This window comes from Oxyura jamaicensis, chromosome 1, assembly GCF_011077185.1.
Source record: "Oxyura jamaicensis isolate SHBP4307 breed ruddy duck chromosome 1, BPBGC_Ojam_1.0, whole genome shotgun sequence".
In the NCBI taxonomy this organism is placed as follows: Eukaryota; Metazoa; Chordata; class Aves; order Anseriformes; family Anatidae; genus Oxyura; species Oxyura jamaicensis.
This window is the reverse complement of record NC_048893.1, coordinates 75,287,470-75,357,688: the sequence shown is the minus strand read 5'-3', so window position 1 is coordinate 75,357,688 and position 70,219 is coordinate 75,287,470. Positions and strand designations below refer to the sequence as shown.

At 37.9% G+C, this 70,219-nt stretch overlaps 1 protein-coding gene across 1 annotated transcript; it reads right to left on the bottom strand.

The window, feature by feature from the left end:
- Positions 1–21,709: 21,709 nt before the first annotated feature.
- On the bottom strand, positions 21,710–48,472 carry ETNK1 (ethanolamine kinase 1). The gene is made up of 8 exons (XM_035311499.1): positions 48,167–48,472; positions 37,804–38,063; positions 36,849–36,989; positions 35,171–35,313; positions 29,061–29,144; positions 26,724–26,884; positions 25,329–25,402; positions 21,710–23,812 (listed from the first exon to the last, which is right to left on the bottom strand). Exons 1-8 carry the CDS (start codon positions 48,320–48,322, stop codon positions 23,740–23,742), a joined length of 1,092 nt encoding a protein of 363 aa, XP_035167390.1. The 5' UTR covers positions 48,323–48,472; the 3' UTR covers positions 21,710–23,739.
- Positions 48,473–70,219: the final 21,747 nt, after the last annotated feature.

The window sequence follows — 70,219 nt, the reverse complement described above, 5'->3', positions numbered from 1 at the left end:
TTTCTTTTCTTTTCTTTTCTTTTCTTTTCTTTTCTTTTCTTTTCTTTTCTTTTCTTTTCTTTTCTTTCTCTCTCTGTCTCTTTCTCTCTCTGTCTCTCTCTCTCTCTCTCTTTCTTTCTTTCTTTTCTTTTCTTCCTTCTTTCTTTCTTTTCTTCCTTCCTTTCATTTTCCTTCCTTCCTTTCTTCCTTCTCTCCTTCCCTCCTTCCTTCCCTCCTTTCTTTCTTCCTTTCTTTCTGTCTCTTTTCCTCTCTTTCTTTCCTTCTCTCTTCCTCTCTTTTAGTAATTTTTGTATTAATAGAACTAAAAACATCTTTGCTGCCAAAAGCTGACCTCTACTCTAGCAGTGTAAGCAAGATTATTAGTTACCTGATTTTTTTGGCTAATAATAGGACCCAAGGGTGCCTTAATACTGAGAGAATTAAAATATTGGATGGGTAAATGAAAAATGCAAATGAAAAAAATTGACTGAAGTAAGAAGCAATAATAAGCCTGTGAGGTCACTGATCATGTCCAGACCGCGTTGGGATACAGGAAACTTGCACTCATTTGCACAGCAGCTATCACCCCCCATGGAGAAAGGATGGTGGAGTCCAGCTCCCATCACTGAGGTCATCTCCTCTCTAATCCTACACTTTTCATACTTCTGGAGCATGACTGCTGCGGTTTCAGCAGGAAGTGAGCTCAGCCCTGCCAGCCAAGGGGTGCGGTTTGTCAGGAATTTCCAGCCTGCTCTGTGGCCCAGCCCGCCCCCCAGCTGAGCTTGTTTCTAAGTCCCTGGACCCTCTCTGCTTCAACAGAAAGAAATCTGTAACCATTGAGATCCACCTACTTTGTGCGCATTTTGTGCTGATGATGCATCATAGGGCTGAAATTGGCAGGCCCAGGGGCCCGGCCTATGAACACCAGTGCGCATGTACTGGTGGCACCCGCTTGGCATGGGCTAGGTGTCTCTGCGTGCCCAATCCACGGGTTGAGTAAATTGGTCCCACTTCTAAGACCCAGGGTGTACTGACTTGAAATGGAGAAATATTTGCAGCATGTGGAGGTGCCCCGTTCACTGCCCTACAACAAGACAAAGCAGCAGGTATTGTGCTTATGGCATATCATGCATCGCATTCAGTCTGACATGGACAGAAGAGTTCACAGGGAGCTATTTTTGCTGCCTGCTCTGCATATGCAGCTGGAGGAGCATGTCCCCACCCATCATTGAGGGAAAAAAGTTTTTCACTGTAAGGAATACCCATCTTCTTCCCACCCAGGTTTTGTTTTCCCCTTCCAGCAGTGTTCCATGCTCCAGAGCTCATCAGTTTTTTTTTGAAAAGCACAACCTGGATCTCCTCAAAACTGCTCTTGTGCTTTTCATAGCCCCCCACCTATTATGCCACTGCAGCTATGAGTGAGAGAGCATGGGCACACAACCAGGACTGTCTGCTGCGGGTTTCCTTTGGTTATTTTATTTTTTTTTTCCTTAACAAATCTAATTCAGGTTTTGGAATTCTTGATGTAGGCTTTTCTTCCTGAAAGAATGAAATAGAAAAGTCACTGATGATTTGTTCATTCACTATATTACAGTGCAAAAGCATCATTTAGCACGACTGCAGCCATCAATACCCACTCAGCCACTATCGTGCAGCTTTTCCTTGTCATTCACTATGTCATTTAGAAAGTGATAAAAATCCCAGCTTAGAGCAGTATATCCTCTCTTTTGTGGTCCCCTACTTCCAGCAACCTTTCAAAGCACCGAAAAAAATTAGCAACAAATTACTTTATGAATACTGAGCCCTTTTGTAACAGTATTCTGAGAGTTTGTAATACTGTCAGATTTCAATTAAATTTAAGAAAAATTAAGCTGCTCTGTGTGGCTGCTTGCTTAGACAGTGAGGTAATTATATATAATGAGATCTCTTTAACAATTGCTTCTAGTCATGGCAACGTCGCACTGTTATTGTGCTTAACATGAAGAAAGACTGCTATATTGTTTTTAGAATGTGGGAAACCAGTAATAGCTGAGGCACATCATGAGCTTAAAGCACAAAGTAGGATTTTTAACATTACTGGCTGCAGTAAATTAATTGTCATGACTTTCTCATTCTTTCAGGGAGTCTGGTTTTGCACATAGGTTAAAATAAACAGTGTGAGATCCCCGGTAACGTGTATATTGTGCCTGTGGTAGCAATACAGCAAAAGTACAGTGCAGTTAAGTTTTTGTTGATCCCAACACAACTCTATGGGTGCTGCTTTTTCCTCTTTTTAAAAGGAAAGGAGGCCACAGCATGAAATTGCCATTGTCCTTTCCATATGTCTCAATGAGATGTGATGGCAGGTAGTAACAGCAAGTATCCTGGAGGAGACTTCTCCATCACTGGATCCAGGCATAGCAGTGCCCCAGCACCTTCCTTTCAGCAATCATGTCACGGGGGAGATAAATGGAGTATATGTTAATGTGACTTCACAGTACGAGTGATTCTGTATATTTGGGAAGACTAACAGACATGGAGAGCTCAGACATGCTCTTTCCCACATAGACACAATGACTTTTGCTCCCCATGCCCAAACAGTCACCGGATGTATGCACTGCTTGTCTGGAAGTGCAGCCCTGGGCTGAGTAGAGGCATCTGCAAGGGCATTTTGTCCTGGAGGATGGAAAGAAGCATTTTGTCCTGGAGGATGGAAAGAGACATTTTAAGAGTGGTGCAGTATTTCCTGTATTGATAAAGTCTTTCATTGGGGGTTAGAAGAAAAACAACTCTGTTCTGGGATTTGCTCCCCAGTAGCATGGAATTTTAAAGTCATAAAGTAGGAAGAGAAAATGTCAAAGTTCAGTTGTGTTCAGGACTGAGTTTTGTATCTTGGCGAAGATTAACTAGGCAAGAAAGGAATGTAAGTCAGCTTTCTGGTTTGTGCCATGAAAAGGAAAAATCTCAGGCCTAAGAAAATACTACACAGAAACACCTATACTCTTTCAAAGCACCAAAGTACCAAAGCTGGTGAACATGTCTTCTCACCAAGAAGGAGTGCTGGGAGGAGACAGCAGGGAAGCACATGCAAGAATTAACTTTGTACCAACGGTTTTTAAGAAGCATTTAAGAATCAGTGCAGTTTATTTCATAACTCAGAACAGGGTGAAAACAGAGTGGAAACTTCTTGCAGAGCAGCAGTAGCCAAGCTGAGCTCCCAAACTTCTCAAGAGCAGCTCCCACGCTGGGACTGAGACACAAGCCAGCAGCAGAAGTATTTGGCACAGGCAGCTTCTCATAAATCCAAACGTCCATCTGTGGGAGAAAGTTATTGGGTGAGGAGGTGATAAGGTAGCCAGGAAAAGCAAATAAACACCAAGAAAAGCAAAGAACTTCACTTGGGCATGGATTTGCTAATTATCACTCAGGAAAGAGCTTGGCGTCACTGTGGATAATGGCATGGGAACATCAGGTCCATGATCCAGAATGACAGGCAAATGGGACACCAGGAACTAAGAGGTAAGGAAGAGCCAACAGAGCAGAGAGCAGACCACACCATGTGCCTGCATCTGCTTCATGTTCCTGTCATGCCTCTCAAAAATCATACAACAATGTAGAAGGGATAGGGCAACAGGCATGATGAGAATTAGAGAGCAACATCTGTATGGGGGATGGCGAGGCACCCCGGGATTCCAGCCTGGAGAAGACAACAGCTATCTCCTAAATGTTGCTGGCTGCAGAGAAGGGCAGTAGGGAAAGATTTGTGGCTGCTTCTCAGCATCTAAAACCTAAAGACATAAAATTAATTTATCTTGCAACTAAACTGGAATGAGCAGAGGAAGCGCTTTTCCATGTGGCACATAATTAAGCTCAAGTAAAGATAACTCTGGATGCCAAAAGTACAAATTGGTTTAAAGCATAATCTGACAAATTTGGAGAGGAAAAAATCTATCAAGGGCCATTGAGCACAAAGCCACAAGGCTTTCATAAGGAAGGTTGCTAACACCATTGCAGGGAACAGCAAACAAGAAATTACTGTGAGAAAAATTACTTTACAATAAAACAAATTAAAATCCCTATTGAAAACTCTAATTCCAAATCTGAAGTAGCACAAGGGAAAACATGGGAAAAATCAGGTCTATCAAGCCCATGGAAGCAGCTACTTGAATTTCAACAATAAAGGCTACTGGGAACATGTCTGTCAGAGCAAAGGAACTGGGAAAATCGATCAAACAGTGCTGGGTGAGTTGCACTGCTTAGGTAGGACCTGAGTCCAAAGGCATCGGAACAGAGCTGATGGTCATGTAGAATGAATACCTGGGAATATTCCAGTATTTCTATGTCTTCAGAATAAATCATAGTTGGTTTGGTATTTTCCAAATCAATTGTTTCTTGTCAGCAAAGTTCACTTGCAGTGTTTCATTCTGAAACAGAGCAAGGGTATCCAGTACTTGCCTTCTTTGGCACTGTGGCTTTATGAAGAGTCAATCAAGAGCCCAGTGTCCCCTCTGTCCTCAAGGGATTCACCTTCCTGTAACGTACCAGCTGGCTGAGTCACAGGAAAGTAGTCATCATTCTGTGGGAGATGTGGTCCTCCAGGGAGGCTTGCTCATGGAATAGAAGAGAGCCCAAATGTCTCAATGAAACAACATGCTGGAAGAGAAATGTAGATTAGTGTTTTATTGCAGGATGAAAAATTAAATGTTCTTTGTAAGCCTAGTAAAGTGTTTTGTGTTGATTATTTCAATTTGGATCAAATCAGCTAAAACCATATTTTGATTTTTTGCAAGCTCATTTGCAATATTAATTTTTTCCTATTTTTTTTTCTAAGATTGCATTTTCCATCAGAATTTAATTTTCCAGAAAATTCACAACAAATGTTAATTATCAGACTTAAGCAATTATTTTTTAGTTCAATAATCTAAACAAATAGATATTTGCAATAGATATCCAGAGAGCTAAAGAAAAAATGGTTCCCCTCTGAAGCAACTTAGCACAGATAGTTTTGAAGAATAATATCTATTTAAAAACATAATAACTGAGGAGGAGGGACCATGCATTTGAAGTCTTTGTCACCAAAAAAACTACCGTCAATATTCTGACAGTGGACAAAAAGCCACTGAGATGGCAACAGAAAAACTCATAGAGGAAAAAGATTTGTAATTTGAATTGTAAAACGTATGAGACTAAAGCAATTAGTGAGCACCTGTCACAAGCTATTACAGAAGGTCATCAGACCTTTGTATTTCTGGTTGCGTCTTTGTGTAACTTCAACCTCAAGTGCTAGGATTCAGAGAAATAATCAGGATGGGACCTCGCTGTGCAGCTTGCTATACGTGCATGAGCTCAGCTTGACCCAGAGGCTTCCAGTTAAAAGACCTGCGGTTGATGGTAAGAAGTGTGAATAAGCTACATGAGCACATGAATACAGTGAAGTATTAGCCCAGCACAGTCCTCCTGCATGCTGTTCAAGCCACGGCAGGACACAAACCATTATTAGATTATATGTGGAGTAGAATAAAAGATTAGTTTGAAAAGCACGTTCAGAGGCAAATCCTAAATTAGGTATAAAGTAAGATTCCTATCTAAATGTTGCAGAACTTGGGGGGTGGCAGCCAATCCTCCTCAGGTTTTAGTCCTATTTCCTCATGGAACACACTGAGCTGATCATCTCATTGAAAAAGCTTTAGCAGTGAGCAGCTATGAAAAATATAACCCCAGAAAATTCTGCATGGAAAGGGGGAAAAATGCAATGTTCTCCACTCTAAAAGTAAAAGTAATCTCATCTTTCTGGAAACAAAAACAAGCAAACAGATTGAATTATTTGGTTGCAACAATCTTTTAAAAAATAGAATCACTTTCAGACACAGAGATAGCATGGAAATTTTCAGTGTAACTGATGTAAGTTTGAGAAAGTTGGAGATCTGATACAAGCGGGTTACAGATAAAAGCAGCTTTTCACCCTTAGACAAATTTAAGCAGTCCTCTCATGCAAGGCTGTCAAACCCATTTTCTCTGGTGGACATCATCCAACATCTTGCTGTATTCAGCCAGAGTCTAACAAGATGGGTGGATGTACTGCACAGCAAAAGAATATTTCCTTTGCTGAGGTTGCTGCTTACTGATGTCTCTTACACCTGATGAGGAACAGCACGAGGTCAGCCCAATGTTAGTAATTCAGCACCAAAAAAAACCCCACGGTTCCCAAGCTGAAAATTCACAGTTCTTGGGTGTCATCCTCAGTATGTGCAAGTGCACTCCATTCACATCTGATACAGTCACCAGGTCCTGTATACAAATGTAGTCAACATCTCAGGTTAATTAAACTGAAAATGCTTTGTAACTCCTCTCTTCTGTGTCCACCTGCAAATATAGGCTCTGCTCCAGAACTGTCCAGAGATCTTAGAGAGCATCTGGAAGAGTCTCTGCTTAGAAGCTTAGAATTGATTTAATATAGATGGGTTTTGGTTTTTTGTTTGTTTGTTTGTTTTACAGAGTAAGGTACTGGATGGTATTATAGCCACCTGTGAAGGCTTCTCTATAGTAAAGCATCCTTTTTAGATGCTTTTCCTGAGTAATAAATAAAAGGGTATCTATGTGTTCACATTACAGTAAGGGTAAAGCACAAGCTGGGTAATAGACATGCATTTCATACATGTAATGCTTCCAGATGTGGATGTCATCTTGCTGTTTGCAGCTTCTTTCTTATGTATTCCTTTGGTATTGATTGCTATCTGAGGCACTTCCTTTCAGTTTGTTTTGATTTGTTTTGTAATTACCTTTTGTTGTTGTTGCTGTTGTTGTTATTATTGGACTAGATGATCTTCAGAGGTCCCTTCCAAGCTCAGCTTTTCTGTGATTCTGCAATCATTATTATTTAGAACAGGTGTTGCTTTAGAGGACACAAATTAAGCAGAAAGTATTCTAAGGTATCTTCTTACCTATTTCTGTAAAATGTAGCTTGAAAGCAGTACTTGAATCCTCTTCTGCTATAGAAGTTACTTATTAAAAATATATATATAGAGAGAGAGAGAGAGAGGGTTCTGGGTACAAATTTCATTTAATCAGAGGAATGAGAAACTCTCAGTCAACATTTTACAGAAGATGACTACAAGAAGAAAAATACTTACAGATTTTCCAGATGATATAAAATATCTATCTACCAGAAGAATAAAAAATAGAGACAGTTTGTGAAGATTTATAGAGACTAATCTTCTGATCTGCATAATATCCATACTATAATACTATAGTACACATACATAAAAGTATACATACCAGATCTTTTTCCAAATATTTACCTCACATGAGCATTTTGACAAAATGTTTTTGATTTTGTCTTTTTTTCTATAATTTGTACTAAAAATCTATTTATGTTTTTAAAGCAATCAAAGAAAGAAATAGTACACTCGTGTACTGCTACCAACCCTAAAGATATATCCTAAATACAAAGGACCAAGAATTTAGGCAGCTATCTCAACCCAAATCAAAATCTAACCACTTATCCATCCTATCAGTTTTGTTAATGGCCAGAGTGTTGTAAAGCAAAGCAACTTTCCTTATGCATCACTGGCATTAAGCGTTCTTCAAGCAAAATTAGGTTCTCTATTAAAAATGTGCTTTAATGACTTTGCATAGGAGAAATAGAACAAAGTTCAGTAAAAATTATTTTCCTGATGCAAAAGAACATCTAGATCAGTCATTGCTACTATTTCTCTGCAGTGTTAATGAGAGTGAATGCAATAAAAATATTTTTTTTGTCACTCAGAATATGATTCAGTAAGAGCCAGAAGATCTACTGATTAGGAAAGGGCTTTTTGTCCATTTAATTAAGTAGTTACTTAATGAAGTAAGATGGCACTTTAGATCTAAGCCTGCAAAGAATTTGGAACACTTTAAGTACTTGTATTTCCAAAGTAGCCTGCATTAAGATTGTTTTTCCTTGGGAGGTGACATCTCGATTTTACGGATGGAGAAAGGGACTTTGAGTTCTGATGAGATTAGTCATTGCCAGCAACATCCCCACTCTGCAGCAGGGGATGTATATTGCTGGGTATCATAGTACTTCCTGCTGCATGGGGACTACTCTTGCACAGATAAGATGAAATTATTTTTTAATGAAAAATTTTGACTGGGAAGACAATTTTGTTTCAACTTCTTTTCATAACTTTTCTTTTTTTCCAGAATCTCAAAGTAAAGTTTTGGACATGGACAAGCCAAAACACTGCAGCTGAAAATAGCATTTATAATTTTCAGCCAAATATTTCACCAGCTTAGAGACTTACTGGCTATTATAAAAGTTTTAATGTTTATCTGTAATTTGGAAAGAAATTGCTTAAAAAACCAAACCAAACCAAACCAAAACAAAACAAAACAACAACAACAAAAAAAAACACTTTCTGAAGCAAATATTTCTGTTGAGAAAACCAAAACAGTATCAGAATTAAGTCTTTGTGAAGAATATAGAATTGAAAACAGACATTTCCCATAGGAATGCCCATTTCATCAAGTTTTCCACTTTGACCAAGCAGTTGTTTTTCTATGCACGAGGAGGTGGAGAGGAGTTTTATGGCCCTGTTGCTACTAGCTCAGTTATTGTTTCTTGCCCTTTATCTTGCTCTTTACATTGTGCCCACACAGGGCTAAGTTGCCCCTGTCCCGGTGGGTGCAAGTGCTGCTGGGACCACAGCGGCTTTCCTCGGAGCTTATTCATGAGTCGCTGGTTTTAGAGTCATAGAGTCATAGAATGGCTCGGGTTGGAAGGGACCTTAAAGATCACCCAGTTCCAACCCCCCTGCCATGGGCAGGGATGCCGCCCACTAGATCAGGCTGGCCAAGGCCCCATCCAGCCTGGCCTTGAAACAAGCAAGTTTTACAGCAAGCTCTCTTCACTGCAGCACAACGGTGATTGCTTCCTTCACATGCTCATTAATGAGCAGGTAGGTGCCTTTGGGAGGTGGAAAGGAAGAATTGACATCTGAGCCAAAACCTGCAGGAAAAGGCCTGCCCCAGCCTGGTGGTCTATTTTCACATTGGCTGACATTAATCTGCTGTGGTGCTTGGGTAAGGACACTGCAGGGGCAGTCCTGGGACTGGGAGAACAGCAAACTTCCCACCATCCATGCCTCACCCTACCCATATATGAACCACAAGATGATAAATACTATCTAACCTCCAGGTCAAGGAAAGCCTTTAGCTTTCGGTGTTCCTATTGATTTGGAAGTCTTTCATTTGGTCCTTTGGGATATACACACACATTCAGATAGGTGAGGTATGGTGAGATGTTCATTACACTGGTATTCCTGTATCCTGCCCACAGCCATACATCCAGGCTGATGAGCTGAGAGGTGGTGGCAGCATGGTTCCAGCTGCTTACTGTGCAAACAGAGGAGTTGTCCAGAATGCGTGAATATTTTACAAAATAAGCCTCAGTAGTCCCCAGGCATGCTGTCACTTAGAGCATCTTGGCTTTATCACATTCCTGGCCACACAAGCACTTCCCAAAAGCCCCAGAGCTGTACATTTTCTTACATTAAATGTACCTGATGACCAGGTCACCACGGATGCTCTCCCTTGTTTAATAAGTCTCTAATTATTTAGCTACAAACCCCACAGGGTTGCATATTTAGGCAGTCAGAAAGCCCCTGCATTACAGTAGCCACTGCCAAGACTTACAGCCCAATCCAGCAATGGGCTGCTGCCCAAAAACAGAGCCTTGGTCTCCTCTCGGGTGCCAGCCACACACCGTGCCTGATGGTAGAGAGGGGCCAAGATGGTTTCCAAATTGGAGAAAAATCTCATAACTTCAAAAATCACCAGCGGGTTAAAAATTGCCTCCAGGCTGAGTTAGAACAGCCAACATATTTCCAATATTTCATCTGGATAATGTTTATCCATCTCATTTGAGCCTTTATGTTAAATATGATGTGTTAGCTGGTATATTTAATATGAAGCATGTTACAGATACTTATATATAGAAATAAAATGAAATGAAAACATGATAAAGTCAAAACAATTTAATCTTATATCAAAACAAAATGTTTTGATATTATTAAAATAAATCAAGAAAGTAAAAATGAAATGTTTTGACTTTTTCTTGTTAAAAATATTTGTCAGAATTGACACGTTCTTGCAAAACATTTGGATTTTGACAAACAGAACTCTTTTTACAGAAGAATTGTTTTAGTGAGCTCTAATTAAAAACTGGCTAACTCACAGATCTCAAAAAATAGTTGTCAGTGGTGAATTATTACTGTGTGACATATATATGGTAAAAGGGATATGTTCATGGCCCAGTGCTATTTAATATTGCCATCTGTGATCCTGAAATGCTTTTGAGAAATTTCTAGGTAATGAGGAGTTTGGCAGAGGAGCCAGGGCCATCACAGTGCAATCAGGATCACCTCGGGAATCCAGTGACTTGAACGTTGTGGGTTTCAGTGCAAGGAAATCCATGACCTCATGCACAAAGATGCCACCTGACAGAACCTCTGCCTTGGCAGGAACGGACTGGTGATTTTTAGTCAACAAATATTGACAATTGGCTTAGCTGTGAATAAATGTGGGGGAGAAGCAGGCAGTACACAGAGATGTGACCAGCTGTGGAGTACAGCACTCAGGTGTGGGATCAGTGATATAAAATTGTGTGTTCAGAAAAGTGTAAGGAAGAAAGCTGAACTAATTAGTTTCACTTGGTTTTGCCTGTTAGAAAGAAAGACTGAAAGGTGACAGGAGGAAAAAAAAAAAAAAAAAAAAAAAAAAAAAAAAAAAGTAAAACTTTCTTGTTTTGTTTTGCTTTGCTTTTTAAAGCAGAGAAAATTATTACATGGAATTTAAGGCAGACAAATTCAGAGGAAAAGCAAAGCAACACAACTGTTTTTAGTAGTGAGTCTGACTGACCATGGGAACATGGTACCTGCCTGTGGTGGATTTACCTTGCTAGGCAGCTGAACTCCACCATATCTGCTCTCTCACTCCCCCTCCTCAGAAGAGGAGGGGAAGAAGAAAAGGAAAGAAACGACTCACTGGTTGAGATAAGGACAATTTAATCAAAGGAAAAATAATTATTAAGGGGAAATTACTAATAATTAAATAATTTAACTAAAGGGAAAAGGGAAAAAATGGGGGAAAAGAAAAAAAGCAAAGGTTGTGTGAAAGTGCAGAGAAAGAAATTACTCTCTACTTCCCACCAACAAGCAATGCTTGACTTTGTCCTTGAAGCAGGGCCCTAACACACATAGCTGTTGTTCGGGTGGAGGACAGACGTTTTCATAACAAGAGCCTCTCCTCCCCCTTCCCCTCCTTTTGTTGCTGAGTGTGACACCACACGGTATGGAATATCCCTTTGGTTGGTTTAGGTCAGCTGCCCTGCTGATGTTCCTACCTCACCTCTTGCTCACCCCCAGATTGCTGACTCTGGGAAGGTTAGAGGGAGTCCTGATGCTGTGCCAGCACTGCTCAGCAGCAGACACAACACTGGTGTGATACCAGTGCTGTTCAAGCTACACGTGCAGAGGACAGCACTGTATGGGCTGCTGCAGGGAAAGTTAACATCCCAGCCAGACGCAGTACACTGCCAAGGCAGTGAAATCTCCATTTCAGGTTCCCTTCAAGACAAGACTGGCTGCTTTGCTAGAGCCACAAGTTGTTTTTATTCAGCCTAGCACTAGAAGGTAAAAAATTATATGGCCTGAATTACAGAAACGATCAGAGTAAATATTCTATTAATACCAACTACATTTAACATCCATGTGAATCTACCAACTAATTATCTGCACATGGCAGATTGTCTGAGGATAGCCAGGAAATTGTCAGTGGATCTTAAATTATGCTGAAAATCATTAATTTGTTATCAGTGTTGTCAACAATTGTTGAAGGTGGATGTTTGGATTTAAAATAGTGTCCTGGAAATGATTTCACAAAAGCTTCTCAAACTTTCAGAACTGTTGTACCAACACTAAAGAGACTGGCATTTTAAACTTTATTTTTGGGGGAGGGAGGGGAGAGGGTGACAAAGAGAGCAATTCTAGAATAACTGCCCTGATGTTGAGGAGACTCACGCAGACGCAGGCTAGACATTTGCTTTCCTTCCTGATTCCAAAGAGAGGGTTTCATTGTTGCTTTATACATTGCCCCAGATCTCAGGAAATTTTCAGCAGACAGAACACAAGTATAGGGAAAATTCAGTCTCAGTGAGCACTGTTTTTCCTCAGGGAAGAAGAAGAAAAAAAAAAAAAAAAAAAAAAAAAGTATTAGAAAAGCTTGATCAATTTAATATCTGTGTTTAATTCCTGTTCATGCTACAAAACTCATTTTGTGAATGAGTTTCTATTATGTTCTAATATTTCTATTATGTTCTTTTCTACATGTCAAATGGGAAAATGACCTACTTTTACATTTACTTCCATTACAAGGTCCTTGGGTTGAAGATTGTGTGTGTGTGTGTGTGTGTGTTTACAAACAAAATAAAAAGCAAGACAGCTTTTGGCTCATTTGTAGCACAGATAATATTTGTTCTTCTCCTGCTCTATTTAAAATATATAGTCAACATTTAGAAACTGCCACTCAGAGATATTATCTGCCATCCATGACTTGAATACTATATAAGTAAATTAAATATTGAATTATTTGAAGAAATTGAATTATTTTATGCCATGTGTTTTTTGGTAGAACAATATGACAGTAAAATAAAATTTTGCAATTTCAGATCATTTCCCTTGGCAAGGAAATTATATTCACTAGCCAGCTCTTTTTTTTTTTTTCTCTGTTTAATGTACGTATGATAGATACCAATTAGGTCAACCGATGGTTTTGGTAGAATGTTTCTCACAACTAGGTGTAGTAACTGATTCAAAGAGAGAACACCATCTACCAGCTCCTGGAATTTTCAGCTCTCAAAATCTCATCACGCTTTTCAGTTTTAGAAGCCCCTGTTTTGCTTTTAGAGTAGAACCTCTTTAAATTGATTTATTTACATTTATATTGTTTGCATTACTTGTGTGTATTATATGTTATACATAATTATATATACAGAAAGGGAATAGTTTGTTTTAACTGTGATAGTCATAGCCATTTCTCTGACACCAGGGATTCCTGCCATTATTTATCAGTATCTAGGATAAATCCAAAATCTGGGCAATCTAAGTATATAAAATACATCATGAAAAAAGAAATTGAGAACACAGGTAGATGTCCCAAATCAGGTTTACTAACAGGTTACGAGGCAGAGCAAGGTAATAAACTGAACCAGCTGCTCAGACAGTCACATTCCTCCTAGTGAATCCACCTGATGTATATTTGTTCACAGCCCAAGCGAAGATTTGGAGCAGCAGTAATACTCTATTTGGTCCAGCATTGTGAAACATAATATGGCAACAATAATATTACTCAGTGGTGAAGTTTAAAATATCACTTTTTTTTTGGCACTCAAAGTAATTCTCCACTTGCAATATCCTAACACGATTATGTACTTTCTCCAGTGGAGCAGCTATAAATCAGGATACTGAATTACATGACTTTAAAAACTTGGCATGGAAAAGTGATCTCAGCAGCCTGTCTCACCAATTCATTGATGTAATCCATATATCATTTCTTGCAAGATGAATTTCTCAGCTGTCTCTCTCTACCAGTTTTCTCTGGACTCTCTTGCTAACAACCAGGTTATGCAAAGCAAGGAGTAATATTTACAGCACCCTCACTGAGCACACACACACAATAGACAATAACCACTACCTTATTAAAATTTCAGTGTCTCTGATTCACAGCCTGTTAAGTCTAGTGCAGCAGGTTTTGCTAATCTTAGCCATACAAAATAGGCCAGGAGGAATTCTTCAATGCACCTCACCTCAAGACCATTAAGCTAAACCTTTTTATCCCAAATATTCTTTTGCTTCTGACTTCTCGAGGTACCTTAATATTTCCTTGTCAAACTTTCGCGTAATCAGCTGGGCTAGGTAAAGGTTGGTAAAGGTAAAGGTCTCCACTCTTTCAACATCTATTCCCTTCTTCCCCCCCTTTCTTCTCCATGGTGCTCAGAAGTGCACTATTCATTATGATACACTACAAATGAAATTTTCTTCTTTTACATTTTCTTCATACATCACAGCTCCTCCACCTTAACCACTAATGTTTGTATTCACACTGGTTAAGATTAGAGTAATACATTTTCTTGGTCTAAGGCACAGGATACAGACTTTTTTCTTATTGTGGGGAATTTTTAAACAATTTGATTACTGTTTGCTTTAATCTCCTTCTGAAATCTTGGTGCTAAACAGCATCTGTGGTGTGAGATTGTATTATATGAGCTAGAGCTATGATCACTCATACTCCCTCTAGTATATGCAACAGGGAAAAACTTCTGTACCTCATAAAGCTCTAACAGTGACATCGGCATGATGGCTTAATTCACCCACTTCTACAAGCTAGTCAGTTCCACCTGGTTTCAGAGGAAGTATGAAACTGCAAGACTGTTCGGTGCAGATAAAGCATCGCCGCCAACAGGTTAACTGAATTGCTAAATCTGGACAAGTGCTCCGAGCTATCAGGAAAGCAGATGATCCTTCTGCACCCTTTAGGCACTTCCAGTTGCACAATCCAAAGGAATAAACACTGGACAGGGGATTGCTAGTCATCATTTTTCCAAGCCTGAAAAATAGTTTTGCCTTAAAAACTTACAGAAGTTTATAACAAGGGCCAGAGGAGGCCCCGTGAATCCATCCAAGAGGCCAGATCAACACCAGGATTTGGTGCAACTCTTAAGTTTGGAATGTGAGACCCCTACCGGTTCTCACAAGAGCTGTTGAGGTATTATCACCACCCAGATAGAAGCAGGGCAGCAGCAGGTGCTCACAAACTGGAACCACAGGCCAAGAGAGCATCTCAAGTATTTGAAAGTTCAAATAAATGAGTTGTGGTTTTGTTGTGGTGGTGGGTTTTTGTTGTTGTTGTGATTGTTTTTTTTGTCTCCCTCCCTTCATAGTCTTTTCATGTTACTATTTTACTGACATAATCTGGGGAAAATATGCTGCTGTTTTTATAGTGCAACATGATTGGCAAACCCCCACTTTAGAGAAGTGTAGGTTGCAGCACACATGACTAACAATTAATGATGCTCATTAAAAAATGAAGTTCTGATGAAATTCATTAATGCTTGGCTTGAGTCTTGCTAACAGTTACGCAACATTAAGAGCAAGGCAATTACAGATCTTGGCTGCAACTCATTGAAAGATAAAAGAATACCCTTTTTCCTGTTTAACTCAATGTATGACACGCTGTACTACAAAAATAAGCTGTCTCGAAAGGCTTCTTGAACAATGAGACAGACTGCAGCTCCATTGCCACCTGCGGGTAAGTGATGGAGTCTGTCATCCAGTTCCATTTCACAGGGCACAAAGAAATAAAAGTATCAACAGAAAATAACTGCAAAAAAGAGCTGTGCTTCTGACTTGCCCCAGTTAGTCTTGAAGTAATTTGAGGTAGACACCACCTTTGGCCTCTTAAATAAATGTTAGCATTTGAACAATTCTACGCACTGCTCTTTTCACACTCCTAAAACTTTAAAAAACTGACAAGTAGCTTTATTCTAAATAGCACTGCACGAGACGAGGATAAAGATGAACTACAGACTAATTGTAGGGAACATGAGCAGGGGACAGGAAGGGAACAAGTCGTGGTTAGCAGCCTAAGTATAGAACCTCAAGGAAGACTTTCAAAAGTATACAAGAAAAGGGTCACACTTCCCATCTCAAAGCTAGTTCCTGATGAAATAAATGTTTTTGCCCTTACTTGCAAGCAATAAAAGCACTCTATGGGACTTAAAAAAAGAGCTGTCCCTGCCCATTCAGTAACACGTGCAGGTTCTGAATGGAGACTGTCAGTAGCATACACACGTTGACACACATAAAAGATTCCAGTGTGCTTTTGTGCAGCTTGACTCTGCCGTGTTAATGGGAGTTGGGTGTAAGAGCTTCTATTTAATAAATCCATTATAAGCCTAAAATTTAATGGTAAGTGGGCTGCTTTGAATTCACTCAAGGAATACTTTTTTTTTTTCCTATGGGTGCAGATTTTATACACCTAACACTTCAATACATAATGTAAGGAAGTCCACTACATAGACCATTGCTTTCCCCCCATCACAGTGAGTTAGAAGGTGGAGGCCTTGCAAATTAAGAATTACTATACATAACACTTATTTAAAGCAAAGATGTATAGGGCTTGAGTCTCATAAAATGCTGGGACAATGCTTTCCCTCAAGCCTGAAGATTTACTTTCACATCAGCAGAACTTACCTGTTCCATTCATCCCTTCATATACACATGGAGCATATGCACATATGCTCCAGTAACTCAAGTTGTTCAAGCTGAGCCCACAATGAACAAAAACCACAAAATTTTGTGGCTATTTTGTATGCAGCAAAGACCTGTTTTCAGTGATAAGGACAGATCCATCATAGAGGGCTGACTCAGAGAATGCTTTCCTCTATCAATTCACTGTGGGCAATTGCTCAAGGTAACTCAAGCCCAAGTGAAATGCATATTTTGGTGAAATCATTGTCTTCAGTTGTACAAACAAGACAGAAGAAGCAGAGTTTTACTAATACCTGTAACTTCCTAGTTAACACACATGCAGCTATCTAATATTGTGCCCCTAGCACTGGACACAGAGCCTAGAAGGCTGGTTCCATATAGTGAACAGAAGCCCTTATTGTGCGCAAGTATAACTCTGCAGCAGCCCCGACTTTTTTTTTCTCCTCTCCCAATTCCTCAGTACTGGATCCCCACTGAGAGTCATGTTCCATCTACTTCCTGCCTCCCAGATATGAAAACTTAGTAAGTGACCATGACTATTTAATATGCAAAAGTGTCATGAGTCAACTCCATGCAAGTCAAGTACTGGCTGCTCAAAGCACTTCACTTTCAGATTCATTGTTAATCCCAGGAGGAGGTATGCACCTTAGCAGAAGTCAAAAGCATCACAAAATATGGTAACAGTGCAGTTAGAAACAAACTTTATTGTTGCAGTTTGAAATTATTTACACAATATAAATCTCTTTGAAAGGTACATTACTTCATTTAATCAGTGGTAGAAGGCCTTATAATATAGCTTCAATAACATTTAGTTCAAAAGAAATACAGTTCACTCCAATGGATAAATGATGCATCTAAACTCCACAACATACAAGAAGGGTCATGGGGGCTTACAGGGAGGATGACAGTGCTGGATGATGATAAAAGGTTGCTTTTTAAATTGAACTTACTTTATTCACAGCACATAAATGGATTCATGTTTAAAAGAATACTGGAAAATATGCAGTGAAAAAAGACAAAGGAATATATCCCTAATATGCTATGGCCCTGTTTCTGCAAGTATTTAAAGGGTTTTAGATAGCTGGATTAAGAGGCTTGAGACAGAACCAAGGAATCTAGCTTTTAAGTAATATTAAAGATGGGATACATTCTCGGTGCTGCAACTATTCAAAGCACTTGTGTACAACGCAGCTTTACTGACTACCACAGATTGTATTTGAGATACGTTAGGAACATTTGTACCAAAAGAAAAAAGGAAACAAGTCTGTCACACTTGACACCTACCTTTTCTTGATAAAGTTTCACCAAAAGTTAAGAAATCTTTTTACCAATTTACTCTGCATTTTGTTACACTTGAATGTCTCTTCCGTGGCCTTTTACCTTGTGTTTTACACAGATCTATGCTATATAGAAAAAAATACTTAACAGAAAAATGCAGTTTTAATTCAACAACAATAGGCTAGTGTAGTACCTGAATCTATTTCAAAATTTATTTTTAAACTTCATTAGATTTCCAGTAACATGTGCTTTCTAGCCATTTGCACAGGTTTAACTACCGACTAGATTTTCCCTAGGTCCATGAGCATAAAAATCAAATGTTTCTGGGAGTTGTGCAAATTAAAATTCCACACAATAGGGAACCTGAGATGAGTTCAACAATTTTTTCAGATGCTACAGAAACAACCTGTATAAAATTTTGTATCAGAAGTTTGTTAACCTGGTAAAGTCTGGCCACCTGTTCTAGACTTCAGGCCTATTCCAGTCAGTTTTTATCATCTATTTAAAAAGGATAACGATCATTAAAGAATCTCATACAGAAAACCACATATGCTGTTAAATAAATTAAAAAGCCCAACCTAAACACACTTGCATTGTTGTAAATTAATGAGCTGCACGCAGATCTGAACATAGAGGTTATATTTTACAATGTATCTTCCCTCTCCATCCCCTAAATTGCCTGGTTTATAGTCAAGGGAACAAACCATACAGATTGCTTGGAACAGTCACTATAAAAATTAAACAATGCTTTTTGCAATGTCTCACCACATCACTTAAAGCACCTACATGCAAATGGCATACAATTTGCGTGTTTTCCTTTCCAGTCCAGGGATCTAAAGGCCACAAAAAATTGGTTTCTTCTGACATGTTTATCTAGGTTTGCATGGTTTCTCACTGCCAAGAGTTCCTTTAAATTATGTGGCTGGCTAACAAAAGTCCTGCTTTGCACAAGACCAAAGGTCATGGCTTCTCATCTATTATATCTAATGAAAAACAATCAGCATGCAGCTTACAGTAAAAAAAAAAAAAAAGGAGGGGAGTCAGCTGCAACACTGCTCAGCACCAGCTGACATTACCTGTAGATTTGATCAAAAGCTTTCTGTTCTGCTACAATAGTTACAACCTGGCAGGTGTGGAAGAAATAAGAGCCAGTAGCTAATTCCAGTAGTTGAGTAATCATCTAGTACACCTCAAAAGGCATTTAAGAACAAGAACATTGAAACGTGTCAAGAATAGACAGCTACCTAAAATAAACAGGTAGTATGTGGCCAACCTCCTCTATAAACTACAGGGAAGACTATCCCAAGCCAGAGATTATATTCTAGTTAGTTATAGAAAAGTTTTCTTTAATTAGAAAAGCAATCACCTTATTTTAAGACTCCTTTTGGCAGGAATTAAAAAAAAAAAGAATTAAAAAAAAAGAAGTGTACGCTTTTTTAACATTTGCTAGCTAGCAAATATTTTAAAAGAAATCTGAACTGTGAAACAAACTTTCCTGGTTTGTTCTTGTCCTTAAACCATGCAATAAACATACACAATACTTTGCCACATCAAAAGTTGAAGCTCTAACTTCCATGTGAACTTTCTTTTTACTTATACTTACTGAGCCCATCCTGCCTCGACTAATGCTTCTATGACAAGCTCAATTCCAAGGACCCCAGTAACAGTAAGTGTCAACACTGATAAGCATGTGTACCTTACACCTGGTGCAGGTAGAGCTGACAATGTACAAGCCATATCAAAATTGATTTGTCAGATGGACAAAGATTTGCACACCAGCATTTTCCAGCAGAATTATTAAATAGAGCACTGACAAGAATAGATTAAGAGCTTGAAGGACACTAAGTAATTCAAAACTGACAGTGAAAGGCAACAGTAACAAAATACAGTTGGGTATTTGAGGACAACTGTCTATGCGTCACTTCAAGATCAAAGGCCTCTTCAGCAAGGGACTTTACACAAAGTAATTCTGATGGGAAGTCACATACTGATAAAGTAGAACAGTTGTAGTCAAAAAGTAAATATTAATGATTAAGTATGAAAAGGAAGCTTTTATATTCACATTTCCCCCAACAAACTAGGGTTTGGGGGTTGTGGAGGGAGCGCAGTGCACACAGGAAGAATGCTTCCTTGGTAAGTTTCAAATAGTCTAAAGGGACTACCAATAGTTCTAGCATGGAGAAAAATGACTGGCAGAACTATTTGAGTGATCTGGGGGGTTCTTATAAGCATTTACAAGTTAGCAACTAATCCTATAAGTCTATATCCACCAAAAACATTTAAGTTAGGAGACTTCTATCACAACTAACTCAATCGCTGTCACCACAGGAGCGCACACTTAGGAGTACTTCAATTCAACATGCTTATGTTTAGAAGTCACCAGCATTCAATAATGTATAAGAAATTTTTGGAATTTTAAGTCAACATTTTAACAGCCTTCTGTATACCACAGGTACTTACATGTACCTCTGATATTGTTTGCCCTATTAGATTTTCTTTTTATCTTAGCACTGTATCAATTACTTTATTCCCAGAATCATTCCCAAGAGCAAGATGTTAAAAAGCCAACAGGGGAAAAACAAAAGACACTGAGTGCCCAAGGCTATACACAAACAAAAAAGTATTATGCTCTGTTACAGGTCATTTTAACAAAAAGAAGTCAGCACACAGTTAGATTTCTTCTTTACATGAAAATTTCTACAAAATAGGAGAGAATACAATGCAATTCACAAGTCCATAAAAGCGAGGTACAGTACAATTCACACTAATTTACAAATGGTTATTTACACTGTTGTATATACATATACAGTCAGACCTGGTTAATACAAATTTGGTAATTCCTTTTTAAATGCAAATCAAGTGTAAATGAAGGAATTTAAAATTATATGAGAACAGATTAGTTATTCATAAATCTTTCATGACCTAAGAAATTAAGCATTGATTAGCCAGATCTGACTGCAGAAATGAGAAGAAAAAAATTCACACTATTCTGCTTTACAAAAGCAACCAGGCCACTATGGTCTATTGACTTGATGCTATTTATGCAAGAATGCCATTATTAATAATCCTCTTTATATTTACAATACAAGTCTAACTACAATAAGAATTATTGATTTTGGCATTCATGCCCTTAACATAAAGGCAACAGAATATCTTCTTGGCAAGTCACAGTCAAAACTACTACAGGATGTTTCTAGAGCTCAGTCTTTATCTTTTTTTTTTTGTTCTCCTTCAAACATCTTTAAGTTGCAATTAAGAGACTGAGAAAAACTAATTGAAACAAGTACACATTCTCTAGTTTGGTGCTTTAGTACCTAACTTACATTCAGAATGTCTTGTATTCACAGTTTCAAGCTACCTTATAATTTGCAATACTTTTGCAAACTACTGCTTCAGACTTGGCAGTGCTAGGTTAATGGTTGGACTTGATGATCTTTTCCAACATAAATGATTCTGTGAGAGAACCTGTTAGTGAAAAACTTAACATGTCTGTAAATATTCCTTTGCAAGTGAGAATATCTGAGTGAGACTGGCTAAATCTGATGTGGAACAAGAATCAAGGTAACTGGCATTTCATTTTCAGAAATAGTTTAAAGTATTTTCTCAGAACTTTTATCAGGAATTGTTTTAATTGGTACTTGTCTTGAGAGAAAGCTGATGCAAAGCAGTATTTAAGTGTATTAAATGAACTTCAACCTGCAAAATGAAAGCCTCTATCAGTACTGCAAAGCTGACCACTAACCTGTGACAATCCTTGTGCTTCTTCAAAGTGGCTCAGAAAAAGCATGCAGTATTTACTATCTGCTTGAAAGTGCTTTAATGGGATTCAGTGGAACCTGACAGCTCCACAAGAATGAGATTGAGCTGCACTCATGAAGAGCTTTGGTTCTGCAGAAGCATGTTTCCACTCCTACAATTATTGCTACTTGAGCTATATAAACAAAATACTACTGAAAAAAGATACATTAACTCCAAACTTAAATAGAGCTGGTACTTGAAAAGAGAATGTGTATTGCCAGCTGTTGGGAAAGTTAGACAGGATCTGTCAAGTGGTGGATTTCCCAAGACCAATTGAACTTCACAGCCTCTTTCACGTACTTCACAAACACAAAGCAACACCACCAGAAATAAAGCCAGCATCTGAAGAATAGTAATCAAGTCCAAAAATCTTTATCAACCTTACTTCCAAAAACATCTTGCTGAACTTAAAGGGACTACACACCAAGACAGCAGGGTATTTGAAGTATGTCAATCATGCCTAGAGGGAGAAAGTATGGAACACAAGAGTCTTCAGTGCTTTTGAGCTCTAGCAACATCCTCAATATCTGCTATAAATGAAAACACATGAATTTTAGCTATGTTTCTATTTCACTACCAAGAAAGTTTGTCCAGTATAGAAGCGTAGCCTCCAGCTAAAAAAAATGCTAACAGAAAGGTTTACCCAACTTCAAGTTACAAAAAAAAAAAATCCCAGTTATCCCATTTGTATTACAGTTTAAGGTTTTGACTGAAGGAAATAAATTGAAACATTAAGAAATGAATAAACAGGGTATGACGAAAAAAACCAAACCTTGCTTTTGTGAAATAACAGAATGCCATTCAAGATGGTCTTTCAAAGTGAAATTTTTTCATTCACATTAACTTTGTCCTGAATCAAAAATTTTGTAAAGCACTGTGCATGCCTATGTTACTTAAATGTGTATGCACACAATAGTATGTCAAAGCAATTTTGAATAAATAGCTTTGCCAGAGTCTCTACAAAAAAAAAAAAATATTTACTCTTCAGGTAAGTTTGTATTTGCATGTGCATATGCACACACACAGACTTTGTACATGTGGGCACTTAAGCGACCAAAGTGCAAAGTTTTTTCCAGAGTTGAGTATATGCCTGCCCAACTCCAAAACACCTTGTTGGGTTTTATTTTTGTTGTGGGTTTCTTTTTCCCCCCTGCTTCAGATTTAAAACCTCTTTTCCACTCAAACTTACACATGATTTTCTTCAGTAAACATTTTCTATTCACATTTTGTGATCCAGACCATTCTTGGTATAATAGCTATAAGGAGATGTGTGTGATGATCAGAGCCCCATTGTTCAAGTCATACTTTTTCACGTTATCCTTCAAACTGGAGACTTTGAAAAATAATTTGATGCCACAGAAGAGAAACAGACATGCAGAATTTTCAACTACAGGACCAAACATTTAAGACTAGAATCTGAGGTTAGAAAGTGACAGAGCAGAAGGAAAAGACATCAACAATACACAAACTGTAAACCTAAATGTCTTGCTCCCCAGTGCAACAGGATCGCTGTTCACTGATCTTCAGTTCAATAATCCATTCCATTAGACACTGCTGAAGCACAGAGACCAGAATAGTGTTCAAATTTTGAATCAAGTTTCAAAAAGGAATACAGATCTTGGAATAGTGGTTTTTTGTTTAAGAAATACACTTAACAAGCAGCTTTCCTACAGAAGTTAGAGATGGTACATTCCCATCTAACACTGATGGTATAGAGTCTCAAATAATCTGATGGCCACAGAACTTTCACATTTCTACAGCTTAACATACAGAAAGGAAAGCCAAAAAAAATTTTATCATTTCAGCAAGCAGGTTGATTCTTATACAAAAGATAAGTACCATAATATGGAAAGCTAACTTTTTTTAAAAAAAAAAGAAAAAAAGATCCTAACCTTTTCCCCTAGTTACTACATACTAGTGACCAGTATCTCAGTCACATTTTGCCTGTATAGATCTAAAAGGTTAATATCCTCCGACTGTGTAGATCTCTAATATAAGTTAATGAAACTCAATAAAATAAGCTGTTAAACAAATCCTTTGGAACAACTTCACTGTCTGCACCCAACTTTTACAAAAACTGATGAAAGCAGCAATGGAATCATGTTAAACTTATAAATAATTCACATACAACATGTTAAATTACGAAAAAGGATTAAATTGCCCTTTCTACAACTTTTTATAGATTTAGCAAGTTTCTAATCCATTTTTATATCAACAGCAGTACGTATGTTCTTCATATTAAATTTAACATTGAAGGACTGTTTAGAGGCATTATTTATAAAGCAAGAACCATCAAGTGAGCATTACAGTACTTCAACAAATGTTTAGCTTTTTTTCCAGTATCCATTCTCAGAAAAGATTCAGGGGTTGTCCATCCACTTGGTAACTTTATTCTTCTTCTTTACTCAGGAAGAGTTAATGCTGTGACTTCCAGCTTCATTTTGAAATACTGGTTAAAACGAACAATTGCATACCTATTCAAATGGAGAAAGATCTGAAGTTAAGAGCAGACAATTTCTTACACAGAAACAGGCATGCTAGGGCTAATCAGAAGTGTACCTATTCCAGACCCATTTCCAAGGCAAACCCATAGTATCTGCCAGAGGAAGAAGTTAAGAATAGAGCACCTTTATTATATGGTACTTTTATCACCACCCCTCCCAGCTTGCTTAAATTTGCAAAACAGATGCTGGTGTGGGTGCAGAGGTGTTGTTTTCATGTTTAACAGACTGTCCAACAATTGACAGCTACAATTCTAAAAAGATTGATCTCGTTCATTGCAAGAATGCCATTTTATTCAAAACTGCAACATTTTTGGGTTCTATCACCTGCGCTTTTTACTTGCATTTTTTGTGCCATCTAGCGGTGATTAACAAGCACTTCTACTTGGGAATAACTAATCACAAAGCCACAGAAGAGATTCACGTCTAGTTTACAATAGCACAACTAAGCATAGTAAGCCATCTTAGTCATTAACAGAAAAAAAAAAATCTAAACTGAAGCAGTTTCTCATGCCAAGCAAAGTGATTAACTTCATTACTTCTCCCATTCCCCAAGACTGAAATTCCTCTGCTCACTGTGAGCATTAAGAAAAAGTGCCAACATCTACCTGAAACAGAACTATTCGTCAATTAGTCAGTGTCTCAGAAGATGGAACTTAAGATTCATTGGCATTATGTAGGTTCTTTTAAAAATTAGGAATTTCTGATCAATACTTCACACAGTAAAAGGCTCTTCTGTACAAGAGCCCCATTTCTCATTTTTTGCAGTTCGAAATGTAGGTCTTCTGACAGTGTACCACACTGACCAACTCTGTTTGTGCTTTTGTCTTGTCAATAAGAACTGTTAATGCTTAAAAACCTTTACTCCTCTAGTTAAGTTCCTTGCTTTGTTATACTATGTATTTTAGCCCAAAGGCATGTTGATCAGAGGGCTGAAGAAAGGCTGAGAGAACTGGGGATGTTCAGCCTAAGAAGAGACAGCTCTGAGGTGACTTCATCACAGATTGCCAATACTTAAAGGGGGATTATAAAAAATACAGAGAACTTTTTGTTCAATCAGATAATGGCAGGACAAGGGGGAATGGTATTAAGCTAAAAGAGGGGAGATTTAGATTAGATGAGGCCTGTGAGACACAAACAGTTTGCCCAGAAAAGCTGTGGATGCCCCACCCCGGAGGTGTTCAAGATCAGGTTAGATGAGGCCCTGGGCAACCTGGTCTAGTGGATGGAACCCCTGCCTAGAACTAGATGATCTTTGAGGTCCCTTCCAACCTGAGCCATTCTATGATTAAGTTTAAGAGCTTGGGGGGGGTGGAGAACAGACAGCTTTTACTGTCTTGTTTTCTCTTCAAAAAGAAATAGTATGACCATGTAGACCAGCTTTGTTGCTCACACCTCAGTTTCTGATAGCTGGGATACTGAACTAGATGGTCCCACAAGTCCCTTCCAATCTCACTTATTCCATTATATATATAGCAAGTATACTTACCCTAAAAAATCAAAGTCAATGGTGGAATACTTGGCTTGAATTAGAGCCCACAATCCCCAGAAGAAGTGGGAAGCCTAAAGGAAAAAAAGAGTAGGTAAAGATTATTATTATATAATCAAAGTATAAAAAGCTTTTAAGCACATTCTCCCACTGAGACACAATTATCCACAGAAGAACACCCCAAAAAATTCCCCATCTTTTTGTTAACTTAATTGATCTCTCTTTACCAAAGAGACTGGTAAAGAAGTATTCTAAAATTAATTACTGGCAGGGTAAATCCATTGGCCTCCCAACTCTCCTCCATGTTTCTTTTCCAAGAAAATTAATGTTGCATTTGTAAGACGGGTCAACAGGTCATCTATTAAGTAAATTGTTGTGCAATTGTATACCTCGTTAAAAAAACAGAAACAGAACTACTTCTATTGTTGCTTATTAACCATCATAGGGTTATTATCCTACATTTACACAACCTAACATATATAAAGAATTCCTTTTGAATCTGGTTACCCCCTTAAGCCATTAGAACTACAACGCACTTTCAGTACCAACTTGGACAAAGACATGATCTTAAACTCCTCAGTATTTACACAAGTTTGTCATCTGCTCCAACCATACTTCCTTTACTACTCCAGATGCATAGCCTTGGAGACCTATGCTCAATTTCTGATTGAAAGTATGGATTACATAAATGATAGATAATAGATATGACTGCTAAAATATTTGTTCTAAAGTTAATCTGAACTATATGTAGCAGACATGAGTTTGATAATCTCCTTGTGGAAGACATTTTTGGACCACCCAGGTTACAAGCAATATGTTTCAGAGTTCTGTTCAGTTAATGACTACAATAATAACCTAAATTACCTCCTATAGCTTGCATGTAACACTTTACCATAAGAGTAGAAGATGCATGCATTCCTGAAAACACCTTAAAACAGCAATCATTATAGGTAATCATGAATCTTTCCTGTACCTCTAAGTTTTGATAACTGTCTGATAGTGAGCAGTTTTGAACTTACACCAGCAATTATTAATTTCAGTTTATATTTTTTCCTTCTCTTAACAGATCTTTATCATCTTACTGCTACAAATAAAAGATCACCACAGACCCACTGGAATCTCTTGCCAACTCAGGGACTCGGTTAAATTAACAGCCAAGAGCAATCCTTGCTAAAAATCCCATCTCCTTCTCTGAATACTCACTGCCTCTTTTGCTCTGGAGATTATTCCAAACATTCTCAAACTTCCACAGAACAGATTAAGGAAGGTGTTTATATATACACACACACACACCCCACAGCACTCATGTTAAGAAATTAGCAATTACATTTCCCACAGAGTAGGAAAGCTTCTCTACAGCACTGAACATATTCAAGCACAAAGACTGTTATTTACCAGTGCAAACTGATTGACTTGAACATATAGAACTTCAACTTCCTTTTCACTAACTTCTGTGCCAAATCCTTTATATTCTTTGTAGGCCTCAAGGTAAGATCTCAGCCATTGTTCCTGTAATTCTCTGTTGGGATAAAGGCTGTAGTCTACTTCGTTTACTCCTAGAAACAGAAAAAAAGTATCAAAATCTTAAGATATCTAAAAAGGAACATCAGAATCACATAACTGGACTTACTCATCCCTCACCCTTGATCCCCTCTCCCCCCAGCACAAACAAACTCATGTGGACAAACATCCTTACTTTTACTTTAGCCTGATATTATTAGTTACAAGTCAGCAAGAGTTGGTCACATAAGAATTGCGAAGCATTCAATATAGTACGACTTATGCTGTGCTCTCAGCCACAAACATACTCTACAAGTCTTTTGAAATTCAGTAAGTTTGGTTTTGAGAGAAGCCTCTGGAAAAAAGTTTGCACTGCAAAGCAGAGCCCTCCCATACACGTCAACCAGGGACTTACATGCAACATTATCTAAAGCTGAATCCAGATACATACACATTGTCAGCAATTAAGCTGACAAATAAGCTTTTGAGGCTATAACTTTATTAGATGTCTACCCCTCCCTTCCTACAGGGTATTGGTAGAATTACAAATCTTATCTTCATAACTGCTCTTTTGTCCTTTTCTTCTTCACGGCATGTAGCTCCAAAAATCTATACTGGAGATGCTCAACCACATCCATACAGAATATACCAGGAGTTCTGAGACCCATATCACAATTGACTCTTACTATCAATTACCATAGAACATGGAAAGACATTCTATCTACAACACAGGATTAAAAAAAGTGTTGTGTTTAAAGAACCATTTTTAACCATGCTTCCTCTTCGAGACACCTTCTTGGTCTCCTTTCCTCTATATTACTTTCCAGAGGATTAAGGTAGCATGTATGTGTAGTAAACTAGATACTAAACATACTACTCCGAGAAAGTAAGCATGTTTGCCACCAAACATACATTACAAGGCACATACAATAGAAGCACTCTATCCTGGAAGCACTGAATTTGAGATAGCATGCAGAATGCACTAAGGAAGTATTAGATCTTCTATACAGGTGTATCAGGAAAGAGGTCATAAGGATGTGGCTCTCTTGCACAGGGGAAGTTGCTTCACCTCACCAGAAGATTGCATGCCACAAGTAAGTGCTATTCTTTATGGTCATACAGTAAGGGCCATACCTGCTACTGCCATAGGTGTCCATTACAATGACATTTCCATAATTAAGTCACCTTTAAGTCCTATTCCACAAACACTGCAATCCCCTAGCACTTTAAACTCCTTCCCATGTCAGATCCACTCAAATACAGCCTTAAAAGTTCAGATTTGTACTGGATGAACAGAGAATATGAAAGGTGAAACAACTCTTCTTCAGTGGCAAAAAAAGGCTTGTAAAATCTTCTTAGCATAGTTAGCTCTTTGAAGATGTACTCAGACTCTTAAAAGTCCCAGACAAAATAAATTGAAAGTTTTCAAATATATTTTGTAAAGAACTTACTTCCCAGATGCTTAAAATTATCAAGTATATACCCTGAAATCTAAAAAGTTACCTGGACTTAAGATTTATTTTGAGAAACAATGACAGGTAAGTTAAGGCTCTCATTTTCACCATACTGCACTTACCATCTATACTAAACATTACATAGATTTTACCTGTTGCCCCATACTGTGAAATAACATAGCATACACTCAAGGCTAATTCTCTTATGGAGTGAAGGGATCAGGCATTCACTGAAAGACTGAACTACTTAATGAAGGAATCTATCTACAGTTTACTGCTAAAACCTGGCTTTTTATTCTATCACATAATCTTAAGCCTTTACCACTCCAGTTTAGCATGACTCAAGGGCAAGTACTTAAACACACAAAATCAGCAAGAAACCATAGAAGTCTGCTATATGGAACCACGGAATCACACAGTATATTCTACATTTGGTTAATATACACACACAAACATGTGTATGCTTTAGAAGATATTTGCAGTATTTCATTATAGTGTGCTGAGTTTCTGCTGCGTGATTTCACAGAATGACAGTTAACTGCAAAGACTTAAGACATTATGTTCCATTTCTGGGCTAGCAGAGCTGTAAGGGAAGGGTATAACTGGCTTCCAAATAGAGACCAATAGACATATTTTGATTCCATCATCCATTCCATTCCATGTAGCTATACAAATATCTACAGAGAAAAGATAAAAACAGAACATGCTACAAGAATGAGAACTCCGTGTTTTTTTTTTTTAGTCAAGCTTGCCTTTACTTCAAAAATCCAATTTTTACCTGCAAATTCATTGAAGTGATTGCCAATGTCATAAGCCAGGTAGTTGTATCCAGAGTACTCATAGTCTATGAACTGCACATCACCTATGTGAGACAACAGCAGCAACATTAGAATCCACATTTAACAAATTCATGGCCCTAATCCTTTGGTGTCCTTTGAAGTTTTAGGGGAAAAAAGCCCACAGAAAACCCCCACACACACCCATCTTATTTGTACCCAGTTGTGTGCACTCAGACTTCACGGGGTAAGGCTGTGTTTTTTGTGGTATAAGACTTATTTGAATACTGATTCAAGAAAGCTCTTCAATAATTACCTATAGCTTACAGTTCTCTACTTTTACTCTGAATAGCAGAATTTTAATTTTAACTTCTACCACATGAGGGCATCCATCACCTTCAAAATAAAATCTATGGTAGAAAATCCTTTGTTTAAGCTTTAAGCTTTATGAGGAAACTGCAGACCAATTTTTCCCTATTTACTCCCAGAAAAGTGCGCAAACATGGTAGACTATCACATTGCAACGTGTTGGTATTTTCTTTTCATATGTTAATATTTCCCCTTTGCCCAGCTGCACTTACAGAAAAAGAACTATTCTCAAATTGTTGCATTTTTTTAAAAATTGGCTTAAACTAGTCTCAAGACACTGAGAGACCACTCTTCAGACCAGTGAAACTACGTAGTGTTATATGGACAAGGACTGATGATAACGGATGATAAGGTGGCAACAGTCCCAACTGTTTCTAACTTACTTGCTAACTTTTATACTATACAATGTTTCTACCTATAGGGAAGCTGGGAAAAGCGCTTCACTCAAGATGGTACAGCACTGAACCTGCTCAAGAATGTTTACACCACAGCAAGCAGTCAAGATATTAATAAGCTGGAATAATTAGGTAAAACTACAGCTCTTGTTTTTAAGGGAGAAATCAGAAAAAACAGCAGAAACAGAAGCAATGGATTAACTTAAGTTCTGTTCAGAGAAGCTTAAAATGTACAAGCTATGTGCTACTATGCTGAAATAGGTAACTTTAACAGTTACCCTCTTTTCCCTTTCTATTACCACTCTTTCAAAGACTAGCTGCACATTTACTCAATAAAATATACTATTACAATGAACAATCCTGTTAGCCTGACTTAGAATACACTTATAGATACTAACTACCATATCTCAAGATAAAAAAGCAGAGTAAGAATATTACTCGTATGTATTTCCTAGTTTAAGGATTTTAAGTGTCTAATATACTGCCTCCTTAGAATTTATGAATATTGCACATATCAAATACAATAGCTTTGCCAGATGTATGTCCCAAGCAAGATAACATGGAATAACTGTTAGAATTGTTCCTTATATCTATGCAGTTCATCATTACCATGTTTGAAACACATTAACATTTTCCAAATGCATCCATCTTCTTTTTTAAGTACTTATAATTGAAGTTAAACCCCACAACACAAACAAAATCACTTAGTCACAATCCTCCAAGCCAGGTTTACCCTTGCTTCCACAGAAAAAGAGGATTGCTTACCAAGGTTATGAGGTTAAACCTTTTAGGCTCTGACAAACCAACATGAGAATGCAAAGTAGCAAGCTCCTCCCAGGAAAATCTTGTTGGCAATGGAAAATTGAAGGGTCTGAAGGGACAAGAAGTTTTACAGCAGCTGTAGCGAAGATCTTACGATACTGTCACAGATCAACTTCTGCCACTGCTTGACTGGCAGATTCATACACTTGTGCTTCTCATTGGTTCTTTAGTACTTCTTTTAAAACAAAACACCTGTAAGTTACAAGCCAGTCAAAATGCACAGCCCAACCCTGGTTAATATTCTGCTACACAACTGACCTCCTGACACCCCCCACCCTACCATTATTAAATATTGATTGTATTCTGAGTTCCCCTCTCCCCCATATATGATACAAACATGGCAGGTACAAGTCTGCTTGCAGAATATCAACATAATATACTTGAAATTTCTTTAATGTACAAATTTCATCTTGAACATACCTGTATGTGCCACTATGGTTTTTTAATTCATCTAACATTTAAATCTTACTTCCAGTTATAAATAACAGTATTACAAAGTAAGAAATTGAATCTAACTAGATATGGATGAGGCTGTTAATAGGCACTCTCCCATGGGGAAGTGCATGTGAACAAGTGATGTGAAACCTATAGTCAGTGCATTTAAGTAGCACAGAGAATACCACCACGCGGCAGCAACAACGGTATGTGTAACCTGAAGCAGATGAAGAAAATTTGGCACACCCATATTTGCTAAGATGAAACTTCAAAGTGAAAGTTTCAGACTCATACTACTGTGGAACTCAACCTTAAATTTGATTTTGCCATAAAAATACTCAAGGGTGCAACTTTCTTCTATAAAGAAAGCAAAAAGTCTTAAACTTCATATGTATTTATGAAGTGACACATCTCAGCTACCTTCATTTAGAAGAACCTTTACATTTGTTGTTTAAATATCCACAGCATCAGAAGCTACTTTTAAGATTTCCTGCAGCTCAAATCACAAAGCCACTGCTAGAAAGACATGCGTTACACTAGCAGTTGATCAGTTAGATTTTGTTCTGAGGTTCTAAATAAGTACAACATTTTTACATCCCACTGTTACTACTGGAAGCAGGGAGACCAACAACAGGATGGTCCAAGTGCACTTGCATTTTATTGAAGTGAGCCATTATTTAAAAGTATGCTCTATCATCTCTCTGGAGCAACTACTGTTATCAACAGGAATAAAGATGTCACGAAATTTGCATTTGAAATCAAGACATTCCTTTCATCAAGGGAGCTAGTACTGTAGGCAACAATCTAATTTATGAACACCACATAAAGTTCCAAAATGGAAATCATGTTGTGTTGTATACACCAGAAATAGATTCCTTTTAAATAGATCAAGAAGTAGTCAAGAGGGTATCTGTTACATCTCCTCAGGAAACAGGAAGGTAGAAGGGGTGATATCTCTCTATAGCTGCCCTTCACTTTCAATGGTTTGGTAAGGTAAACACTCAACAAGCAAGCTGTAGCTGTAGTTACCACAGCAGAATGATGTATCCTATCCTGCTCATCAGGTGAGCCACAGAGGCCCTGCTAGGCAGCTTCAGTAAAATACATTATCTATACCCACCAATTTTAGTTATAAATACCCAAAATACCTTTGCAAAATTAAAACAGGTTTTTAGAGCAAAACCAGAAGCCTTAAACATACCTCAGTCTTCAGAAGCACTGAGCACCCACAGACTCCTACCAAAGATCATAGAAAACATTGGGTAGGCAGAGGGAATAAACAGAACAAAACCATCCATCTACCTACACTCTTAACTTCCTGGCAGATGAATTTAACACATTCAAAAAAAAAAGATATAGACAAAATAATATTGATACTTGATCTTTTTAAACAGCAAGTATTTGAATACTCTTCAAAGATTATGTATTTTGAAAATTCCCAGCTCATGTTAAAAAAGAAAACTTGAACAGGATAAGAACAGGTCTATAAATAAGCAGTGCCAAGCCAAAATATGCTTGGTGCTATCTTGATGTCCAAATTGTAATTAAGAGCAACATGAAGCTCTGAGTTACATCCTTCAAAGAAGAGCTCACATTGATAATTATTATATGTTATGTAGAATGACACTTGTTAATTTTCATATCCTGAGTGATTAAAAGCGGACATTAGCAAAGCAGCAAGAGGCAGAAGTTCTCTCAGCCACAGCATGAAAAAATTCAGATCAGATGACTGACACTTCATTAAATGAAGCTAGCACTCAACATGCTATTCCAGTCTCATAAATAAAGTGTGAGGACATAAGAATGATTCTTCTTAAAAGCAGTATATGACAGCTATGATTTTCCTTTCAAGTCTGAAAATTTAACACAAATTTAATCCAGACGACAAGTCTAAAGCGAAGTATTGGGATAAGATACAATTGTTCTACCTGCACTGGACAAGTCTTAGTATCTGCTGATAGCCTGTAGCTTAAACAAAAACATGCCAGTAGATGCATCTTAAGCATTCACAAACATAACAAATACAGCATCATTAAAATATGTAACTAAGTTGTTTTGTGCCAGCTTCTGAAAAGCTAGATCAACATTACCAGCTCTGCTCAATCTTTAACTACCTTTTTTTCCTCCCCATTAATCTAGATGTATGATTCTCTCCCCTCAGTTCCAGTTTAGGATCAGCCAAGATCTTTTTGATACACAAGAGTTTTTCTAGATAAAAGAATAAATTCCATAAACGTCTCAGTATCATCAGTACTTGTTAGCTACCTTCATACAGTATCTTCCTCATTCCTAAGGAGTTTATTTTGTGCTCTTACAAAGTTATCTGTGTATCAATCAATACAAGCTTTTGCTGTGCTGAACAGAATTCCAGCAATACACATTGAGTAAATGTTGCAATTCCACTTGAAAATCATATTCCTCATTTTTAGGTTTTTCTAATAGACAGATTAGACAGTTTTTGTTCTGTAAGAAGTACACAACTAGAAACAATCTTTCAGGAAAGAGATAAAGATATTCTACAGCTTACATTGAAGTTTGGTTACGATAAAATAGTACCAGTTGTATCCAGATTACAAAAGTCTTACAACACAGTATATGTGCAACATTCAAACAACTTGAACAATCAACCTACCTATTTCGTATTTCAAGTCTTTCTTTCCCCCCAAGTTGTTTATAGGTAGCTTGAAGCCAAAGTGCTTTACATACTCCCCCCTCCTTCCCACCCTCTCCCCAAACACACAACACTCACACACTGGTTATTGTAGGATTGCTCATAAGTGATGCACTGCTGGCATTGTTTTTTCCTCCATTCTGTTTACAAAGAGAAAAGCATGTATCATTTGTTTTAAAAGTAGGAACTTCAAGCCTATTGACCGTGACAACAAGCCTTTTAGAGGAATTCCTGTTTTATTTTACACTGAATCATGGTTCTACTATGAAAAGTGACTAACAGTTACTTTTTACATTAATAGGTAATTGAGGAATACTAAAACTCAAGGTAGTTTCAGCATTGAAAATACCCACACAATAACAGGTTTATTTTGGGGACTGTAATACCACAGCTGCAATGCATGAAAGACCCAAAGCCCATTTTTTGATTCCTAGTTACTTAATTCACAGACTTTTGGCTGAAATACCAACAACTGTATCACCAAACTGTAGTAAAGATATGAAGGTACTGAAAGGAACAGGTCATCCTCATTACAGAAGTCTTAAGTATCTAACCTGATGAATTTGTTACACTTAGCTGAGCTCAGATATTTGAAAAGCAAGGCAAGTTGTGCAAAGGTAAACATTTTTACTGCACTGCGGCCATTTTAGCATCTTAAGTTATCCTTTTCTTCATTTTAGCATCTTGATACCCCGTTTAATTGATTCATTTAGTAACCGAACCTAAAACCACTAAAAATCAAGCAATAAAAGAAAGTGTGGGTTTATATAGAAGCCTTACAGATTCAAGTTGAGCCATTCTTTAATAAAATTATTTGCAGTTATTTTATAATAAAAACAAAAGTAGTTCATCTTCGCTGAGATGTGTATTGCCTACAGCCGTTTAAAGTATGTAATTAAAGAAAAATCTTTAAGATGCCTACGTATCTCATATGGAACATAAATTGAGCGACTGCATGTGGTGTTAAGTATCACTAAAATACTTAATCACGAAGCTGTCTTCCCTCACAGCAACACAATCACAAATCAGAACACACAAATTACAGATGTCTTTAGGTTATTTTCTCTGCTCATATGATCCCCCCCCCTCCTCTGCCCCCAAAACAAAGCTTTATGTGATTCAAATAGAATTACCATAAACAATTCCATACTTTGAAACCTAATCATACAGGCAGGCTGTGGATTAACGAAATGAGTTAAAGAAAAGCAAGGTATAATATTGTTCTCCATACAGTAACATATAGATGAGAATCAGCTAATTAACATAGTAGTTACACAGGTATCACTACCATTACCTTGACCGCTAAAAGCTCAAGCTGAGATCAGTTATTACCATCACTAAAAGGACACCACAGATGCAGGAAATACACCTACAGAATAAACAAACTAAGCCACTACTTACTGCTTAGCTCAATACCTACCTCGTTTCTTGTTGTAAATAATATTCTTACACAACAGGTCATTGTGACAGAGTACCACTGGTGATCCTAAATTTGACAGTCTTTCCTTCATCCAGGCCATCTCTTCCTGAAGAACTTGAGGACTTGGAATATCACTTAAAAACCTTTTCAGGTGTAAGAAGTTTGAGAGTTAATTTTTAGTAGTGTGTTCCATACCAAGCATCTGTAATGAAATAACTTAATTATTTTCCTCTACACTCTAATTTCAAATAATTCAACAGATGTTCTCTCAAAATTAGAGTACTATTCCCCCTGGCACCACTTCAGTTGAATTATGACAGTTATTCTGCTCAGTCCTCCCCAAAAGAAACTCTGTGAAGGCTATTTGTGTAATCATAATGGCAGACCAGCAGTTAGGTACAGAACTTGAACACAATCCTGAACATTTTTATAGGAGTATAGATTAAAAGGCTTACAGCATGAATTTCATTCACTTGTTGCTCACATCACATTCCTTCAAGTACAATATGCAGTAAGTACAGATGAAGTAAGATTAGTCTTTTTTCCCTTTAGACACTGTAAATATACTTTGAAGCAGTCATTTTATCTTTTAGATTCTCAATTACTTTTTCCCCTGTTTTCTTTAGAATTTTATGTTGCACAAAAAAACTTTGCTATTCTTTAATTACAACACAGCAAGAGAAGCAGCTGACAGTGATTTCAAAGAAATTCTATAAAGAATGTTTAAGCTGGAATCTGTCAACCAAGTAATTGGAAGCGTCTGTACAATACCAAACTTCCTAATTAGAAGTTTTGAAGATTGATCTCCCCCACCCCGAGAAACATGGCCTTCAATTCCACCTTTAAATTATAGCACAAGTTTTATTTAGGCTAGGTTTTCTCCCAGTTTGTTATTTTCATCCCAATTTTTCAGTGACTGACTCTAGAATCTTCTGGATTCTTATTTTGTTAAGCTCCGAGGAAAAACAGCCTGATTCAAGAGTTCTACTGGGATACTAAAAAAAAAAAAAAAAAACAGGAGAAACTGCTGTTCATACTCTATGACAACACAAGTCTAGAATGACTGTGCAGGAGATGCTTTTTTCTTTTCACTTCTCTGGAAATCCTTTTTCAACATATACCATCACCTAAAACGGTCTTTTGTTAGCTTTACTTTTATGACACTCAGTTTTAGACAAGTCCTTAAACCGAACAAATGAAGCAGATAGCTAAGAAAGGCAGGTTAGAATGAGCAAGAACAGTACTCATAGAACCCCAGGAAAGAAATACCATGTTTTCTGCATTCATTCCAGAACATGTGCCTTTATGAGACTGATGGCTATCTTTTGAAGTTGTTGAGATCCAACTACCTGAAGAAATACTTTACTTAACCTTGATTCAGTACTTTACTTAACCTTCATTCTTTAAATAAGGTAAACAATTACTGTCATTACGTATAAAGTGTTCAATCGTAACAAGAAATATATGAATACGTAGAATATACCAAATGAATTAGAAAACTATCCTGATCATATTTGACACATATAGCTACACTGATATGCAAGAGTATGACAAAATGGCAGATCTTGTGTACTTCCTAGATTGGATGACAACCCAAACTATTATTTTTTTTTTAAATATTCTTCCAACCATCATTCTGAAAGAACAGGAAGTCAGGAGAGCACAATCAAATAACTACCTTTTATTTACTTCTTCATCCACAAATTCTGTAGGTATAAGAGAGAAGTATTTTCCCATCTTCAACCAGAGGTTTGATTTAGGGATCCAACCATTGTGCGCATGAATAGTATGGATTTTAGCAAGCTGTTTGGCAATGAGTCTTAAAAGAAAAAAATGCAGTGTTATGTTTGCAATAGATTCGACAGCCTTTATGGTATCTCTCCTAGCAAAAATAGATTGAACAGAAACATAATAGGAAATCCAGCAAAGGAATCAAAAGAGCATAAGTAAGAGCAGCACAGCTATAAGGTAGCATCTTTCAAAAGCCAAAAGGCCTTTAACAGCACTAAGGGTAGGGGGGAGCACCAGTAGGGAGGGGAATTGGAGTTCATTTACAGCATGCATTATGGACCTCTATTTTCAGTCTACTCTTCAACTTGCTTATCTTTCGAAGAGTTGACTTAAATCAGCTATAGTTTTTAGGCAACAGATACATCTCAGCACACACATAAAAGTCTCCGATCTTAAAAAGATCAGCATCTTCTGTTCACTGTGAATAGTATGAAAATTATGTCTCAATGAAAGATATTGAACCTATTCACAAATAAAGTAGACCAGAAACAGTGCTAGGATTACTTGATTTAATGAAGCCCAGCCCCATAAAGCTGCCCCATGTCAAATAACCTGCCTAGCAGAAGTTAGGAAGTGTTAAAGCACTCACAATAAGCAGAACTCTTAACAAGTATATCTCATCTTCCATGGGAGCAACAAGGATCACTTGTTCAAAACTGAAATATGATTAACTAAGACATAGGAAAACAAGCAGTCACAATTGAGAGCATCAGTTTTGTGCAGGTTTATAAAAAGATTTTTTTTTTGTCTGCTCATAAACTAAGCCTGAGATCCTTTGGGCCTGACAGAACATCATATATATATATATCACAGAATTTAGAGAAGTAAATTAAGAAGTTTACCTGAAAATATCAGGATTGCATACATGCTCTGGATCCAGTGCTTCTCCCTGCATGAACTCATAGCACAGGCCATTATTGAAAGTACAGTATAGTTGAGGTGCACAGCCATGGGCCTGCAACACGCGGAAACTCTTCACTTCCTCATCTCGATCAACTAAGAGCTCAGTCTTATTTCCATAGATTCTAACTAAAACCACATCATCTGTTGTGTCACCCACGTAGCAGCCAATTAGCTTATTGGTGATTCCATCAGTGAACAGCTGAAAAGTAAAAAACAATCCGTAAGTGACTTCAATCTGTATTTCCAAGGTGCAAGAGAAGAATACAGGGTTATTCTTTGGCTCAGAAGACAATCTTCACTAGGCTAAACAGTAAAAAAGAAATATTTAAAATGCAGAAAAATCATTAAGAAATCTACAGAGATTTTTCCATTTAATACATCAAGAGAAAAACATGGAAACATGCCACAGTTAACTACTGAAACACTACATGTAAAAGGCAGTAACTGAAAGCTCAATATTATAAAACAAATTCTCACATAAACATGTTGAAAACTGATGGCTGAAATCAAAGCCCAAACAAGGTGGCCATCCTAAAATTGCAATGAAAGTGATCATGAACACAGGGCAGCACAGAAACCATTCTGATGCACTTCAGAATTTCGTTATTTGCTGATCAGTGCACAAACACTAGAGATATTCTTGGAGTCCTAAGCTACTCCTTTAAAAAGGAAGCAACAGTGAACTACTTCTGACCTGAGTTTAATTTTCCCACTAGTCTTGAGGTTTTGCTGCTTGCGAACAATTTGCAGAGTCACTTTGGCAACTGTACAAATTTGACTGAGTACTTCAAATTCAAGACCCCAGTCTTCAATGTCAGGTACCACTCCAAGCTTAGGGAGCTCCTGACAAGACTCACTCTTCCATCATTCTACTTCATAACTAGTACATGCCACTCAAAAGACAAACAAGCATTTTAAGACTTAGATATATACAAAAGCAGTTTTAAAGCCCTGCAATTTACTTTTGCTTGAGTGACCAGTGTATTCACCAGTGCCTGAAAATATAGAAGGTGAAGCAAGTAACTTTCCACAAAAAGAGCATTCATCATTTGAGCATTTTATTTACATCTAATGGCAACTTACTCATTGCCCTTCAGACAACAGTGGGGGTATGATTGCTAGAAGTTCTTAGCTATGGGGGGAGAAACCAATACCACCACCAACTGCTGCTTCTCCTTTCATGGGACTAAACGTGCGATTAAAAGGTCCTACAGATGCTACCAGATTAGCAGTCTAGATCCAGAGTTACTAGGCCATGTATACATAGTTGCAGGCAGTCAAGCATTTGAAATCAAACCAAGAGTAACACAGCAGTTCTCCTCCTACAATCTGGGACAATTTTACAGTTCAGAAAATAGGTGCTCAGTGCTGTAAAACTTTGTGCCCAGTCAACCCATAGTGAACACTTGCAAACTTGCCAGATGAGCATTACCCATCCTAACTCCAGCTCCTAGTAAGTGTCTCAAGGGCAATAGATGAACATTCAGGTGACAAGCACACTTCCAAACAGCCAACATCACACGCAAAAACACCAACGTTTTTCTGAGTACTTAACAGACTCCTGCTCTTTTAAACACGAGTAAACAAATTACAGTTATGGTACTCACAATCATGAATTGCATTCATGTGTATTTAGTTGTGCTTAAATACATGCCTTTTCTCACACACTGTTGCATACCCAAGCAATGATTAAAACTAAATTATAAAAGTATCAACCATTACACAAAGAGTCCCTTTCAGGACCTTCCACTAAAACAGCAACCAACAGAAGGCAACTTCAAGTTGGTTCACACACGCATTTAGATATACAGTTTTCCCTTTGGTGGACATCTTTTAACTAATTTACCACCTTTCTTTAGGAGGCACTTTTATCATGAATTCTCATTCAGTAAACTTCTGGCATATGAGGCAAGTGGAGACACAGCCTGATCACCTGCATTTGAACATTTTCAAACTATGCAGGTACTAGAAGCTGCGAGTACTTTGCTTAAGGCAACCTACAAACTCTGGGGTAATTTTCTTTCACAACTGCCGTAAGTCAGACTCAGAATAAAACTACTGAACAAGGAATAGGCCTGCTGCATCTCAGACCTTATAGGAAAGCTTAACATTAAAAAAAATACTTTTTTCCCCCCTTTTAAATTACACATGTCAACAACAGGCAACTTCTCTACATGCATCACTCCCTGAAAACCTTGGAGGAGGTGTTTGTTTTTTTGAAAGCAAAAAAAGTCAAACTGATTTTTTTTTCCCCCTAAGGTTAAAGGGGGAAGTGATTGTCCCCCTGTACTCAGCTCTGGTGAGGCCGCACCTCGAGTACTGTGTTCAGTTTTGGGCCCCTCGCTACAAGAAGGACATTGTGCTCGAGCAAGTCCAGAGAAGGGCAATGAGGATGGTGAGGGGTCTAGAGAACAAGTCTTACTAGAAGCAGCTGAGGAAGCTGGGATTGTTCAGTCTAGAAAAGAGGAGGCTCGGGGCAACCTTATCACACTCTACAGGTACCTTAAAGGAGGCTGTAGCAAGTTGGGGATTGGTCTATTCTCCCACATGCCCCATGACAGGACAAGGTGGAATGGGCTACAGCTGTGCCAGGGAAGGTTTAGGTTGGATATTAGGAAAAGCTTCTTTACTGAAGGGGTTGTTAGTCACTGGAACAGGCTGCCCAGGGAAGTGATTGAGTCACCATCCCTGGAGGTCTTGAAAAGACGTTTAGATGTAGAGCTTAGGGATATGGTTTAGTGGAGGGCTTGTTAGCGTTAGGTCAGAGGTTGGACCAGGTCATCTTGGAGGTCTCTTCCAACCTAAACGATTCTGTGATTTTGAAGTGCCAAGTAGTACCCATTCAAACACAATTTATTTTTCAAGTATCATGGATTTGGAGAAATCAAGCATCACCAGGAGTTTTTTAAACCCTAAAGACTCCCCCCCCAACCCCAGCTGCCCCAAAACTTAAGTTTCCCTGCTTAGAAAGGGAAGAATTCACGGAGAAAGATGTTGTGTTTTAACTATCACAACTAGCTTTACTCAGGTTTATGTGATGAAGCAAACAAACTCAAAAGCAGAAAAAAGGTAGAGGATACGGAAAGTACTCTGCGTAAAAAGTTATGGACAGTCAGTCTCACACAAATAGGTTCAGCAAGTCATGCCATAAAGCCAAATTAGCCTATTTACATGATTCACTCAGAATTAGGACTTCACAATTTAGACACTTTTATTACTAGGTATTAATAATCCAAAATAGGAGACAAGTAATGAAGTCTTAGCCTTAAACAGTACTCAAAGCACCTAAAATAACGTTACACTTTTAGCACAACTTAAGAACTGTACAGTAAGATACATTTATACTCTTAACACTATTATATTTTTGTTTGACACTCACACAGATATTACAAGTTTTCTCGAAGATAAGGATGACATGCCTGAGCAATGGAGCAATGTTATCTATTTTGACTAAGCAGAGTATTTATTCAAGTGTGGCTTGTAAATCCTAAGTGACACCTCTGTAAGGTCATCATCTGTCCCCCACCCTGGTAAGTGTATTGCCACAGAAGGGACCTCCTGTGATCAATGAGGAAGTACTGATTCTCATACCTTTCAGTATACAAACAGAATAAACTCAAAAAGTTTAAAGAGTTCACCACCAGTTCTCTGCATGTCGTAAGGATATGCTTTTATGTTCTTAGCAGTTCTCAGAAAGAAGTAACTTGCTTAGCAACATCCACATTATGCTACATTAAGGTTTAGGGTGAAAACCTTTAGTCTAAAAGCACTGATGTTTTCAAGATATGAGCACCTGGCACACAGGTAGCTCCTGATTTGTTCTATTACGTACCTCGAAACAATCTCTTCACAATCATATGCTGGCTGCAAGTTCCTACAAAATCAAGTCAGCTTCAAGTCACTGGAACAACTCCTACCCCTTCCTATGTCTATAAAAATAACTATCTAATCAAGCTTGCCCTTCTCTCTGTGCAGCATGGCACTATGGACAAGAGCAGGTTCTAAGGTCCTGAGAAACAGTGACAGCACAAATAACAGACCTAAATAGTACTGATGCAAAGAACAGTAAGAACGTGATGTTTGCTTCTGATGGTCAAACAGAAGCTTCTGGCCACCTCACAGCTTTTGTCACACTGTATAGGTCTATTATCCCCTCAAAATAAGCCTAGCAGACAATTTCCATACTCCAGCATGAAAAAACATTTAATATTGTCTAGCAATAAAAGAATGTAATACTTTATTCAGTGCACAATTAATGCAACATTTAAACAATCTGCTTGGAAGGTCTTCCCTGAAACAAACTAAGATGCAGCAGAGCAAAACATATCAGTTCTGTAACAAAAGCATGATCAGAACAGGCCCCAATTATAGAGGTCAGAAAAAAAAATCAGTAAGCTCTCAAAGTCACGTAGAAGATGGAAAAATCTAGTGTTACATAGAACAGGTAGGAAATTATTGAAATAAATCTAGAAATACAGAAAGCCAGTATTCCTATATTCCTATCTCATAAATAAGTGGTTCAAAAAAGTTTGTATATGCTCCTATTGTTCCAGGTGCTCAGAAGAATGAGAACCAAGTTACAATCACATTGAACATGCATGAAAAGGCAGAAATTAAGTGTCACAGGGAAACAGCAGAAATCACCACCTACCCGGCAAAATTTTTCCACAATTTTTTCCAATTTTTGTCCTTACATCCACTGAAGGAAAAACATTGGAATTAGTACTGTACTGCTGCAGAAACAGGAATATGAAGTTTCCACATCAATAAGAATGGCTGTCCCTGGTTCTGCTTCTGAACCCCAAAATGAGAGGCAAAATCTCCTGAAATACATATATTGTAAATATACGCTTCTTGAAATTTTCTCAGCATTAAAGTTTCTATTGTAAGATGCACCTTAATTTTTCCTGGCAGAACACAGTCCATGCAGGCACATCCACAAGCATACCTCCGCCAAGAATTCCATACCTTGAAACGAGGCTCATCATTTCTCCATCTCTTTTCTTTTCAGCTACTCGTAAGAGAAGACAAAGTACTGACTACTGGAAAATGTAGGTCTCATATGTCAGAGAAACATCATTCAAAGGTCCCCAGGCTCTGCAGCCACAACCCCTAGGCCATCACACTTTGCAGTTGGAATCACAGAATCATCTAGTTTAGAAGAAACCTCCAAGATCATCTAGTCCAACCTCTGACCTAACACTAACAAATCCTCCACTAAACCATATCAGCCATACCTACATGGCTTGAGCTATTAACTGACCATGAACAAGCACCATTTGGTGTGAGAAGTAGGAGCTAGCAGGAAGCCAGTAAATTGATGGTGCCATTCTATGTTAAGTTTGGCCACATGCTGAACTACCAGTTCTCCAGTGAACACTTGGGGCACCCAGCCATGACAGCAGCATGGAGAAAAAGCAATACTACTACTACTGCTTCCCATGCCATATAGTATAATAAATATTTTTTGGCTACCAAACAATCAAGCCTACAGCTTCAAAGAACAATTCAGTGGTTTTTTGTTGTTTTGTTTTTCTAAGATGTGAAATTTCACGTCTTGCATATTCCCAATATGAAGACGATCTAAAATTACATGCAGAAATCTATTATAAAATACTACAGATACATCACTGTTTGCAAGGACCTGTTTTGATCTAAATGTTAGAAGATGAGTTATTTTTATTTATGCTAGAGTAAGTCTCCAAAGAAAAATTATTTCATCTTCTTGCTGAAGAATATTCTCCTACCTAAGGAGGCACAGTCAACATCTGATAACCAGTTAAGAGACTCATGTAGCAGACTCATGTAGCAGCAAATTGTTTTAGAACTTTCTACAGGCTACACGATATTGATTAAAAGTTACAGACATAAAAATAAACTAATGTAATGTATAAAAGGAGTCAAGATTTTAATTCAAAGAATGAATTTGCTGCTCCTACCCTGGAGACTTTTGACATGAATTGGCATCTAAAAGTGAAAAAGCCACAAACTAAAGAGGAACATCTTTAGAACGCTGTCTTCCTTTCTGATATCACAAGCCTTTACTGGAAGTTATGTGCCATTACGTAGCCAGGTAACAAGCAGGCTGTGTCTTAACAAAAATTGATTATCTGTATGCCAAATGAGACTCATCAGTACAAACACACCTATATCATGCACAGCTGGATTACATCATTCTCTGATGTGGCACATCAATTAAGACTTCACCACATGAACATGATTGCTGTTCCACCCACTGATGCCATAAAAATTCCTTTACAACAAGAGATTATCTAGCATCAAACACTTAATGAGAACAGAGATACCAATCAGCAAATGACATCTACTACCTAAAGTTCCCAATTGCTGCAACACTGTGTTCAAGGTGCACCTCAAATTAGTTTTTCCACAACACAGCATCAGTGTAGCCCATTCTGAAACAATTTCACGTTTTCCTTCACTCATCCTTCTTTTAAGTAGTAGCTACTTCCACAACTGTTGAAGACCATGATATCCTAGAACAGTTAGGCAATAAAAAATACCATTCTTGAAAAATGGTAATAGCATTCAGATTCAGAAAATATTACCGTTTGCTTTGTTCCCAATTATCTCATTGCTTTAAATCCCATATACAGTCTGTTTAAATAAACTGAGTATTTTTAGTTCAGAAATCTGAAGCCAGTCATATTTTGTAATAAAGAAAATACAAACATGCACACAAAAACAGAACTCTGAGCAGCAGCCAGAAAACACTAATTATAGAAAAGCTACTGAGCACAAGTCAGGAAGGAAAAAATGCAGATAGAAAAAGCTAACCGGATATATACGGAAGTAAGGTTTAAGTTAAGTATTTCGTTGGCTGAAGTACAAGTCTTTCTAAGCACAATTAAGTCCTTATGAAGAATAGTAAGCCACAGTAGTAAAGTCATGCAAAGCATTGATAAATGCAAAGATGTGTACATCCTGAACAAAGACAGCACTAAACCACAATATTCCATAATCTGAGTGTGAGCAAGAAACTCGTGAAACTTTTTTGGAGATGATATGGAACAAAGTTCTAGAGAAAAGCTTGCAGATTCTAAAAAAGTAAATTTCATTGAATAATTGAATCTCCTTCCAAAAAAAAAAAAAAAGATTCTTTTCTCCCTTCTGAGGTTTGTGCAAGGACAAGAACGGTGTTTGCTAGCATGCAATTTTATCTCCGATACCCAAGCGATCTTGCAGCTGAATTTTGGATACATATCACACTATGCAAATAATAAATGTGTAAATTAACACTATTATTCTCTTCACCAGTAAGAGCATGCACCCCTTATTTTTAATATTAAAGAATACTTCAGAATGAAAAGAAATAGAAGTTGTATTCCCTGCTCCCTAACATTACACTGTAGGGAGGCAATTATGTATTAACCTACTGAATCCTTTGTTAGGAACAGACCTATAGATGTTCAGTAGGTGATGGAATGAAAGAATCCTGAGTCTACACTTGTTGGAGTGGTCACTGGCCTTCCTGTACCATAACCAAACACTGATCGCCCTTCAAAAACAAAGTTTCACTTCCATAAAAGAAGGGACAAAAAAACTAAGATGAGAAAACTTAGGGTATTTTTACATTAGGAAGATGATACAACCTTTTTAAGGCAGGAAAGAGTTAAATACAGGTAAGGTTTTCTTTTTCATTACAATTTTTATATTCAGACCAACTCATTAGTAATGTTCAGTCACAATTTAAGCTGTTCACTAACCCAAAACAGGGTTTGAATTTGAAGGGCATTTTACTTCATGAAATCCCCAGGCATTGTTCCTTATATTCATTTCAACCAACTTCTGGATTAAGCAAGCTGTAAGCTTTCACCAGGAGGTTGAAGCCTCCAGAGAGATTCCATCCAACTTGAACTACTCTATTACTCTGATCATGTTACAGAATCAGAAGCTACTAAAACAAATACGTGCCTTTTGTGATAATGACATAGCTTTCTGAAAGTGTAAAGCAGATAACGCAAACCTCGAGAATTTAAGATTTAGAAAATGCAATACCCAGTTCTACACAGCTTCCAGTACATCCTCAGATGACAACTGCACAACTGAAGTACATGAAGTTCACATTTAGACAGGAAAATTTTGCTTCACTTTATCACTACAGAACAACATAATCATGTTCTTATACATGGGTAACATTCACATATAACTGGAGATAGGAGATGCATTAAAATAAACTGCCAGTGATTCAGCAAATAGTTGGCAATGCTTACAGATTCTAGAATTTCTAAAAATTCTGCATTAAAAGGATCCTGTCCTAGCTTTGTTTCCTATACTGATAAAAAAAATCTTGACTATACTTTAACTTACAAATCTTACAAGAAGCAAGGTTTAAACGTTAAAATGTTCTAAATACACTTCCAGAATTGTTTTACTGACTAAGCAGTTTGACACACAGAACAGCAAATTTTTCTGCAAGAGAAGTTGATTAACTTTTATAAGCCAAACCCTGGACTCTTCAACTTCTTACTCATTGTTTTGAGCCAAGAATTACTTGAGAGCAAAGGTAGCTAACAGCAGAGTTCAGAGGAAGCAGTTCCTTACACCTACCAATGCTCTTTGTCTACTTTGCTATGATGCTGCTGTTTCACATTAGTCAAGCATATTTTCCACATGATTCATGATTCTCATTTTTTCTTCCCTCCTAAATATATGCCTATCCAATAAGAAGAATCCAGGGCAGACCTTGTTTGCTCCATCCTCTGAACAAAAGCAGTCATCTTCAATTTCAGCATCTTACCGTATGCAACTCATGTGTAACCACATGAATTCTTCATTATTATGTATAGACATAACAGTTTAAACAGAATAAAGAGTAAAAAATAAAAAGCTACTAAAGAACTTCACAAATAGGATGATGATCTGCTGTTGCAAACGAAGAAAATGAAAGAAAAGCGAGTAGAAAATGGTTTGATTTTAAAGTAATTTGGCTCAAACAAGATTGAGACAACTTTTAGACACAAACACCTAATCAGACAGTAGCCTATTACTTTACTACTGCATGACCAGTCAAATAAGGCCCTATTCCACACCAATGGTACCCGTGTTTTTTATTCTAATTGCTGCTTCTTCCAAATTGAGTGGTGAAGGAAGGAAGTGGGTTTGGTTTTTTGTGTGTTCCTTTGGGTTTGTTTTTTAAACATGCTAGAATTTTCCCGAAAGGTCAGGAACATCCTACTTTAAAATGAAAATGTTTCAGTTTATTAGGATGCCTGTATGAATGAAAAAAAAAACTCACGATATTGAGAAGTAACCCATCAACAAACTAGAACAAACTCACAAACAGGAACCCTGCTTAATACTCCCACCTACACTGGGACTGTGCTTCACTTACAACTGCAGCCCTCAATGGAATTACTTCAGAAAAAAAAAAAAACTTCAGAAAAAAAAAAAAAGCATTAGCTTTGTTTTCATGCTAACTGGGTTGTGCAAGTCAAATTTCTATCAACCAGAAACTTCAGAAAATCGAAGCCCATTTATGTGTTATTACACAACACGCTCAGTTTTTCTGTAGGAATTAGCTCACCTCAGGAGAAAAAAAAAAAAAAAAAAAAAAAAAAAAAAAAAGGATAAGAGGACGGAAGAAAATGCCCATAGAAAGGCAGGCTGCAAGCGATGCGCCACTTTTCCCAGCTACACCTACCGAAGATGCGTGCGGGGCTAGGTGAGGTATATTCTAGAAGCACTACAGCGCCCTGTCTTCCAGCAGATGATTCATCACAAACACGGAGGCTCGTTCACCTAGCGAAGCACCAGGGAACGCGCGGCGGTACCGCCCCGGGCGGCGGCGGCCGTTACCTCAGCACCTCCCGTTACCTCGGCGGCCGTTACCGCGGCGGCCGCCCCTTCCCTCCCCGGCTGCTTTTCCCGCCGCCCTCCGGGGAAGGGGGGAGGGTCCCCCAGTTTTATGAAAGCCCCTGCCCGGCATAGCGATGGGGGGTGGTTCTCCTCGGCCCCTCGCCGTCCGAGCGGCAGAGCCGTTCCCCGCCCCTGCCCGGAGCGCGGTTTCGCGGGGGGGAAGGCGCGGAAGGAGGAAGAGGAAAGGGAGCGCTGGGGCCGGCAGGGGGCAGGGGATGCTGCCCGACCGCGCCGCCCCGCCCCACCACCAGCCTGCCGAGCAAATGGGGCTCGGCGCAAGGGGCTGCGCTAGGAGGCAGGGGGGAGGGGAAGGAAGCGCGGCGGTAGCTCCCCCGCACAATGGCCGTCCGCCCTTCCCTTCTTCCCTTCCTTTCCCTTCCCCTCCCTGCTGCATCCCGCCCGCAGGCCCCGCGGCGCCTCCCGTACCTGCAGCGTCACCTCCTCGGGTCTCCAGTGAGGCCGCAGGCGGCGCAGGAGCTGCAGGGCGCCCTGACGGCATCCGGGCCCCTCCCGCTCGCTGACGGTGATGTCCAGCTTGGGCACCTCGGGGGAGCCGGGCGGTACGTGGATGTAGTTGGACATAGCGGCAGGCAGGGATGAAGGGAAGGCGGGCACGACAAAGAAGGACGGCTCTCACTAGCGTCTCCTCCGCGCTGGAGTCGGCAACTGAGGGGCAAATTTCCACTGGGGCTCTCGATAAAGCGGCTCCACCTCCCCCGGCTGCGGCGCGGAGCAGCCTGGGACAGCGGGCGGAGCCTGCCGCTGCCCTGCCCGTCCGGCCCTTCACCTGCCCGCCTTAGCGCCACCCGCCCGGGCAGTCCCGTCAGGGCATCGGCGGGCAGGGCTCGTCTGCCGCTGTCAGTGTGTTGCCTTTCTTTTCTGTGCTGGCCTAAGTAACGCCTTTTTTAAAAAAAATCTTAATCATTATTCTTCCTGCGGGATGTATATTTGCCTTGCTCCCCTTTATGCGATTTCAGCCGGTACCATTTGTATTCCCTCCGGGCACTGAGGAAGTATCGTGCTGTGCATCTGCCCTGCTTTAAATATCTTCGTAACGATCAGCCATCGCATAAGCAATGCGGAATAAAATTATCTTGAAAACCATGCTGCCTGCAAGCTTTGATGGGGCGGTTTGAGATCTTGTTTTCAGCCAAAACAAAAGCCCAGACTATACCAAAATAAAGCACGTTATTTTATTTTATTTTTAAATAAACTGATACTATTTTCTGGATGTTTATATTACCCATAATAATCCCACAAGTACATGCCTCCCATCGCATTCTGTGATATGTAGGCAACACTGAAGACTCAATAAGTTCCTCTACCATAAAGCAAGTTTATTGGGTTAGCCTAAGACACAATAACTACGCAAAAAGAATAATGGCCAGGCTTTTCCCTGAAGAGTTTTTATTCTAAATAGACACAGGTCAGGGAGAAAGGGCATAGCATCCGTTCAGAATGAACAATGCTGAGAGGGAAATGGCAAGTTCTACAGTTTCAGTTATTAATTTCATACGCGCTCCTCACCATGGCACATCAGTAACCTTCCTGCCATGTCATCCACTACAATCTACTTGGGAACATCTTGTTTTTTACCAAGAATGGCTGTCTTCTTGTCACTGAAGGGCTTTGCATAGCCTAAGTAAGTACACCATCGCTTCTGCTCCCATTATTTCTATTGAACACCTCACCTTATCCCATAGTTGTTCCTGACCTGTATGCCTCTCCCCTCAGATGGATTTCAACATTTAAAGTAGTCTGACATCACTTTTTCAGGCTATTTTCTTCTTACATCTCCTTTTCTCTCATTCCTCATTATTATGAATCTTACTGTTCTCTTCCACTTGAACTTTGGCTCAGACCTTCTCTAGTGTTTAAAATCTTTAGAGACAGGAATATATCTTTGTGGGAGTTCAGGAAACAAAATTCCCTTCTGTTGTATTTTAAATGAAAATATAATGTTTGTGGGTTGGTGCTATTAGTGTTAATATGTTTTTCTGTATCAATAGCCTTTTTCTGTCAAGGATTGAAAGAGTAAGATAGGGGGATCAAATTTCTGATGTCACTAATGTCATAACATTTCCAGATCTAAGTGTTATAGCTTCAGTACATTTCTAGTAGTAATATGTTTTTGACTTGCCTTTATCTAAATCTGTTCCTTAAAAGAAACTATTCTAAGTTCTTTCCTGTGATTTTGCCTGTCTTTTTGTATACAGTGGCTCACTGCCTCTTAAAACCTTTTTTTCACCTGACCAGACTTCCCCATTTCTTCCATTAGGCCACTCTACTTTTCTTCTTTAAATGTAGGACATTTTTAAAGTTTAAACTCTTTTTTTATTATTAAAAAATACTTCTTCAAACACAGATCTCATCATTTATACATTATTCAGTCTTTTAAGTTAATATTAGCATAGTAGCTAATAGCATGATAGTAGCATAGCATGATAGCACTCTATGTGATCAGATGATACAATGCCCTCTGCTTCTACTCGGACAGTTTGGTAGATGATAAGCTAAGACTTATTTACAGATTAAGGGCAAAGTGACATTTTTGTTAAAATAAAATGTCAGAAGTTGAATGCTCCATCTTCCACATGACCTGGTCTAAACAGAGATTCAGTCATGCTAATGCAGAACAAAATACTTATTCCTGCCAGAAGCCATATTACTTTCAGTTGTTTACTCTGAGATGCCTTGCTAATTTGCCAAAGTCTGAACAAATCTCCAGAAGTTGGCTGTGAATGTATTTTAAACATAAGAGGGGAAGTTGGAGCCATCATGGTGTTTAGATTGTTTGAGAATTAAGGAAACTGAACTTAAAGTTCAGTTAGGCTTTTAGACTACTAAATATTTATCAAATAGATAAAAGAACTAGGGATGTTTAGGCAGCAGCACCTTCATCTATTCTGGTCATGGTATAAAGGCACATGCTTTTTGCTTGTCCTCAAAGTGCATGGGTAAATCTTCATTCCTGCTTTAAAATGTTTGAAGTTAGAGCTAGCTACTAGCTCTGATTCCTCTTTACCTTATATTTCCTGCAAATACTTGCTGTGTCTGAATCAAACCCCAGAAAACGTGTTCTGAAGACAAGAATTGTTACTCAAAGTTTCCAGGAACAGTATTTTTTTCCTTTTAGAAAAAATATTTTTCCTCTTTTTAATCCTCCTGAAACCTGTACCCTACAAACTGTAAAATTAATTAATAGGAACTCTAGTGCAATCTTCACAGACAACAGAGCATTCAGGTCAGCTACAGACTTGCTCTTAAAAAGACCTGATGTTTCATGAAATAAAGGCTTGGGAACACAAAATGCATCTCTTTTAGACACACCATACTAAATTAAAGTCATCCTAAGACTGACCTTATAGATGTACACAAGGTGGAACTGGAAAAACCCAAGTGCTTTAGTTCTCTTCCAGGCTGCGCTCTACCAGCCAGTCTGGGTATTGACTACCTACAGCCTGTTTGAACTGCTTACCCTCACAATTCTGCCATTCTCTTTTCCATCTTCTGCTAATCAAAAACCAGGTTCTGCCATTGCATTTATTTCTACATTTTTTATCTTGCTTTTAGTTCAGTGCTGCATGCCTTATAAGCTCTTTCAAAAAAAAAAAAAAAAGAAAAAAAGAAACATCAGGTTTATAACCAGTTGTAACTTCCCAGATGCAGTTCTCCTGGCTGCTTGCCAAACACAGTAATTCAGTAATTGCTTCAGAAGAACTCAGTGCATAAATGTGGCTATGAGTCGAAAACGTACCCCTTCTAGCCATAATTATCCTTAATAATAGTTTGTATACTTGAGAGTCTCAAAATACTATTCTTATATTGTCCTAATCTTACAGATAGAAAAATTGAGTCATAAGGTTAAACCTGCCATTAAACCAGTCAGTCAGTGGGCCTGGAAATAATTTTTGAGTTTCAGTCTAGTCCTTTGATCACAGCATTTCTTCAGGGCTTTAAAGAATGTCATCTCTGTTGATTATCCAGCATGTATTATTTGTGTCAAGATGAATCACATCTCTGTACACACAGTGTTAAACTGTAATTCAACTCTTACATTTATTTAATATATTGATTTTTAAAGTGCCTGGTACCCTAGCATCCATATTGATTTACCAGCAACAACTCTCAACACACAAAGCTGATAGTTCTATCATATGTTTATTGTACTCTATAAACAGATTTCATTTTAATGTTGGTGAAGACTAGCTTGAAATGTATTATTTTATAAAAATCTTGGCAGTTTATAAGTTTCTCTAAGATGGATACTGCTTGGCATGCTGTTTATATGGTAAAAACTCTTGTGCAAGTTGCTTGACGGAATAATGGATTATAGCTTTTTCAAGCATATTTTGAAAGCCACATATGATAGAGTAAAAGCTTCAATGCTCATTGCAGTTTAACTTCATTTTCTAGTAACCTAGTTAGTGACATGCATGTGACACATTCCATATGATAACCTGGTTGCTGGCTATCTTACCCTTGTATTTTTCTAGTATGGGAGTGGTGCTGTGCATAATGTAATATTTATAACAAGTGTGATTACAAGTGAAATAGCTTAGTGGTTTCCATCTCTTTCAGTTTTTCAAGGTTTCACCTGGAAACCTTAGCAGTTCTCCTACTGGAAGTCTAGACAACTGTGGCAATAGGCTTGCTTACTTCCAAGGCTGCTTCAGGTAAATGCATAGATGTCTTCCCTCTATTCTGTCCCTGGCTCAAAGTTTGGGAACCACAGGTAGCCCTGCTGTGGATAGTTACCCAGTCACACATACTGCAGGAAACCTGGCCTCAACTAAGCAAAACATTAATATATTTAAATTAATCTCAGTTCAATGAAAAGACAAAGCCTGCTTAAGTCAGTAGGGCCAAATACATGCTTAAGCAGGTGCTAAATCACAACGAGCAGCTCAGCAAGAAATTCCATTATTTTTCCGTGCTGGAGGGGCTAAATTGTACATTTGTTTATGGCTATTTATAGAATTAGGCAAGGCTCTTTGTATAGCCCCTGCATATAAGGAAAGAAAAGAAAATCTTCATACTAATTATGCTACTCAAAAATATAGATTAAGTAAAGCAGCACAAAATAAAATACCACAAAAAAGGCCACTGTCTGCATTTATTTTAATAGAAGAAAAAAGAAAAAAAAAAAAAAAGAGCAATTACAAATTGATTGATCTAAATTTGATCTGTACACGCATCCAATAGTTTGCCATATCCTGAGGTTTTTCTCAAGGGCAACAAATATATATATACTGTGTAAGTACTCAGATTGAGTCTACAGGGGTAGATTGACTATGCCTCACATGCAAGAATAAATTCATGCACAGCAACATAAAAGGAGGATTTTAACAGCTTTTATATCTTCTAGAAATATCTTTGTAACATATTATTGACTAATAAAACATCCTCCTAGAGGAAAAAGTTATAAACCTCAGTAATTTGAAACCCTGTGAACAAAGACAGTATCAAACGTACATTTAAATATTATGTTAGCTTGTAAAAGAAGCCTAGAATACTTTTTTTCTTATTTTTAAGGCATTATCAGAATGCTATTCTGTTTTCTCTAGTGAAATCTTTAATCATTTTTATAGTATAAAAAGTGCAGGGAGGGGGAGTAAGCTGAACTAAATTAAAACAAATTTAAAAGATACATACAGAATAGTCGAGAGACCAAGAATCAATAATAAAGAAGGAAAGACAAAAAAAGGGTAGCAAAGAAGGGAAAGCAAACAACAGGCAGTTTTTGTGATTCCGTGTCAATTCGGAGAAATTACTAAGCTGGCATACGTGTTTTCCTCACAAAAAATGTTATTCTAAGTGATCTTGTTGGCAGTTTCAAGAAATCAAGGACTGAAAAATCATAGAAGTTATGCAGAAATAGTTTTGCTTTCTCAATCGTATAATCCCTTTGCATCCAGTTGGACGATAATTAGAAGGACTCTGGGGCAACAACATCACATCCTTTCTTTAAGATTTCCAGCAGCCTGCACATTCAGGCATCTGTCTACCAGACTCAGTGCTGTTTTTTGTTTGGTTGGTTGTGTGTCCCTCTTTGTATCATTTCTCTAAGCCTCACTTCCAACCTGGTTTATAGGGTATTTCCTACAGGATTAAGGTTAAGGTGACCGGACTTTGTCTATCCTCTCTAAATGACTTTAGGAGGAAGGGCTTCAGAATTTCACTGGAACTTTAAATCCCAAAGATAGTTTTGCATCATGTAATTCTGGAAATTCTTGAATGGATTAATAAAAAGTAATCATTTATTTCTCACTGAAAGAAAGGAGAGGAGAGCTAAGCTTTTATCTGTTCTCTTGCTGCCTATGAACTTGTAACATTTTTTTGTCTTTTTACTTCTTGTTTCACTTCTTGTTTTTACCACTTTTCAAATGGGTTGAAGGGAGAGGTCCCTTCACCTTTGAAAGGTGCCTAATCCCAATTTATCTGGATTAAAATCAGATAGCATAATCTAGATTAGTATCCCCTGCTCAAACTTTGCCTCTTTTGTCTTTATTTTGAACTTCTGCCCTTCCAAGTTTCCTCTGGTAGACTAGAAGTATGTCGTATATATTTGACTAGATCTTCAATGGACTTGGAAGTCCCGCATCCAAGAAACAAGCACCTCAAATCAATCTGGGGTGCTACAGTCATTTTCCTTTTTCTTTTTGTTCTATAATCTATATGCTTCTTTGTGAAATGTGTTAATTTGATTCGTGTCAGCATGGAACAATGCTAGGGCCGCATGATGAAATGTAACCTTCTATTTAAGAAAAACAGAGTGATTAATGTACATAGTTCTTGTATCATGCAAAGGAACGGTCCAGCAATTTGTGTAAATAGAGGGTTTGAAGGGCGAACATTGAGACTCGAGTCTGGGAGATAAGAGGACCAAGGAGCTTTTTTTAGGAAACTGCTGACTTTTGCATGAGACACTGCCCAAGCCTCTGATATCCGTCAAAGAGATCCACCAAATAAGGAGAAAGGGGGAGTTGAAGGACGACCAAAGGACAAAGCCTGGAAGGAAGACTATGAGCCTTCAGCACAAGAGATCCCCAGAAAGACCACCAGAGACTGATATGCATGCATCCAGAGAGGGTTCAGATTCCGGGAACTAATTATAATAACCCTGCCTTTTCTAGGAATAGTGATGAATATGTATTGGTCTAAGAGCATAAAAACCAGGCACCTGATGTAACAGGTGTGCGTCTTGGTGGAGCAGAGACTCCCGGTGCACCCAGCGCTGTTTGCTTGCCTCTATTCACTTAATAAATTACAAACTTTAATTAGAATCCTATTTGGGACTCAGTCATTTACCACATTCTTTTTGTTTGTTTTGTTTTTTCCCACTGTCTCAGTTTTTTCCTAGATTCTTGTCTCCTTTTGGCCTTCTCTTTGGTAGTGTTTTTCTTTTGTTGCATTCCAGCGCATTGCTAACTAGCACAGTCTGGTTAAAATCAGTTATGCTGGAGGAGCAGAACTTTGCACAGCCTGTTTTCGTGCCCATCCACCAGGAAAACTACCATCTACCTCACCAGGAGCCAAATGAAGTGGAACAGGCTACATCTGTACAGTCACATGTGCTTGGATTAAAGTTCACAGCCAAGCTCTGCTCTGTCACTGCTCTCGGCCCACCACAAGTGAGAGTGCAAATTCCACCCATGTGGGGGGCAGCAGGGGCTGCCTGGGGCCACGAGGCAGAGAGCAATGTGGGGCCTGGCCACCAGGGCCTATCCCATCACCTCCAGCCAAAAGTTGGCAGGGGCTAATGGGGGTGGTGTCCTGGAGAGGGGACTGCTAAGGGCTATTCATGCCCCTGGGGAAGCAAATCTGACTTTCACAAGGGCACTCCCATTTCCATCCTAAACCTACAAATTGTAGGTTGTTGTTTTCACTAGAAAGTCCTGCAGATTTCATTTTTTTTTAGTATTATCTGTTACATTATTTTTCCTACAGACTGTACTTAGATTGCTTTCCTACAGACCCTCTTAGAGGGCTTGCCAAAGAAGTACCACAGGCATAAGAGAAGAGCACCTCAGAACAGCCTGGTATTTAATCATTGGCTTGTAAATATATTTTTTATAGATTCCTTATCTGCATCTGCTGCTACACATGGCAAATCACTGAATTAGCCAGCTTCTTTTATGCCTTTGTTAAGGGAGAGCTTGGAACATTAGGTTTTATGTTTAGAGATAATAAAGCTACGTATTCGCAATTGAAAAGTAAAAAACAATACAACTGTAGCAAACACACATGGCCAAGTATTACCAAGGTCTATGTTCCCCTCCATAAGGCTGTGGAGCCCAGTCACAGCGGCAGAGGACCACAGGAGGAGGATGGCTTGCTCGGCTGCTGCCAGCTCAGACTGCAAGCGGGAGGAAATCAAGAAGGAACAGAAGTTGCCATACAGGAACATTCCGTACCACCAAGAGCTCACAGCTCAAGTGGCATTATGAGTTTTATTAAATTGCCTTGAAAGAGAACCTGAAGCTTCACTGCAGGGTAAACAAACACATCCCTAATTATCATCAGCTTCCCTAAATTCCATTTTTCCCCCATCATCTTGCTCCTTAAAGTATTTTGGCATGTACAGCTGATTCAACTCAGCAGTCTTTATGCTTCAGGATGCTACAACTTTCCTGATTTGTTTGAATCCACAGAACTTTTAACATGTGAAAAGGAAGGACCATTCATTCCAGCTTCACACCCCTCTCTTCAAAGCACCGTTGGAGAGGAGCAGTGCCTCTGGTTCCCCCTCACACACCGGGATTTTGCATTTCTATCTCAACCGGGCCTACCAGCCCATCTGTACAAGCCTCAGTTCACCCAGAACGTAGATCATCTTGTGCAAGCAGGTTGCTGCCGCAACATTCTGTTTCATTTCTGTGATCCACCTATCTTCTGCCGCGATGTTATTCTGAGACTTACATTTTTTATCTCGACTTTAAGTTTCTAAGTTTGTAACGATTTTTGTTTAAAAGATACTGTTTTCCCTGGTATTCATTACAATTGGCTGTGCTTTGAGCATGTTGGGAGCTTAGTCAGCTGCTAGTGCAAGGAGAGGCCAAGACTTGTTTTTCTTCTTTTTATCCCTTTCATCCAGTGGAAAAAGTTTCCTGCTGCTTTGCCTACTGATATTCGATATCCTGTCTCCAACGATGCACATCCTTAAGTTTTAAAGAACAGCATGTCGTCAAGCTCTGTTAATTATCACTCATTTTGTCCTCCACACCCCCCATCTCCCCCCACCTTCCCTTGCATTGTGAGATTATTTTGGAGGCAGTACTTCTCAGGGGAATGATTGTTCCTGATCCAATTTCACTTATCTGTAATAAAAATAATAATAAAAAAAAATTCACTCTTATGCTTTGTAACTATGTATTACCTACAGAATTAAAAATATGTTTTCAGTAAGCAAAGCAGCCATTCAGAAGCTTTTTAAGATGTCTTTTACAAGTAAATGACAATGCAAAAAAAAAAGTAGGGAACATGAGAGATTTGGGGAGTTTCTCTTGAAGTAGTTTACATTCTAAAAAAAATTCCTGCTAAATATCATCCTGCCTATATTTTATGAGAAATAATATTTCTGACAACAAGATGAACTACCTTCATTGGAAAGGAAACAGTGGAAAGCTGTTACTATGTCATTATAGATCATTTAATCCTAATTTTAATTAATTAATACCACTCTGAGTTATTTTAACAATAAGTAAATAACAAAAACATTTCTAAAATCTTATTCTACCATGAATATTGAAGTCCCTGGTTATAAGTATTTGTTTCCCTGCTATCTGTGGGAACAGAAAACTTCAGTCTAAAGCAAAACACAAGTATACACAAGCAGAAATACTGAAGGAATGTTTGAAAGGTAGTTTGATCAATACTACAGTTGCATGGATTAATAGCCCAGAATTATGTAACAGAACACCTGCAATGGCATTTTATCAATCCTTAGCAGTGGACAAGTGGAACTTATGAGATAGCTCTTATGCGATGGTCAGTTCTAGTTCAGTAAATGATTGTCTTGCTTTGCACAGTTTAGTTGTGTAGTCATTGACTCAAGGTCAATTTCTGTGCAATCCCTAAGCGTCTCCAGAACAGCTCTACCCCAGCCAGCTCCTACCTTAAAGCCTGTACCACACATGGACCTGTGAGGAGGGAAGTAGAATAAAACCAGGCATCTGAACCTTCAGACCATTAAAAACAATCACCTTTAAAACACTCATGAATTTGAGGTCTGAGACCACAACTTATTTTAGTGCACTTTCTGTAAGTCAGAAATTTACTTTTCATCCACCATACCTTTTACAGTATTTAAGAAAAAGTTCTTCTGAATCATGTGTACATGAAAGTTGGTGCCAGAAACCAAACTTCTGGCAGAATATTTTTTCCTACAGTAACATCTCCTTTGCTTAATTTTTATAAAGTAAAATCTAATTGCTTCCAGAAATATTTGTTTCTATGCGTTAGATGTATTTTAACTTTACTTTTCTCCCAGAAGAGAAAATCTGTGGTGTTTTTCAGCATTCTTTCCTCAGCTAGCTGTTCAGATCTGATCATAACAATTCACTAGATGTTTTCATAAGAAGAGGAAGGTTTATTTTGGAAAGAAAAGCTCACAAATAAGAGGTTGTACCTGGCAAAAGTATCTGGCAAAGTCTGAATTTAATAGGGGCAGAATCACAGAGCAAAACAAGAACAAAGCACATTTTTGTTGCAGTTACTGAAAGTTGCAGAAATGTTAGAAAATTAGTTTTTTTGTTTGCTTTTTTTTTTTTTTTTAATACTGTATCAGGAAATAATCTTAAAATTAAAAAAATAGTAATAGAAAAGCTGCATGATAAAGAAGCTTAAGCTCAAAGTTCAAGAACCAGCTGAAACAGCCACAGAAGTACCTGTGGAGATGCACTTATATCTTTGACCCAGTTTCACAAAACTCTGAAGTCAATTACAGTTTTATGTGAACAAAAGATGTTTCCATCTGGACACAATGTGAGTAAAAGCAGTACAAACAGTTCAAAAATACAATAAAAGGTTTCCACTGACAGACTATGGAAGCCTTCCTGAGAAACTAATTGCAACCTTTATATCCCTTATTGGAAAAACATCAAATTCACTCCCAAAAAACTTATGTCCAGTGAATTTAGACTAAAAGCAAAGCATTTTTAACTGTCACAGACATGTGGAAAACAGTGCTTTAGGCACCTCACCTAAATTTTTTGGCTGAATAATTTTATGGCCGATAATATCTGTAGATACTGCACATGCCAAATTATGATAGTAAAGATAAGAGTAATTAAATCTTACTCTTGAAGGTTATAAACTAAATTGTCAGGAGTTTTTTTTTTTTTTTTTTTTTTTTTTTTTTTTTTTCTTACAGATCTTATTATGTACAACTTTGTGCATTTTTAATGGAATATTAGAAATGTGTTCACCTTTTTTTGGAAGCCTCTGGTGCTTGAATACCACTGACTATAGGGGAGTGGATTACTGATATCATCTGGCATCAGATTATTATTAGTGTCCTTGGTGGAAACCCACAAAGTCTGCAAACACACAAGCAAACATTCATATTGAGAGTGATGAATTATGTTTATTTTCAAAAGTACACAGAAATATATACCAGTTGTATTAAAGCATCCACAGTCTTGTATAAGTGCTTTAGTAAGTTTTGAATTTCTTAGCCTGTTCCATTGCAATAATTAGACACTATTTCTACATTGAGTATTCAGGAAACATCCTTCTGCATGTCAGCATGGAGATCTGGGAGAAAGACTCGGTGGCAGAACTCCCACTTTTCTTCTCCCCAATGAGCCTTCGAGCCCTTCACAGACTGCTGAGAAAATCCAGGTCCTTAGAGGTTTCTACATAATTATCAGTGTTTTTTTTTCCATAGACAAGCCCAGCAGTGTATCAACTGGTGCTGTATGTGTAGAACACATATTAGCATGTGAAACACAAACTAAAAGCCAACTTCAAATTTCTATACATCTATTTTTATAATTGCACCCTATTAGAGCATTATTTTATTTCTATAATCTTGGTTGTTGTACAGATAGAATAAGGTTGTCAAAAAGGTGAAATAAATCCTAGGTTCTATCAGGCAAGACAGTTCCAGCAGGGACTGCTTATAAATACAGAGGTACGTGGGATACAGAATCAGAGAGATTGTGGTATGAAGTGCTGTTGAGACCTCATCTGAAGTACCATGTATAGTCCCATATGTTAAAAACTGAAACAGGTATGGATAAGGAATAACAACACAACTAAGTAAATAGAGACCCCCACTCCCTTGTACAAGGAGTCTAGAGCTTGGCTAGTTCCATCTAGCACAGGATAAGCTGCGTGGAAAAAGTTTTAGGGCAGAAGCCTTTCCTGTTTAGGATATGTCTTCAGGCTAAAAGACAATATTGGTGTGCACAAAACAGGCATAAACTGCCATTGAGATTCTAACTAGAAATTTCTAATCATGCATTGATGCTCTGAAAAGGCCTCAAATATGAGTAATGGGGACAAGAAATGCCTTGAAGTTAATAACAAAATCGGGCTTAGTCTTAAGACAAAGTATTTTTTTTTTTTTCCTGAATCTAAGCAAGAGGGATATTTCATAGCAATAGCTTTTTGAAGCTTTAGTACATTTTATACACATAACTAACTGTAACTTCTTTACCCAGAAGGAAAGAAAAAACTATTTAATCTACAAGTTAACTAGTTACATATCATCTTCTGAAAACTACCCCAAAAAATAGGCACAGTTAAATCACAAGAAACTTGATGCCTCTGTTGTTTTAAACACTTAATAAAAATTAATTTATTATTATTATTATTTAATATAGGTTAGCATATTATCTCTAAGAAATACCAGACATTCCCCTGCGTATTTATTCGGATCAGATAGGGAAGTGGAGAACAACAGCTAGTCAGCTGTACTTTGAATTCAGTGACCTACTGTTTGCAGTCATGGCAGTTTGGAGTGAGAAAAGATGTGCAGAAGCATAAACCACTCTAGATCCAGTCCACTTCTAGTTATGAGTTTTGTCACTTCTGCACATCTGAGCAGAAGTGGGGGCATGCCATCATCTGAGGTGGCTAAAACAGAATTACTCTTTTTCAGCTTACTTCTCAGCTGCACCAACTTCAGCCATCTCATTTCATTCATGACAATGTAGGTTTCACCAGTTAAAGCTGTGAGCGAGGACTGCATTTTACCACATGTCAAAGTTCTTTTCTATGACTCTTGTGGAAAAAATGCATATAGCCACCAAGAATAGAAAGTGAAACTGAGGCATACTTTGCTTATGAGCTGAAGGCTCCCTCTCCTCTGGAAGCTATTCAATATGGCAGATTTGAAATAAAACTTCTGTAACAGCAGGCTGTGATAACAAAGCCTCATTTTGAGTTTGGAAAAGCTCATAGCTACAAAGGGTACATCTGAAAGACAGCTGGTATTTCTTTGCTGCATGCAGATGACAAAAGGTGTCAATAAGCCCAGTCTTGAATGCTTATAAAAAGCTTTGTATGTTTTTTGAATCACCAATGATTCAAAAGCCTTGTATGAAGTGAATTACAAAGGACTGGCAATTATCTAAAATCACAGGTGGAGTCATCATCCTTCCCACAGTTTTATTAGTTCCCCTAGCTTGGTAGCATCACTCTTCAGCCATTTTTTTTTTTCCTCAGCCTTTTAGTTCTTACCCACGTGCACGACCAAGACCCCAAGCTAAGAACTTGAGAGCATTGTGTGGCTCGGGTGAGTATCAGAGCACATCAAACAGCACATGTGCTTCTCAAATGCTTAATGATGCTTGCATCAGAATTGCTGCCTGCAGAGATTAAACAGCATACTTCTAACAGTTTCACCCCAGGCCACTGACTGTGCTTTTGGACTACAAGTAGTCTAACCACACCAACTTCTAACACCATATCAGGGCTGTAATAAGTGATCTGTGGCGTAATTAATCTACCACAATAGTTTGTGTGTTGCCTTGTCTCAATGACACTTAAAAAAAAAAAAACGAAAGAACAAACGAACAAAAAAAGGCACTACCCTCGTGTTTTTATAACACAAGATCTTAGAGGACAGATATCCCAAGAAAAATGTTTCAAATGTTATCTGAGACAGTTTGCACTTTTTTAAACTTGAAAGATCAATGCTATTATGTTCTTTCCCCACACATCCAAATGGTAACAAGGTTAAAAATAACATTAGCTCTTAATTTCAAAACAATCCTCCAAAATGAAGAAGGCTGCAATGATTAATTTATTGACTTAAAGCACTGGAACTTTAAACATAGTGTATTGAGAATCTCAGACATAAGTGGAAAATCACTGGAAAGAAAGGCCACAGATAAAACACGATACAAAGGTGATAGCAGTTAACTTTTTGCCTTCAGAAGCCGTGCAAGAATTAGGCCTTCAACAACTCAAGGCCTCACCTTCACACAAATCACAGCTACACTCAGCAAAAAACTCTTGAATTCTTTGACCTTTGCAAAAGTTATGTGGATGCTTGTGTCTTTGAAAACTTATTATATTAATCTTATGGCTTTTTTTTTTTTTTTTTTTTTTTTAAGTAGCATTCAAGATTCACTGTAATAACATCAGGAAAACTAGTACATTTTCACGCTATCACAAGTCATTTGTGGGACATCTCAGCACTGTCAATATAAGATTAAGACAAAATTAGCGAACATTTCTAAAATTGCAGATGGGCATACTGGAATATTCTTATTTCTCCTTGCCTCTTTCAGAGGGAAGAAGTTAACTGAGGAAGATTTGTTCTTAGTCTTTAAATTCAGAAGTGGCAAGACAGTAGAGATCTTTCTTACTTCAAGAGCCTTAACTGTAGGATGCAGTTCTTATAGGATGACAAGAACATACTTGCATACACGAAGAGCCTTCCAGGCAAACATAGAGAACAATTTTTGTTACTTTTTAAAAATATATTACTGTCTCATCATTTTATGGTAAATACAAGCTTACTTTTAATTTCAGCAGAGCTCCTCCAGCTGCTAAACATCTTAGTTCTACCTAAGTATACTTCCCTTAACTTCCAATTTCAGTAGCACAGTCTTGCCAGAGCACTGAATGCATTAATACAGTTAAACCAAACCAAGCTGCCCCCACCACCCCGTAACCACCTCCCTCCCTAAGGTGATTATGAAGACTCCCTCCAACAGAGTATTTACTTCCCCTATAATCCTCCCTACCTTCTCCAGTCTTTAGCTGCCTATCTTCAAGATGAACACTAATATAGCACACCACACTGTGTAACCTTGAATGGTGCTTCTTTGAAAACAGCTCGGGGGGAGAAAGAACTGTGTACATTTGTACCTGGGGGGTCTCCACAGCTTCTGCCCATGGGCTGGAAGCTGAGCTTAGGCCCCTGCCATTAGACCTTTCTTGTGAGCTGTTGAAGGATGGCTGCATCCAAGCTTGCAATACACAGATCATAACCTTGCTCTGCTGGCTTGTCTTGACTTTTGACCCACTGAGTTATTGGAGGTTCGACTGCTAATTACTGGGCCATAGACTGAACTCTGTTACCATCACCAGATGGTAACTCCTGGCTTGCCTAAGTAGGGTCTGTATTTAACATGCTTGCATCAGAAGATGCTCGGTTGCTTTACAAAATCATTATATGTTAACTATGTATAACTATATTTGTTTCTTAACTTCTGCTGTTCATAATCATCTTTGTTAATAAAATCAAAGCAGTACTTTCCCCAGCTGCTGTCAACACAGTTCAAGGTGATGATCATAATTCTTCCATACATAAAAGCAGAAAAAGTGCAGACCAAGCCTGATAAATGTGAATTTGTGTACTTTGAAAGCAGTTTCAAAAAACTGTCCTCATAGTTCAAAAGCTCCATAAATTGCTATTAACAGGGTCAAATGCAGCATTGAGCACAACTCTGTGAGGAATGAATTAAGGTAGTACTCAGAACAAGTACAGATGTCAGACAGCATCAGTTAGCCATGTTTTACTCTATGAGAGATTTTCACTTAAGAAGTTAGGTGGTAAGTAGCAAATATAAAGAGTTTGCTTTAATGGCTAGTAATCACGAGAATGAACTGGATTAATTCACGGTTACACAGAATGAGCCAGTACTGAGACCATCCATCTGCTCTCCTTTCCAGATAGTCATATCAAGTGAATTATAAGGATGGGTTCCTTTCAACTTGGGATATTCTATGATTACTTTAGGCTTACAGTTTAAAGTTATGACTTTACCAGCCTGAATTGGGAACCTAGTTTTAATGCTTTTGTACTAATGGGGGAGAGAGATCTCAAATAAGGAGCCTCCCTGTCTCCTCTGGCTTGGCATGAAATTTAAGTTCTTAAAATAAACAAGGTAAATGCCTGTCAGATATTTTCACAGCAAATGAATATCATCACAGTGTAGGCACAAGGCCGTGTTCCACTTCTGTAAGAAGCTGAACATTACATACTGCTGAAAACAAAAAATCAATGAGTTTGCTTCATGATTTTTTTTGTTTATGCATTAAAAACTTTGAACATTAATAGCTCACAACATTAAGTCTATTCCAAATGGAACACAAGAAGCAAAAGCATCACATGGTTATTAAGAACTGCATGCACTCCAAGTTTTAGAATACAAAGATTTATTGTTTTGCTTGTAATCCATTTTAAACTCTTTAATGCAACAGGAAATAGCATGCATATCTTGTGAAGGATCTTGAAGACTACTCTATAGATAGTTTATGCAGACTTATTGTCCCTAAAATAGCCTCCTCTAAGACAAACTGATTTGTAAAGGATATATATACTCTTGCTGCCTAGCTGTTGACAAGACAAACTGCAAGGATCACAGCTTTAATAAGCATTAACTTATCTTGAAATTCAGGACCATCATCTTTGATCCTGACAGCAGTTTGAATGTATGAATATGCACGTATTGCCATATTTTGGGGTGGGACTTGAATAAATAATCTATTTATTATATTTGTACAGGAAAAGGGAAGGCAAAATACTGACAATGTTAAGGACAAGAAGAAAACCCAGCAAATATAGCCATTTTAATAACTGTGCAAGTCTAATACATATTGCAAAAGTTAAATATTTCATTTGACTCAACCCTTAGAAGGAGGAAGTCACTGAAGGACTAATCATCTTCTAATGGTATAAATACTCCTGCTAACAATTACATTTAATTAAATTATTAACTAGGTGTTGACTAATTAACTAAGGCTTTGTAAGTCTGAAGCACTCTGAATAGCTGTTATTATTGTACTGCTTGTAACTAAATATCTTTCCTAGAGTATTGTGTACACAGGATTCTGCTGCAATCTCTGTGAACTGATATCCCAGTTATGCCATTGCCACTCACTGCTCATAAAATGCACAAAGCTATATGCAGTGTTATTTCTCTTAGAGAAATGTAAGAAAGAAAAATGATATCCAATTACTAGCTGAGAACATGACATCAGATCCAGTTGTTTGATTACCCCAGTAGGTAACAGCGTACATTCCTGTGTTAGCGGATATTTATCTAATTTCTTTCAAGTCCATATAGAAATTGAGACCTTCTTGCAGCAATAATAGCATGAAACGGAATATTTTAATAGGTCTCTGTTCTTACAAACTTCTTGATATAGACCAAATCCCAGACTGCTAAATTCAACGGAAGACTGTTATTGACTAAAGTGGACTGTTGGAAAGATGTCGTATTCAAAAGAATAAAATGTTAAGATCTTTCTTCCAAAGGAAATACTTTAATTTGATATCCAGGAAATAGATGTACATAAATAACTCAGAAATACAGTTTTAGGTCTGAAACATAATAGTACTTATTTTTACCCCCTAAGTGTAAGCCTTGAGAATAACTCTAGGCTTTTGTTTTTCCCTCAAAGGACTCTCAGGTTTTACTCAATTCACTAGCTCAGTATAGGAACAATATTTTATAATGTCACAGGAACTGGAGAAAAGAGTTTTTGTTGGCTAAGCCTTTTTCATACATATTTTTAGCACATTTATCTGGATCTTACTATCTGTTCTAGCAGTAGCACAGCATTTAAATTTATTGACAATCTTTAACTCTTTAACTTCAAAAAATTAATTTCAACATATTGTCTTCTTTTAAAGTCCAAATAAGTTCTGCATTCAGTTTCTGCATAATACAAAGTAATAGACTATATTATCATATATCACTAATGTCAGCTCAAATTAATCCCCTTAGCCTCAGAACTACTTTGAACAGATTCAGGAAAAAGTGAAGTATGTGATACAAGTAATGGCATACACTGGCAGTTTAATTCCATCAGGGAAATCCCTCATTATGACCATCTGATTTTTACCTCCTAGTTACAGCATCAAGATTAGAAAATATTACTGGCAGAGATAGCTTTACGCAAAGCAGGATGAGGTCAGCAAAACTGAGCCCATGACATTCTCCCCAAGTAAATGAGGGTCAAGATGATCCTCTTGGCTCAAGTACTAGATGGAAACTGTTCATTGCTTGCCTTCACAACCTCCTGCTGGAGCTGTTTTCAGGCTTGTTTTTCACCCATACTGTGTGTATGAATGGGCAGGAGGGAGTTGCCCTAGCAGTGAGATTACAATAAGGGAGGACTGGAGGCTGTGCACAGTCACATCCTTGCTTATTTTAACAAGGCCAACAGTTTTTTTTTTTTTTTTTTTAATTTCTCTTACAAATACATCAGCAAAAAACACAGCCTTAGCAATAAACTACAGACTCTAAGCACTTGCAATGATTTATGATGATGAGCAATTAAAAAAAAAAAAAAAAAAAAAAAAAGTAACTTTGGTGACTTACTCAATGATAACCTTCATTTCCATTAGTCACGTCCACATATTTCCTGTTTTAATTTAATCATTGCCTGCTATATTAAAGACCCTTGTGGTATCAGCAATTTGTCTGTGTAGATAGTGATAGACATTAAGACTGCTCTTAATCTTCCGGTTAAATAGGTTAACTGTAGTCAACACCTACAGTGTAAAATCAGAAACCTCAGCAATGAAGTCTTGGTCCCTCCACAGATCATAATAAAATCCACCTGTTCATTTCAGTGAGGTAGAGTTTCACCTTACTGATTTGACTGAGACAGGATTTCATGCCCTATATTTTGTTGACAGAAGGGGTTCCAATGCTACAGCAAATACATACATGTAAAACTGGTACTGCAAAATTTGATTTGTTAAAAATAGTTGACAACTATTACAGTAGTGTCCTGTTCCAGACACTACTTGGCACAGTAACAGTAGTAGAAAGAGCCAGTATCTTCCATGAATGCTCCTATGCAAAAGCAGACGTACCTTTAAGTATTTTTAGAATTCTGATGAAGTCTCTTTGGTGTGTTTCATCAAGGTAAAAGCAAACAAACAAAACTTCTTCATTAATTTTTCTTCAATCAGCTTAATGCAGGATAATCAAAAAGTGATCTTTTCAATGTTTAAGACACAACCCGTCCCACTTCATGTTACGCTGTAACCTGGGGGAAGCTTAGCATAACACCTTATAATCAGTATCTTATAGAAAGTCAGTAAGCCGGTATCATTGAAACTTACCCTAAAGGTTTAGTCAGTAGACTAAAGTTATGGGGAAAATTTTATTTGGAGTATCAGTTTCTAAACTAAGGGTTAAACAAGTACATCAAGGGAAATCTCTTTGTTGGAAATCAAAGCATATACGGAGATAGTAGTTTAAGCAGAAAGCAGAACAAAACCCTATCATATTTCAAACACCTGGGAGAAAGGAGACAACAAGGATGCATGAATCTTCACATTTAGGTAGTAAAATCTCTCAGCTTCCCTACACAAAAATCTTATTTTTATGGCACTCATTGTTCCACAAAAGATATCTTTAAAATTATAATTAGCAATGTTCTTGGTTTGTAGATGTTGGCTTACAATGCCATTGAATACATGACAATGCCTGCTCAAATAAGATAACACTGTTCTTCAAGTTTATCACACTTGTTATCTAGCTGAATCAGGACTTGTCACAACCTGCTAAAACACCACTTTTAAGCAGAAAGGAAAGAAACTTAGCAGAAGACAAAATAGATGCTAAAGTGCAGCCAATTCCTCACATCTTTACTGCTCTTATGACGAAAATACATCTCTTGATATTTTCTATGGACTTCGAACTTGCATATTACCAAGAAAGTACATATTATAGTTCTAAAGTATATTCATTACATTGAACGTTTTCCTAAACAGCAGGAAATGTAATGCTTTTTTTTGATGCTTCAAATAGTATATCTGTTCTATTGCTTTGCCTAAACTTTGGCCTGAGTCCTTTCTACCTTATTTGTTCTGTAAATTCGTGCTGGCCCTGGGGAACTGGAATGCTGTTGGCATGAGATGTGTTAAAGGACATGCTGATGGGAAGACAGGTCTCATTCTGCCAGTATGGAAAGTCCTCAGCCTTAAGATATAACACACCAAGCAGGTTTCTTAAAGCATTAAATCATATCTTTACTGATTCTTTCAACTATGTAAGAAACAGAATTAAACTTGTTTCTCCTTTTTTTTTTTTTTTTTTTTTTTTTTTTTTTGTCTACTATGATTTTCCTTTGTAAAGCTGGATCCTCAGGAAAAAAAATAGAGAAAGAAGTATGAACACATCAATCTCTGTATTTCATTATTCCACAGAGATGGAGAAGCATGGTCACTAGGAAACACTGGTCCTGGAACATGGTTTCCCATCTGAGATACTACAGTTCCAGAAAAAACATGGCCTGTTCAGAAAGTCTTCAAGTGAAATTAAGAAAAATGTTCAGACACATGAAGAAAGCCCCATGGGGAAAACAAACAAACAAAAAGACTGGAAAAATTAAAGTTATTTTAAATAATAATAATAAAGTGAGATGGTGAGTCCATAAAGAAATCCCCTTTAAAATGCTGCATGAGTAAAGGGAACAACTATTCACTCTTTCATAATATAAGAGAGAGGAATCCACAAATTAAATCAGTTTGCAAGTTCAAAATAAGGAGGTAGATTTTCCCAATGCAAGTAGTTAACCTGTGGATCGTACTGGCCCCACAAGATGTAAATTAAACATAAAAGATTACCTAAAAGCATATGCACGAGTTGCTAGCAGTTTCATCTAGTAAGAGTCTTCTAATGTTTCTAAAGGGATCTGTTCTCTAGGTTCAGTGGGTAAGACAAGAACAGGTTTGTATTTCATCATGCAGCATTCAGTTTGAAAATTAGAAACAATTTTATGTATTTTTTTTTTTTAAGCTGGATAATAAGAAGCGATGAAGTGAATTTTCTGGGAAGATATGAGAGGTCTTTGAATCAGGAGTGCTGCAACTTAACCAGAACCTGTCTGGAAGAGTTTATTGCCTTGGAGTTCTCTTGAATGCTTCCCTTACGGCATGCAATGGGCACAATAAAGGTTGAATTGTCTAAGGATTGTCCCAAACTTTAGCTATTTTATTTAACAATGCATTACATTCAGTTAGGTATTCACCGTATTAACTGGTCATTAGTCAGTCAAACTGTCCAACCTGTGGTGAGCTGTAAAGAATTCCAGTGGTTTTTTGTTTAGCGTTCAGTGAAGAAAGGTTTAGGAAGACCCTGACTTCACCAACAAATTTCACAGAGCCACGTACCAATCTCTAAAGGGATGCAACTAAACTAAATTTGTGTTCTTTACCTTATAACGTACAAGACAGGTTCAGTCTTTATCTCTATGGGTTAGGAATTTCTTCTTCCAAACTAAAGCAAAAAGTTTCAAGTATTCACATCTTCAAAAGCTGAAAAAAAACCCACTCTACATATCACAAAATGTAAAGTCACAGTAACTGCATAATGATTCCTAAAAATCGTTGCATCATAATTTATCTGGCAAAGGAAGCAAACAAGTGGGAGTTGTCAGAAAAAAAAAAAAAAAATTACATTAATACAAAGTTTGTCATTACTTCATTCCTACTTATATACAGTCAGGAACTTAGTTTATGCTCTGAATCTTGGGCTACAGAGCCCGAGAATTAATGAAGGCCAAACAATGTCATATTTAACAAGGGCAACAGATTTTTTTATTTTATTTTTTGTTTTGTTTTGTCATCACACGCTCTGCTGGTAATTTTCTACTCTAGTAGGGAAGTTACATTACAGGAATGGCTGTTTACAAGCAACATAGCGGATTAATGGCCTGCATTTAGGGCTAAACAATGCTGGGGATCCAAGATCCATACCACGTGCAATTCAGGGGATTTCATTTCATATAATCTTTAATTTGCTGCCATGACCTACATGGCCTTAAACAACCAGAATACATTTGGTGAGTTGCTCATGTATGCTTTCTGGTTTGTCCTAATCGGAATAAAATCTCCAGTGCCTGCATTCTGTGACTGCTCCAATTTGCAAGCCAGAACATTTAAGCAGGCGAGATCTAGATATTTTATTAAAAATTGCCGGTTTCTGGTCTAACATTGTAACATTAACAACAAGTTTTCTGCTTTTGATTCTCGTCCTGGATCTTTGCTCTTTT

Coding starts and splice junctions, on each gene's coding strand:
- ETNK1 (XM_035311499.1), bottom strand. CDS start 48,322: ATGTCCAACTACATCCACGTACCGCCCGGCTCCCCCGAGGTGCCCAAG. Junction 38,064..48,166: donor CCGAGGAGGTGACGCTGCAG/GTACGGGAGGCG, acceptor TTTACTTTTCAG/CTGTTCACTGATGGAATCAC. Junction 36,990..37,803: donor TGCAATCCTGATATTTTCAG/GTAAACTTCTTA, acceptor TTTTCTTTTAAG/ACTCATTGCCAAACAGCTTG.